This window comes from Amphiura filiformis, chromosome 11 (genome assembly GCF_039555335.1).
Source record: "Amphiura filiformis chromosome 11, Afil_fr2py, whole genome shotgun sequence".
Lineage (NCBI taxonomy): Eukaryota > Metazoa > Echinodermata > Ophiuroidea > Amphilepidida > Amphiuridae > Amphiura > Amphiura filiformis.
Window position 1 is genome coordinate 8,532,445 of NC_092638.1, and position 63,894 is coordinate 8,596,338.

The 63,894-nt window shown below is 36.1% G+C and overlaps 2 protein-coding genes and 1 non-coding gene across 3 annotated transcripts; 1 reads left to right on the forward strand and 2 right to left on the reverse strand.

Moving 5' to 3' along the window:
- The first annotated feature begins 1,683 nt into the window (after positions 1 to 1,683).
- LOC140164308 (glutathione S-transferase theta-1-like) lies at positions 1,684 to 18,548 on the forward strand. Its single transcript, XM_072187581.1, has 5 exons — positions 1,684 to 1,858; positions 6,448 to 6,535; positions 8,640 to 8,790; positions 10,555 to 10,722; positions 17,683 to 18,548. Exons 1-5 carry the CDS (start codon positions 1,741 to 1,743, stop codon positions 17,845 to 17,847), a joined length of 690 nt encoding a protein of 229 aa, XP_072043682.1. The 5' UTR covers positions 1,684 to 1,740; the 3' UTR covers positions 17,848 to 18,548.
- A 2,106-nt stretch (positions 18,549 to 20,654) lies between these two features.
- Trnas-aga (transfer RNA serine (anticodon AGA)) lies at positions 20,655 to 20,726 on the reverse strand. The gene has a single exon. It is a non-coding gene; the product is annotated as a tRNA-Ser (tRNA).
- A 5,368-nt stretch (positions 20,727 to 26,094) lies between these two features.
- Positions 26,095 to 46,707, reverse strand: LOC140163450 (serine/threonine-protein kinase Chk2-like). Its single transcript, XM_072186764.1, has 15 exons — positions 46,614 to 46,707; positions 43,415 to 43,622; positions 41,824 to 41,954; positions 40,678 to 40,759; positions 39,539 to 39,616; positions 39,095 to 39,185; positions 37,942 to 38,047; positions 36,551 to 36,604; positions 35,622 to 35,686; positions 34,378 to 34,477; positions 33,947 to 33,985; positions 32,837 to 33,051; positions 32,127 to 32,242; positions 31,105 to 31,265; positions 26,095 to 30,578 (listed from the first exon to the last, which is right to left on the reverse strand). Exons 2-15 carry the CDS (start codon positions 43,614 to 43,616, stop codon positions 30,378 to 30,380), a joined length of 1,641 nt encoding a protein of 546 aa, XP_072042865.1. The 5' UTR covers positions 43,617 to 43,622; positions 46,614 to 46,707; the 3' UTR covers positions 26,095 to 30,377.
- Between the last annotated feature and the right edge of the window lie 17,187 nt (positions 46,708 to 63,894).

A 63,894-nucleotide genomic window follows, 5' to 3' on the forward strand; every position in this document is an offset into this window, starting at 1 on the left:
GACACCCGCACCCCTCCCATGCACCAACAAACACTGTGTGTAAAGCAAGTCTGATAGCAATGTGGTCTTTCCTGTCTTAGGATTTCCGCACAAAAATATTTATAATAATGGATGGACACCGCTGCACCCTCCCATGCACCGACAAACACTGTGTATAATGCAAGTCTGATAGCAATGTGGTCTTTCCTGTCTTAGGATATTTCCGCACAAAAATGTTTATAATATAATGGATCCGCACCCCTCCCATGCACCAACAAACATTACACTGTGTATAATGCAAGTCTGATAGCAATGTGGTCTCGCCTGTCTTAGAAAATGCTTATAATAATGGATGGACACACTCACCCCACCCACAGTAGCCTACACACCAACAACAAACACTGCGTAGTGTATATAAAGCAAGTCTGATAGCAATGTGATCTTTCCTGTCTTTGGATTTCTGCACAAAAATAATGGATGGACACCCGCACCCCTCCCATGCACCAACAAACACTGTGTATGAAGCAAGTCTGATAGCAATGTGGTCTTTCCTTAGGATTTCTGCACAAAAATGTTTGGGGATGGACACACGCACACCCAACAAACACCGGGAACAAACACTATGTATCAGGTTGTTTGATTTAAATCGCGGTTTAAATCACTTGATTTTTTAGTAAATCGCTGATTTAAATCAACTTTTTTTCATTTGTTATTTTGATTCATTTTTGATTCATAACCATTATTTGATTCATTATTTGATTCATTATTTGATTCATTATTGCCCCTGCGCCCCTCGGGATATTCCTCGGTTCCAAAGGCAAAATGTTTAGATTTTTCACAATGCCCTCCAAATAACTAATGCGCAGTTATTAACCTAAAATTAATGTAGGTTAATTTCTTTCTTAAATTGACCGTTTTACTTCATTCCTGACGTTTCTACAACTTTTGGATACAATTAAAATACCTCTATGATGTCACTTTATTTATTGCTAAAAATCTTCAAGGTGCAGAAAAAAGGTGCCTAAGTGCTAAAAAACATGCGTTTTAGGGTGTTTGTCGTACGTTATGACAATTTAACCCATCATGAGACTTGTAGGCCTACAAAGACTAATTTCAAGTTGCAAATTCCATGACCAATTGTCTAAAATAAAATAACATGGAAATATAAAAATTATATGAGTAAACTAAACTCATATCTACTAGCTACTCAAGACTTTGGATGATTAGACAAGTGCAGGCCTATAACGAAAACATGCAAAATTGCATGTTTTAGCCCATTTCCTTGCAATTGCAAAATTATTAAAATTTGACAATATTTTGTTTAAAAGGATTATCTATGTAAGCCTATGTTTTATTTGGCAATGCAAAATACTAATTTTTAATTCCAAAAATAAGATAATAATAATAATAATAATATTAAATAATAATAATAATAATAATAATAATAATAATAATAATAATAATAATAATAATAATAATAATAATAATAATAATAATAATAATAATAATAATAATAGTAATAATAATAATAAAAATAATTTTTTGGGCGTCAAAGTAGATTATAGTTTGTATGGTAAAATTTTTCAAAAAAAAACACCATACAGGCGGACGTTGGGCCGGGACGTTGGGCTTGATTTGGGCGCAAGATGTGGCAGCTTTGCTTGTGGCAACATTCATAGCCAATTTGTAAACAAATGGGCGGATCTCTTGAAATGCACAGTTAGGAAACCAGGCTGAAACCAGAAACATTGTGTAGCAAAAATGAGCGTCAAAGTATTTTATGACATTATGTCACAGCCAGCTAGAGCTGTTATACTATTTTGTCGAGCAAATAAAAAGTTTATACCATTCACGCCAAATCCAATAGCTTTAAGAAAATGTAAGTGAACTAACAGTTCGTGCATGTGAGTGTCGAATTCTGCATACTTGTCCAGCGTTATGCATTGTTTAATCATATCATGTAAGCTTTATTGTCATGATCGTATAGCATGCAGCTACGTGGTTCTTTTTAATCTTTTTTAATCTGACTACACAACAACCATGGTAGCCTATAGGCATTTCCGTATACGCAGAAGTGCTTGGTACTGGTGGTTGTACTAGTCAAAGGCTTCCTCATCACCAAAAATCCCAAATGCAAACAAGAAGCAAAGCAGGCATGCAAATCAATCATGCAAAAAAAAAGAGTAAACTGAGAACTTTGCTCATCAACTGTGACACAATTACAAATAAAGGTCCTGATTTGCAAGCCATGATAGATACCCACAATCCTGACATCATAGTGGGCACTGAGTCGAAGCTTGATGGTTCTATTTTGAGTTCTGAGATCACTCCACCTGGTTTTAACATGGTTAGGAAAGATAGGACCAAGCATGGTGGTGGAATTTTTATAATGGTAAAAGACCATCTGATTTTCACTGAAATGACCGTGCAAAGTGTTACCAATGCGGAACTTTTGTGGATCAACATTACCATTCAAGGATTGAAACCGCTTGTGATAGGGTCTTACTATCGACCCCCAGAATCCAGTCCTGATCTGTTAAAACAGCTTGATGCCTCCCTGGCAGAGATCCAATCCAAGTTCAAGTCTGCCATTATTATCATCCAAGGTGACTTCAATTTGGGCGGTATTGACTGGGTTAACAACATAGTCAAGCCATACGCAAAAGAATCCACTAAATGCCAATTTCTCCTGAATATTTGCAATGAATATAACTTGGAGCAGCTAGTTTCTGAACCTACGAGAATTAGAGATCGGGCGAAAAGTATATTGGATTTAATATTGACATCTCATACAAACTCTATTAAAAACACCAAGGTTGTTGTAGGTATCAGCGATCATGAGGCTGTTGTAAGCGATGTTGATTTACATCCCACAATCAACAAGAAACGACCGAGAAGAATCTTCATTTACAGCAAGGGAGATGCAGAAGGCATGCGATTTGACTTCAAAGCGTTTCATGATCATTTCTTCAGTGAACATTCTCAAAACACCACAGATGAGAATTGGCTTCTGCTGAAGAACTTTATCTTGCAATCAATGGAGAAACATATCCCAAGTAAGATCTCTAGATCTAGTGCCAACCAGCCTTGGATTACTCCTCCTATCAAACGGATGATCAGAAAGAAGGCGAGAATGTACAAAAAAGCAAAAACATCCAATTCCAGAACTGATTGGGATCAGTTCAAGACTTTCAGAAAGACTGTGCAGAAAAAGATCCGTGCATCATACTGGTCCTATACAAACCGTATGTTGAATGATCCTGAAGATAAACATAACAAACAGTTCTGGCGCTTTATCAAAGCCAAACGTCAAGACAGTACTGGCACATCGCCTCTGACAAACAACGGTAGGACAGTCACTGACAGCAAGGGAAAAGCCAACATCTTAAATACACAATTCAAGTCAGTTTTTACTTCTGAACATCTGACCAATCTGCCATCAATGGGTGAATCTCCTTTCCCAGAAGTCCAAAACATCAAGGTTACAGTGGAAGGTGTTTATAAACAGCTGAAAGGGATTAATGTTACCAAGGCAACAGGCCCAGACTCAATTCCAGCGCGGATCCTGAAAGAGATGGCTGAGGAAATATCGCCAATACTTGCCGCCATCTTTCAGCAGTCACTTGATAGTGGTGAGATCCCTCATGACTGGCAGATCGCAAACATAGCCCCCATATACAAGAAAGGTGATCGCAGTGTTGCATCTAATTACAGACCAGTATCGCTTACCTCTATATCATGTAAGATACTTGAACATATCATCTTTAGCCAAGTGATGGGCCATTATGACACTCATAACATCTTAATTGATAGCCAACATGGTTTTCGTCCTGGCCGCTCCTGCGAATCGCAACTCATCATCACTGCTCATGACTTTGCTAAAGCCCTTGATGAAAGAAAACAAGTTGATTCCATCATCCTTGACTTTTCCAAGGCCTTTGACCTTGTTCCGCACCAAAGACTCCTCCTTAAACTACATCACTATGGAGTTCGTGGCTCTCTTTTGAAGTGGTTCACCAACTTCCTCACCAAAAGATCCCAACGAGTTGTCGTGGACGGCGAAGCATCGGAGTGGACAGATGTTCTATCTGGAGTGCCCCAAGGCACAGTTTTGGGACCACTTTTATTTCTCACCTTCATTAATGACATATCAGATTCCATCTCATCATCCATTCGTCTATTCGCTGATGATTGCTTGTTGTATCGGCCTATCAACACTGAGGATGACTGCAGAATTCTACAGAAAGACCTAGATTTGCTGTATGCATGGACAAGAAAATGGCAGATGAGGTTTAACTCAGACAAGTGCCATGTGATGCAAGTCTCCCACCGTATCAACAACATCAGTTTTGATTACCACCTTGGCGAAGACGCTTTGACATCCGTAGATGAACATCCTTACCTGGGATTGACCTTCACATCTAAGCTATCCTGGAAGACTCACATCTCAAACATCACCCTCAAAGCCAACCGGATGCTAGGACTCATCAAGAGGAATCTGAAACACTGCCACCCAAAATTAAAAGAAAAGGCATACATCTCCTTGTCAGGCCCCATCTGGAATATTGCTCCACTGTATGGAATCCCCATCATCAAACTACCATCAACCAGGTTGAAGCCATCCAGAGGAGAGCTGCCAGATTTGTACAGAATGTGTACCAGCGTACTGAGAGTGTAACAGCATTACTCCAGAACCTACAATGGGCCTCACTTCAATCCAGAAGGGAATCAGCCATCAAGATCATGATGTACAAGATCAGTAACAATCTCATCGCCATTGACAAAGACCTGTACCTAAACCAGATGGTCAACACCAGACTCAGATCTTACCATCCAGCCAGATACCAACTGCTCACCACACACTCCACCAAAGACATCTACAAATTCTCCTTCATGCCAACAGCAGTACGGCTTTGGAATGCTCTCCCTCCAGACGTCATAATAGCTCCATCATTGGACGTCTTCAGGGCTCGTGTCTCTGCCAGCTAGCTCCGCGGAGGTAGTTTTTACTTGCACCTGTAAGATAGCGCACAACCTTTCACCAGCTTCACATGCACTTAAGTTTTCACCTCAGCCTCACATCCAGAAGTGGACTTTGCTGAGTATCAGTGTAGATGTAGATGTAGATGTCACGATTATCGCACTTTCAGTTTCCCACGCGTTTGAACGGGAATTGGATTGCATACTTTTTCGATGTCTAGTGAGCACATTTTTCAATATTTTGAGAAAATGATGTCAAATTTTCTATTCTGTATTGTTTGGTAATAATGTCTTTTGCCAATAGTATGTTTAAAGTTGTAATTTTGTGTTTTTGATCGCAAAGATCGGATATTTTCGTTCGATTCGAATTCTGAACCCTTTCGCAAGGGTGCCGATTTCGCAGAACTTTGACGATAATTTTGCCTTTTGGACACTAAAATGCTTTCGATCCTTAATTTTGTTTCAACCGAGTCTTAAATTAGCAAGCACAATACTGGTTGGTACCACTTTTATATACATTGATGAAATTTTAAAGATTTTTTTCAAGTTTCTAACCGGCGCTAATCGTTAAGTGTGTATTTCCCATTGACATCCAAAATGGCATAAGCCAGTCCTCAATATACATAGGTACGGCGTATATAGGACTGGCAAGCGAGTCTAGGTTGTACTGGCCAACACTCCTGGCTGGAGTCAGACGGTCAGGGTAGTGTCTGCGCTTGCATGCTTGTAGTGTCGCCATGCAATGGAAATTTGAATCTAGGAAGTCATGACATGCTAGCTCGTTCACGTAGCGGTTCTGTTGTCCCACTGGCCTACAACACGTAGATTGCCTGGCGATCGGAGTGTCAGAAAACATATTTATGTAGGTTTCCTTGACCAGGCTGTCCAATCTGTTATTTTAAATTTCTATGTAAATATGTATTGTGTTTGGGCCCCGGTCTAGGCGAATTTGGCTGACTAGCAAATGTGTTAACTAAAGTTTGCCTCTCATACCTATTTACGGGTCAGTGCTAGCCTTGTTGTGATTTTGTGGTTTTGATCGCAAAGATCAGGTATTTTTATTCCCGATTCAAATTCTGCACCCTTTGGCTTTGCAAAATCTCACACACTGTCACGCATCATTAAAATACATCCCCCCCCCCTTTTTAGATACTTTGAGTTGCATGCTCTGGTGTGGGATCAAAAATGAAGAATTGTAGTTGGCAAACGATAATTCCGTCCCGCTATATGTATGATGTATCATGTACAGTATCTCATGTTACATCTTCTCCCCTCACGCCAAGCAAGTTGACAGTCCTGGTGTGGTGGGAAGGCAGGCATAGAGATGGGGTAAGGGTAGCTAGGTAAGATTATGTAGTGGTTTGAGAACTATCTTTTCCCAGAAAGTTTACAATTTTATGGAGGAGGGGGGTATTAAGTTGAATACAAGTATTACTTATAACATAAAATAAACATTAATAGATCAATATATCTTTTAATTCTTTGCAGTTGAACAACAAACTGAAGAATACGCCCAAATCAACCCTATGAAGAAAGTGCCAGCTATTGTTGATGGCAACTTTAAGCTTACTGAAAGGTAAGTACGTAATTTTCTTGATGGTCGTGAAAGGAATTATAACCTAGAGATATTTTACCAGAAAAAAATACTAATTCACTGCACATATCAGCAACATTTTACTGATGATATAGCTTTAAATCAGCTCTTTTCAAATTTTAAAAGTTTTATAAGTGCTATAGATAGAAAACTGATATATTGAACTGATAACCTTGTTTGAATGTCTGATGCTCCCAGTGGGCTGGTCAGCGGGCTATCGCCACTGAATTCTGTATTGATTCACATTAAAGTACATCTCATGCATTTGTGGTGCCATATGTCAGTAGTTTCGGACAGGACTTATAAGTATCCGGTGAATCCGGTCCAGTGTTTGCCAGAATTCAGTTCCAAGATATTTCATTAGCCTAGTACATTTTCAAATGCAATTAATGATGAATTGAAACTCCTATGTGATTGATCTCATAAATTTCAACACATTTAGTCCATGATATGGGTTGGTACCTTGGGTTTCATGTCCGCATGCTACGGACGATCATTAGCCAACTAATTGTTGTTACTTTTTTGCACAGCTTGGTACCTTTCTCCTGTGATTGATCTCATGTACAGAAGAACAATGACTTAAATACCGGGACAAAATTGTCAAAACATTATAACTACATCTTTCTTTGGCTGGGTTTTAGGCCACAATTGTCCTCATTTTAGCATTAAATTTGCATTTTTTCCACTTTATGCACATTTGCCACAGTAAAGTCAATTTAATTGTGGGTCAATAGGACAATTTGGACATTTTACCCCCCCCCCCCCATTTGGTGGCCCCAGAACGAATGCCTGTGCTTGTTGTCAGACATTGCCTTCTGATTTCACGTATGTATTTATTCAGAAATGGCTGGACCTGGGATGTCCCATTTCATACATTGATACACCTGAAAGTAATGAAATGAATGATGCCAGTGTAGCAAGGGTGGTGTCGGAGCTCAAGTGCATCATTATGTTTGATAATGAACATGCTATGATATGTTGTGAAAGTTACAACATAATATGGACATGGATGTGAGTTGATGCCCTGTACTATCAATTATCACTCTTGTGTATGCATGGTCAGGTAATATCCTAGCATTATCAGCAGAGATTTCTTCAAAATAAACAGGGATGTAACTTTTCTGGGTTTTTTTAAATGGATTCCCGGGTTTTTTTCCCGGATCCGAAATCTGGATTTTCCCGGGATTTTTTTTTTTTTACATTTCGAAGTGGATTATGATATTTCATCATAAAAAGAGCAAAAAAAAAATAGTGGGGTGATACCCTGATAGCCTATTCCCCATTCCCTAGCGTTCGTTAAAAAGATAGTGCTCCAATCAAGCGTTCGGCTTACCGCTTCACTCACACTGTTCCAGGTTTTTTTTCTACAGCTACTTACATCCCTGAATAAAGTATTTTGATCTAAACACATCAAAAGAAATAAGCCCCCCTCTGAAACTTTCGTCATAACATCGTAAAGTAAACCTTTGTACCAATAAATCTTACTTAGAAATAATTATATGATTGTTTACTAAGTGTTTTGTAAAAATGAAAGATGTCCATGACTTCATGGCTGAATGAACCCAAATTGAAGACAAAAACTGCCCTTTCCAAAAGTCACAAAGTAGGCACATGCTTGTTAACTGCAATGCGTACTGGGACAAGGAATGGAACTGGCCATCTTACAACTCACTGTGCTAAACTCTGCACCAAGGGGATTTGCATGGCTGAATGATCAAGAATCGATACACATTACAGTAAATGTTCACTTGGTGAGGATTTTAAACTCCACTCAAACACTTTTTTTCCATTAGTAATAAGCCATGAATCAACTTTTGTGACAAGCTTAGGCCTACTTTGTGACTTTTGAAAAGGGCAGTTTTTGCCTTGAAGTCATGGAAATCTCTCATTTTCACACAGCACTTAGTAAACAGTCATATAATTATTTCAAAGTTAGTTTTATTGGTACAAAACGAAACCTTACAATGTTATGACGACATGCTCAGAGGGGGACTTATTTCTTTTGATGTGTTTATTACTTCATTGTCTGCATGTCTAGTCAACCACTTGAATTTACCAAATTCTTTCTTTCTCATTTACTACCCAGTGTGGCAATATTGAAGTATTTATGTGATAAATACAATGTTCCTGATCACTGGTACCCTAAGGATCTTGAAAGGAGAGCTAAAGTAGATGAGTACATGGGTTGGCAACATATCAACACAAGAATGAACTGTGCAAAAGTTTTTGTGTATGAGGTAAGCATATGAGATGTGTGGCAATATTGAAGTATTTATGTGATAAATACAATGTTCCTAATCACTGGTACCCTAAGGACCTTGAAAGGAGAGCTAAAGTAGATGAGTATATGGGTTGGCAACATATCAACACAAGAATGAACTGTGCTAAAGTTTTTGTGTATGAGGTAAGCATATGTGATGTGATCAAGCAAAATTAGTTGGAACTCAGAAATATTAAATTTTCAGTTTCTTATAGGATATAGTAAAAAGCATTTACAAATTTGGATTTTGCAGAAAACAATTGAAATTGAACAACCAGTTCCAAAGATATCAGCACTTAAAGAGTGTCCAAAGCAACAGCAAACTAAAGGAAATAATGACTTTGTATGGCTATATCTCAAAATCAATATTTCTGAGTTCTGACTGATGTTGCTTGATCGCATCACACATGGGTTTGCAGTTTCAGTTGAAATCCATACACCATATGGAAGATAGGCCCTTAATCTTCCACACAGGGTTTGTGAATTTCAAATGGGGTTACCTGTGAATATTGGTGACTCGGATCCATTCTACCTCTTCCATAGGTGTGCATGGATTTCAACTGGAAGAGTCCAATATCTCAATACCATGATTATGAACTTTGCCAAACATAAAACTTGACAAATACAAATTGAAGTTTGTATACAAAACTTAACCATTCAATGTGCCATAATACAGTCGTATTATTGGATTAAACTTGCTGTGTGATTGGACGTACCCCAATATATTTTACATGCAAGTAGCAGGCGGAGCAGCTATGGCTTGTAATGATGAATTTTATCATCCAAAAGTGACAAATTTCATAAAAAACTTTGTAATTCAATAGCATCAAAACCTACCACGTGTCATCAGTCGGTAAGAACCTGTACTGACTGCATTCATTTTAATTTGGCATATCTTTCCACACAGAGTTTGCAACACTTCAAAATTTCATTCTTGAACAATTTCATTTTGGAATATTGGAATCAACTGTTAACTAACACTGTTAGTTCTTTTTGTGCATTTCCGAGAAAAAAGAAGGTATTAGACTCACATTTTTAGTGATGTTTCATCACTACAGTAGTGGTTTCATCAGACTGTCAACCCATCACATCTGACTTTTTCCTTTTACAGGTGTCAGGAACCGCTGTAGAGGGCATGATGAGTTGGCCAATAAAAGATATTATTAAGTAAATAGGGCCCCTCGTCCTTTATTTCTTCAATTGGGAGGACTCAAAAGCTGACACTAGATAGCTGAAAGAAGCCATCTGGATACACCGAAAAGGACAAGGGGCCTCAATATCGTTTGCCAACTCATTACGCTCTCTACGGCGTTCCTGTTGCCTTTAAAAGGTAACAGTTGGATGTGATGGGTTGCCAGTCTGATAACCACTAGTGTGGTGGTGAAACCAGGCCTTATATTAAGTATGCCTAGATCAGGAGCTAAAATGAACTTCTGGTCCCAAAGATGGCTCCTGGTCCTATAGTTTGTAGTGTAAAATACTAGATACACCAAGAGCCAAAACTAGGTAACCATATGGAGTAAAAAAAGCCTGAGTGCTTGCTTAATATAAGAGCTTATAAGCCTCACCAAAAATGTGAGTCTAAAACTTAGAATTGTACAAAAAGAACTATGTTAACATCAATTTTTATCATTTACACCTAACAAAATTCTTCTCTATCAAATTTCAAAACAAAATGACCAAAATGGGAGATAAGCCTTTGCTGCAGTGAGCCCTCAACATGTCACTCAATCTGTTTCAGGTCCTTTTACCCAAAGCTACCGGATCAGAGATGGACCCAGGAAAGTTATCTACAGCTATTGGTGAGATGGAAGAAACATTAACAAATCTAGAAAACATTTTCCTGAAAGACAAACCATATCTATGTGGCAATGATATCAGTATTGCTGATTTACTTGGAGTATGTGAGGTAAGGGAAACACTAGTGTTCCTATAATTTGTTTCACTTCGAGTTGGGTACCGTAGTGATGTATGTGTGTGTTTCACTGGTTACAGAATCAAATTGTGGGTGCTGACCTAATCCCTATTCTCTTGGTCGGGCTGACGTCACAAAGGGGAAATAGCCTTGTAAAACCACTGTACTCATCTGCAGTTCCCCTTTCTCGAGCTGGTTGCTATGCGTGCGCTTGTGCAAAGGTGACAATGTTCCCGGATGTCCGACTGAGTGAATTCCAGAAAAATACAGCACTGACTTTTTGGGATTGAACAAAATATTATGAAGTTCTTCCAAATGAAACATACAAAACAACAATCCTAATCATTCATTTAGTGCTAATTTGAGATAAAAAAAAGTTCACTATTTTACTAATTTATTGAAAAAAGAGCCACAAATATGCATTTTTGGCATGTTTTCTGACAATTGAGTCACAAAAATCAAAATCTTGGAATAAGTCTATGCAATCAAAATCTTGAGTATATGTTGCAATTTTACTCTAATTTTCATTTTTTGTGTTTAATTAAATGATTGGTTGTAAGAATGGTTTCATTCATTTATTCATTTATTTTTTTTTTTTTTTCACTCATCAAATAGCAAATATACATAGGATACATACAAAATCATAATACAAGTGAGAGTGAAGGAATCACAGGAAAGGCCAAGAAGAGGCCTGAAAGTCTGTGATCCCTTGATTGGTTAATTCATCATTAGACATGGCAGCAGATTGTCATTTCAATGAAGAAGCAACAGTAAGCTGTCATATCTTGATATGAATTAACCTAAATACATGAAAAATAACAGTAAACAATAGTAAATAAGAAAATGCACAACAATAAGTAATATAAAATATAAATATCCAATGTGGTCACATAAATCAGATACAATAGGAATTAACAGTAACTTTGCATGAGATGTTTTTTAAATACATGGCGGAATTGATTTATCGATGATGAACTTTTAATACTGTTATCAACATTATTCCATAACTTAGTAGCTGCATATTTAATAGATTTTTCACAGAAAGCTCTTTTGATAAATGGAAGCCTCAGACGATCTTTATATCTGGTATTCAAGTCATGGATCTTAGACTGTTTTACAAATAAATCATCAAAAACACTCGGTAAAAGTCCATTATCATGTTTGTACATAAATAAACCAAGTTCAAATGTATACATATCCCTGACACTTAAAGTATTATACCTAATCAGTAAGGGATTTGTGCTACTTCTATAATCACTTGCACTTATAATACTGAAGTGCCCTCTTTTGAATTTTTAAAAGATCATTTATGTATGATGAACATGCACATCCCCAAGCTAAGATACCATAATTGATATACGGTAATATCAAAGAGCAATACAATGTATATAACGCCTCATGTGGGAGGAAGTTTTTAATTTATTAATGATACCGACATTTCTTGAACATGTTTTTTACAATATTATCAATATGTTCTTTCCAAGTGATATTCTGGTCAATTTGTAGACCTAGAAACTTAGTGCTTGGCACTTTTTCAAGCGGTGTTCTTGAGTGCCTGTCAGAGTCAAGAAACAATTGCAAATTGTACTCAGGTTTTGTGTTCTTCTTGGTACCGAGTAACATATAATTCGTTTTTTAGCATTGACAGATAATTTATTTACCTGGAACCATCTATTCACATTAATAAGCTCTTTGTTGAAGACCTCCTCAATAACATTAAACTGATTGTGAGAGTAAAATAAATTGGTGTCATCAGCAAATGAAATCACATCAAGTGACTCAGTAATTAAGTGAATATCGTTAACATATATAATGAAAAGTAGTGGACCCAGTATTGAACCTTGAGGCACACCGCATAAGTAAGATTTTGCTGTTGAGATGGAACACCATTATAATAAACATATTGTTTTCTATTACTCAAATAATCTTCAAACCATCTGTGTGTAATACCTCTAAAACCATAGTGATAGAGTTTATCAAGCAATATTGTATGGTCTATAGTATCAAATGCTTTTGATAAATCTAAAAACACACCAGCTGTAAAATTGTCATTGTCAACAGCTTCAGTAATTTTGTTAACCAAGTCAATCACTGCCATATATGTGCTGTGGTTTTTTCTAAAACCATACTGACGTTTATATAAAATGCGATGGTGATCTAAATATGACATGCATCTGTTAAATACAAGCCGTTCCAGAATCTTTGAGAAAATTGGTAAAACAGATACTGGGCGATAATTTGAAAACAAATCATTATCATCCTTCTTATACAGTGGAATTACCTTCGCTACTTTAAAACTGTCAGGTATTTTACCAGTACAAATAGACTCGTTAAAAATTATCTGAAGTGGTTTTACTATCATTGGAGCAACTTTTTTATTATAAATGAACCAAGTCCATCATACCCTGGACTTTTGTTGGAGTCCAATCCATTGATTATTTTTAGGATTTCGTGCTCAGTGATAGGTGTAAAAAACATGCTGTTGTTATGACTGATCTTACTCTTTGACAGATAATGCGAATAATCAATACCTGGAATACATTCAATTGATGAAGCCAAATTTGGACCTATGTTAACAAAGTAATCATTAAAGCCATTTGCAATGTCATTTGGATCTGTGTATACTTTATCATTATCACGAAATTTGGTGGTGAAGTTTGAACTTTTGTTTTTATTCAGTATATTTTTAAGTATTTTCCAGGTGTTCCTCATATTGTTTCTGTATTTATTTAGTTTATTTGTAAAGTAACTTTTTTTGGCTTTCCTGAGGAGTGAGTTTAATTTATTTCTGTATATTTTATACCGATCTTGCCTGGCAGTCGTCATCGATGTTTCAAAAAAGATTTATACAATTTATTTTTATGGTTAATTGATTTTAAGAGTCCTTTTGTTATCCATGGAGAATGTGGTTCTTGATTATTTTTACGATTAATTTTTTTATTAGTTATGCATTCATCATACAAGTCATTGAATTTAGTTATGAAATTAGTATACATTGTATCCACCTCTTCAGTTAGAACATCATTCCAATTAATTAATGAAAGTCTTTTTAATAACAAATTTATATTATCATCCGTAACTTGTCTTTTATATTCAGTTTGAGTTTTACTAGGTGTAGCATTATTTCCATCTATTTTTATATTAGTGTTAGTAAAAATGGGAAAATGATCACTGATATCTACTACAAAGATTCCAGATTGGTGATTGGCACAACAATTATTCGTAATAATATTGTCAATAATAGTTGCAGATGTTCTGGTAATACGAGTTGGTTTATCAATTGTTGGGTAAAAACCATAAGAATAGATTGTGCTCAAGTAATCACTAATATGTTTATTGCTCTTTTCTTTAAGCAAATCAATATTATAATCACCCAAGAGATAGCTGATTTTGTTCTCAGCTGAGCTGAGTTTGTTTAGAACATAATCAAACTCAGAGTTAAAAAGCTCAATACTATTTCCTGATGTTGGTGGTCTATAGATTACTCCCACAATGATGTTCTTACTCTTTTCATTGTCAATTTCAACAAAGAATGATTCAAATGATGATGAATGAATTTCATTTAAATCAGATCTGATCTTATATTTGATATCATTACTCACATACATACCTACACCTCCTTTGCGCATACCTTCTCTGTTTTTATAAACAAATTTATAACCAGGAAGCTTATAGTATTCAGGTGGGGTACATTTAAAGTATGTTTCGGTCACAGCAATTATTGAGAAACGATGTTTACATACTTGCAATAGTGATTTCAATTCATCAAAATTTTTGTTCATGCTATTGATGTTCAACTGGAACATTGATAAACCATTATTAACCAAGTTGTTATTTACATTTGTGTTCAAGCTGTCAGATGTAAAGTACTTACAAACATAATCTATGTACTAGCCGCATTAAAATCATCATCTTGACGAAGTGGATTAAAGCAGAGGTGATCAAAACTATTAGTGATATCAATATCCACTTGATCATGTTCACCAATTGAATCAAAGCCTTGAATAGCATTATTGAAGTCATCATCATTATTGAAATGATTGAATGGGAAGCTTGCTCGAATGATACATTCCCTACAATTCCAATTATTTGAAGCAAAGCCTTGGCTACCACTTCTTATACATACATCATGCGCAAAGCAGTTACATATTATACAAGAAAAACTCACATCATTTATATTAACACAGTTGGAACAAATAATACAAGAATTGTGTGCACTTGTCATAAGAAAAAAATATACAGATACTATTGTTTCACCAAAAATGTTACAAAAAAAATAAAACACCAATCAATATTAAAGTACAACAAAAAGTAAATTTTGTGGAGACATCTTTTTGTCTCCGACAAGCAAATTATAATTTAAACAATAATAATTAACCAAGAATGAATTAAAACAGTATGGTAACTCAATATGGGTATAGTAAGTATCAGGAAATTAAATAAGTAACAACAAAATTTAAAAAATGATAAACAGAGAGCAATTGATTTCAGTTGTAAAGAGGCCATTCAAAATCCAATCCAGGTCACTGAGTTATAAAGTTAAAATGATGTTTTTTTTTTTTTAGATAATAATAACATAAAGGCCTATATAACACGTGCCATATTAGATTATCTTCAGCTCAGATGACAAAAGCAAAACAAGATATCCAATTATAGAATGAACTAATTATGAGCTTATTACACAAGACACCAGTAGCATTGGATTAAGTTATATTGACAAAAAACGACTTTGGTATGTGTATTGATGGTAATTACATATCATATTGCAAAACAAAATATAATTCAGATTAAAACAAAATTTTGTAAGGTAAGTATGCATGTTAAATGAAAATACACAATATACTTAGCATTATGCAAACAGCATAAAAAAAAAGAAGTGAGGGGAAGGGAATCTGAGATTGCAGCACTGTACTCCAAAGGTTAAAATTAGGATGCAAAACCAAAAGGAGATGATAATGGGATCATAACCAAAGTGAACTACTTTGTAGCACAGTGAAGCAAAATGTTTCCACGGAATGACAACGCTTCGGTCATCCGCGCTTTTATTGAAAAACTGTATTGCAAACAGGGTACCATAATAACAAAGAAACATATATAAATGTTAAATGAAAAGTAGAACAACAGTAGTTACTGATATCCAAACAATTACTATTATGGATTATCACTGAAGTGAAAGTGAAATACCAATATAATATAACAGAGGTAGCATGCATGTATAAAATGAAATTTTTTATCACAATTACATTTAAGTATTAAAATAGCTATTGATACCCATATAAACATGAGAAAAACATGAGAACAACATTAGTACCCAAAGAAAAAATATGGGAAGTTAATGATCGTGCTGTTCAACAAAATAGGAAATAAGGACAAGTCATTGATTCAAGCAGACAGGTCAAGTTAATAAGACAGGTCAGGTTATAAGAATGAAACATGCCTTTTCCAAAAATTAGAATGCATAAATTGAAATTAAACTTCGTACAAGTCTTTAGACTTGCTTGTCACAGCATGTGCAAATTTTTGGCCCATAATAATTCATAAATATTAGTGCTATATTTTTCTGGAATAGGGAGTAATCCCGGAGAAGAGCATTTTGTCGACATGACACGTACAACTGCGTAAAAGCACTGACATCACCACCAAACTCAAGATCAAAGGAAGCATATAGTGAACTATGACTAAGGTAACATGATTAACCCTCGCCCACAGGAATGTCGACTCAACTACAGACGACAAGTACCAAATTTTCTTTAAAAGTTGCAAAATTTCAGAATGGGAAAATGCTTTTTAATGCACAGAGGATAGTGATATTGTTGCTCTGACTAATGAGTACAAACAAGCCTGGGTATTGATGCAGTGATTCTTAAGATAACTCTTGATATTTTGAGAAAATATGCCAAAACTTGGAACTTTTTTATGTTGAAACCTATGGCCAGCATGCAATTGAAGCATTAAGGAAAGTGATGACAAGCTCATATACAGTTCAATTAAGAAATTCTGGCATTGGAAGGATGTCATCCAAATATGACCAAGTTACTGTACTAAGAAATGATGAAAAATATGATAGTAGAGAAAAACATATGAAGTTAGAAATTGAATCTTTAATCAGCCCAGGGGTAGGAGACTCTTTCTAGCCCTCCTTCCTCTTTGGTGCTGTCACTGTAATTCAGATGCATAAAGTCCATTGTCCTGTTTGAGCAATTCAATAACATACAGTTTGTCTCTCGATATATCCTGAAGAAATGCCCACTGTAGCATGTTTATGGGTAGTCTGCACTCTGCACACACAAAAAAGTTAATCTTTAATTGATGTACTGTTTCCAATGATTGGTGAACACATGCAGCCAGTAGTAGAAATAAGGCAACATTTTCAAGGGATATTCGGGCCCTTAGATTTGAAAGTCTATAGCCCTGGTTAATTTTAGGGGCCTGAAATCAAATTTGATTACAGGCCCTTTGGTTTGACAGTTGGGCTTTTGTCCGGAATCTATGTCTTGTTTCCGACACGGAACACAGCACAACCCCGACCAATGGGCTATTCCAGGTGAAACCCATCACCCCTCTAGAAGACACAACCTTAATCTCTCACACAATCAAGCATTTAGGTAGCCTCATTTGAAATTATGTGTGGAAGATTAAGGTCATGTCTTCCATAGGATGTGCACATGCATTGATTTCAAGTGCAATAGCCCATACATGCCCTTAGGTTTGACAATCTAATTTGGCTTTTTGCCCGAGGGTCCGTCTTCATTTCATGCATGGAAGACAGCACAACCTGAGCATTTTTTGTGTGAAGCTATCAGGCACTTACAACAGTTGGGAGAAATGGGAAAGGCTTCACAACCATATGTTTAACGCAAACTCAACTGCTACACTGAAACCCCGCACTAAATGACTCCAATTAACTCTGTTATAAACTTTGCTCTTTTATTTTGTATTTCCATTTACATTCAGGTGGAACAGGTTTCGGGAACTGGCCGTGATATTTCAGTAGCACATCCTCGTTTAGGAGCGTGGGTGCAACGAGTGAGACAACAGCTAAACCCAGATTTTGATGAAATCCATTCATTGGTCTATAAATTAAGAGATAGGAATAGGCCCAAATATGCCAAGTTGTAATGAGCTATTCAGTTTAAAATACTGCTGTCTTCCACAGAGGAAGTATGTGTTTTATTTTGAAACCCATACGGCCATATCCTCATCATTTTACCTATATCTTTTACAACTGCAGTATTTCAAATGAAAGTTACCCAATTCGCTGTAGAAGTAGTGTTGTAACAGGATTAATTACCATAGCAATGGGTTTACACTATTTTTTGTTGTATTGTCCTGCACTAGATGTTAAGCTGTTTCTCTACATTGCACATAGATTATCAAAGAACAGGGACAAAGACCTAGATTGTAATTCTATACAATTTTCACATCATGCTGATCACTCGTACCTGTAAGATTAGTGTCTTTGAAAGGAACGGTATTGTATTCAATCTATCATTGCACACATACACAGGTGATGAGTGCATCCTGAATATAGTGCAGGGCAATACATTCAAAAATAGTGTAAACCCATTGCTATGGATGGTAATTAATCCTGTTACATTACTACTTCTACCACAAATTGTCCATTGTATTTGAAACCCATACTCCCTTTGTGGAATAGACTTTAGCTGAATCGTCTGTGGGGGAGTATGGATTTCAAATGGAATAACCCAATGTGGACAATTGAGAAATTGCAATTTGTAATAAAAAAGCAACGTTTACCTTCACATGTACGCCAGGAACATTAATTTAAAACTAGTCACGGTGCATTTTGATGTGTATTCATAGTTAAAACAATAAACAGCTTAACTTAAAGATTTAAATTTTAATCTTATATTTTTGAATAGATGTTTGCTTTGGCGGGTGTTATACAAAACATCATTACAGTATTAACATGTTATTGACCTGTAGACTGCAAGTGCTGACAACTTGATACATACTCTAAGGCCCCTCAATGGACAAAAATAACAGTATAAAAAGACAAAGTGACAGATTACTCCAGAACCAAATGAAACAATTTATAGATCACTTGACATCATTGTTTATCAACAAAGGTGAGGACTGGTCTATCGATATGCTTGAACGAACCGCTACACTGTTCAATGGCCTTCTTGTACTCAGAAATGTGGTGGGCGATTCAAAATGCACATGCCCTGAGCAAACTACGATGTGTGTATGCACACTGCAGGGCAAAGAACAATGGAAATTGCCAAAATTCGCATGCATACTTACGGGCAATGATGTCACATGTCAAGTGGTCTATAGCAGTATCAATAATTGAATACCTGAGTGGAAGAAGGCCAACTCCAATTTTTTACAAAAATGAGTTAGACCCAGCATTTTATTGCCAGCAGACTGTTCTTCCTTGTGTGTGAAAAATTAGCCAAAATCCACTCTCGTGGAATAGTCTTCCACGTACACTTAATCATTGTTTTCATGGAAGAAAGGCCCAACTCCATGGAGTTGGGCCCTTCTTCCACAAATATGGTTAAAGAGGAATTTTGTTCATCCATGGAATCTGCTTTTCACTGCAATAAACTTTCTTGCTAACATATTACATGCTTTTACTTGTGCAATTAATGGAAAATGATCAAATATCTGTGGCTATTTATAACACATCGGCTTACGGAACTGGCACTTGCAGTATATTAGTGGAAGAAGGGCCCAACTCCAGCTCGTATTAAGACATCATATATAATATCAAATTTATGTACTATTGTATGTTCATGTATTAAAGGTCCCATGAAGATGAAATCATTCTGTCTATAAAACTTTTCCAAATATTAAGTTTTTTCTTAAAGGGGCATTTCGTGATCCACAGCCTCATCCCCCACTTTTCTCAAAAAAAGTTGAGATTTTTATATCACTGGAAACCTCTGGCTACATAATGTTTATGTACAAAATATTTCTTGCAGATTAATTCGTTTAGCAAAGATATCGTGAAATTTGAATTTCGTTCTGGTGCACCAGAACGAAATTACAACGCATTGTCTATGGAGCAGTGTAATACACATAATCATGTATAACTCATGAACATAAAATCGGAATCAACTGAAATTTTGGGAATAGGTTTTTTTTTCGTGGATATCTAATGAAAAATGACATAAATAGAGGATGCTAGGATCACGAAATACTCCTTTAATATCTCAAAAACAGTTTTGATGGAGTTGGGCCCTTCTTCCACTCAGGTATTCAATTGTATGTATTCCTTTTCTTGTTAATGCTGTGGATTTCTAATAAGCAAGTCAATGCAAGACCATAACTGGTGCCCAGTGGTTTGTTGTGGTCGAAACTAACAAATTACAATAAAAATATAGCATGTAGTGAAATAGAACCATCCTTCCTTAGGCGACAAAAAAGACCCACCCTATTTTACGAGTGAACAGACTTTTCAAGTAGGGTTGGGCGGTATTTTTTATTACTTTTTTTTTTATTTGAGGCTAAAATGACCCAAAAATATTACCAAAGCTTGAAAAATCTGGCAAAAATTTAATTTTTAAAAACATTTTCAAAAAAATTGTAAACACATTTTGAAAATGTTTTGAATTTTTTCAAAAACTTTCCAGTCAAAATCAATAAATTTTGAGCAAAAAATGACTGATTTTACATGATTTTAGCAAAACATTCTCCCAAAATGCAAAATCTGGGTCAGTCGGGCCAGTAAACAGTTGTTTTGTCGTTGTAGGGCCAACATTTCAATTTCAGTTAACAAATGGTAAAATCAAGTAGGAAACCATGTTGATAAGCTGCCATGTTTAAGATAGTGAAAGAGAATTGTGCTTAGAAAATCTTATTTTGGCGGACAATTTTGTAACGGAAAGACCATTGGGTGAACAAATTTTAATCTTTCTCTAGAGTAGCCAGTGCACATAAACGTTGAAAAAAACCAGTGCATCTGGCCGGATTCGAACCAGCGACCTTCGTAATTCTAGAACGATGCTCTAACCAACTGAGCTAGAGGCACGTTGGAGAAGAGCAGAAGATATATTTATAAATATAATGTAGTTCTGATGCGACGCACACCATTCGAACCTAATACTTATTTATATCTTCTGCTCTTCTCCAACATGCCTCTTTAGCATAGTTGGTTAGAGCATCATTCTAGAATCACGAAGGTCGCCGGTTAGAATCCGGCCAGATGCACTGGGTTTTTTTAACGTTTATGTGCACTGGCTACCCTGGGGAAAGATTAAAATGTGTTCATAAAAAATTGTATAATAATTGTATATGAATATTTTGCTAAATAAAGCAGCTGATGATTGAACTCAATTGATGTTAGGTGTGTTATTATTTTATATTATATGGATTTAATTTTTGGGTATGCAGGCCTTGCCGTCTAATTTTAAAGGTGAGTTGTTAATCACTGGCTAGCATGATGCTAGGCGAGTAGTCGAAATTGCACAAATACCACTAATTTGGGTATATGTTAATGCAGTGTGCACGTTAAAGAATGTCACAGGCTATTCGAAAAGAGCCCGAGCAGGGGATCATTAGGGCTGTCAACGTTTTGGAATTGCTTGACGTGAGACAGAGCCGTACCGGGATTTGTCGACTACAATGTTCATTTTGACACATGATTATTTGAGCTATGGCGTTCGAGAATCTGAAAAGCGGGGGGGAGGGTGTAGGGACAACAAATTATTTTGACGATGCGTGAAATTATACACATTTTCCAGCATTTTGTGTGAGATTTACTACCTAGAAGTGAGATTATTACTACCTTGACGTGAGAAAGTGAGCCAATGCGTGAGAGTTGACAGCCCTGGGATCATCCCGGTACTGTTGACTGCACTTCAAAAATACACTCATCTACCCTTTGCACTTATAAGGAAGAAGAAGAAGACATATAATCAAGTAGAACTTCGCTCTTAAAACGGTACTAGTATTCAGCTTGTGACTTTCTCAGCTTGGAGAGGGCACAGAATTGATTAAACGCTGATTCGGCTGATTTTGGGAGATTCACAGCGAGCGATATGTATTGTCTATGGTGAGTAGAAAATCGCTCACTAGAAATGGAGTTTGGGCGAGCGGTGGCAAGCGAGAGCGATCACTCGCCTCAAACGGCAAGGCCTGGGTATGCCAAAAGAAAATAGTTTGATTGTCCACAGATCACCTGCAAGGTCCCTCAGTTGTTTTATTTATCGTTTTATTTTTCAATGTTCATAGCCAAAACTTCGGTCAGATTTCTTGAAGCTTGGAGTGGTCAGGCTTCCAAGCCAGTAGGCTAGCCCTACCAATGCAGATTTATTTTATTGATTTATCATTCTTGGTGATGTCCCGGGGGGGCACTCCCACTTTGGAGGTGACGCGTATGTAGGGCTGTTAAGACCCCCTTTTCAGCGTCGCTGTCACACAAAGACCCCATATTTTTCACGAAGACATGCTCTGTCACCGGAAGACCCCCTATTTTTTTCATTTGATCTGTCACCCAAAGACCCTTGCAAGTTCAATTTGAACAGCAACTTTCATTTATCACTGATTTTTTTACTTATTTTGAAAAAACAAAGGAATTTGAAGCCATTTAGAACTAGAAATTCGATGTTTGAGGTTTTTGTGGTGCTGCTTCGGCTCTCACCCAAAGGTTCCATTTAAAAAAAGGTCATGTTCTCACCCAATGACCCCATATTTTTTACATTTTGCTCTCACTGAATGCCAAAAATCATGCTCTCACCCAATGACCCCATATTTTTTACATTTTGCTCTCACCGAATGCCCCTTACTGCAAAAGTGCCAACCGTACACCTATATCCATTAATGAAGTGCCCCCCGGTGATGTATGGCGTTTTAAAATTGTAAGCACTGGTATATAGGACTAATTAGGAAGCCTAACCACTAGCCATGCTTCGAGAAACCAGCCCTTATTATAGGCCTACTGTAAAGCATGAAATGTTTGTATGAAAATTTCGCCAGTGCAGTCGAATCGCGGAATTTTCATGCACACAATATTTTTTCTCCCTATAGACCTTTGGGTTCTCTCCAAAATGCCACATTTTAATGTCGTGAAAATATCATGCTTTACAGTACTAGTAAATTGGCTATGAATTAATCAGGTAATTGGATATATCTCAACTGTATACCACTTCATTCATACATGTAAAGTGTGAAGAAACTGTTAAAAAACTTTTAAGGATGGCAACAATGCATGTTTTTGGCTCTTTTTTTCCCAAGAAATTAGTAAAATAGTGAACTTTTTCTTTTATCTCCAGTTTGGACTACATGAATGATTAGGATTGAGCTATGTTTCATTTGGCAGAACTTGATATTATTTTTTTAATCCCAAAAAATTAGTGCTGTATTTTTCTGTAATGGGGAGTAGTTATTGCCAACCACTACAACATTTAAATGAATTAATCTATTTCAGCTAGGAATTTTGGGTAAAAGATTGTTTGACATTTTCATGCAACAGAAAATAATGGTTCACGCATAAAATGTAACCCTGTACTACAAGCATATTTCATAAAAATAAAAACATTTATTTGTAACATCTCATGCTTAATCCACATATATTTAACTGTTGATATTATTATTCATGTTACACCAATAATAGTATTACATACTATGCTTGGTATTCACAAACAAGGGAATAACTGAAGCCCTGGGTTACTATTAACTCCCTGAGCACTACCTGCCGATCTAACATTGCCTCTGATTGGTCAATTACATGATATCTTCACTTGAATCACCAATCAGAATGGAGCTTTGCAAATAATTCACCCTAATTTGTTTGTGTGGTGAATTTATTCTAACAATGTTGCTGATTGGTCCAATTGATAATGAAAACTTTGTTTTTGTTAATCGGCAGGTAGAATTCTCATGGGGTTAAATCATTTTGTTCTGTTGTGTCCAGAACCAGTAGACTTCATTAGATCAGAACAGACAGTGGCAGTGACAAAGGAACATCCTTGCCCTTTGCCCCAGTCTTGGGCTTCCTATCACTTAAAACACAACATCACAAACAAAATCACTTTTGTAGCCACAAATGCCAGCAGATATTTCCCACTGTTTGCACCATCTGGTTACACAACCAAGGACATCCTGCAATTTTTTGGTATTGAAAGAAATTGTCAACTTTGTCAACTTATCCATTGAAGTATTATGAAATTAGGCAGTTGGATCATTCCACTGACAATTCAAGGTGTTGAATTTGACACCATATCTTGAAGCAAGTACTTACATCTATGGATTCAGGGTGCCTCATTCTCTGCACACAGTTTGCAGAGCCAGTGATAAAAATACTAGTTTACATGTGATGTCATCTTTCAATCAAACAGAAAGAATTAGTTTACAGAGTTCGAGTTTCTGAATGTGGCGGTAAAACAATGTGCCTTGAAACATACAATCCGTCTCATAAGTTAGGTCTTGGTAATAGGAAAGTTTCTTTCCTCCATGTCCACAATGCCTAGAAAAGTTGTGTTTTGCTTGTAATTTTTCGCCATTTTTGTGCGATTCCTTTTCTCACATGAAGGCACCAGATGAACCAACCTTATGTGCTACTAACCAATCAAGAGCTGTGGGACGTTTGATTGACAGTGACGTCAGACGCAAACTAGTCTTCTTACTTTGGTCTCAGATTATAGTTCCCATAGTAAATATCAGCCTCTGAATACATGTGGTATTTTATGTGAAATCTCAAGTAACAAAACGTTTTGGTGGTTTTTTTCCTTAAATTCTTTTACAGAAACATGGTACTAATGCAAAATCTTCATTATGAGATGACTGCCTCCGAATACATCATACATCTCAACTGTTTTGATACTTTATTATAGGGTATTAGAACAAACATGGTTCATATAAATATTGATCATATACAATGTATATGGATAATTTAACAGGTACTGTACGTATTTGTTCCATTAGTTGCCCATGCCCCTATAAACACCCACCCTGCTACTTGACTACACACCAGGACTACAATATGTGAAGGATGTATCAATCATCTATACATAAAATCCATACTTTGGACCATTTTTACATATTCAATTATGTAAACAATATGAAAAATAAGCGCCCACCCAAGATGACTTTGTTAAGTGCCCTAGGTGGTTAATGGAACAAATACAGTATATTAGGCCAGAAATAAAAAAAGGTTTGTCTCTCTAACATTTTGCAAAATACATGTATTTAGTTCTGTGCCATGCTTTTTTGTGTATGGTAAAATACGCTATTTTTCCCATACTTGGGTAACTAAAAAAATAATGTCTGTAAAAAAATCTAGAATGTCTTTCAAATACCAAAGCATGCAGGTTTGAGAGACAAAACTTAATATTCTTGGCCTTAGATAGGGTACTGGCTGTGTTCAGTGTCATACAACACACCATCTATACAAGTTCACAAATATTGAATACATAATCTGGTAAATCTTATGGCTAGCATATAGGCTGACAATTTTTCAGGGCATTTTTCCCGCTGCAACAGACGTCACCATTTCTGTTGTTCCCCCAGCTCAGTAGCATATTTTCAGTTCTCGGCTGCAAGCTCCGGTTCTTGGCTGCGAGTTTCTGCTTCGATGATTAGTTTTGTTTGGGCTTTGTTCTCATTGGGCTATTACAGTTAAAATCCACACTACCCCTGTGGAAGATTTTCCAAAGAGGGAGTATGAATTTCAAATTATTAGTAGCTCCATTTTGAAATGCACTCTCCTTCAGGAGAAGATTCAGCTTGAATCTTTCTCAGAGGGTGTATGAAAGCTGCCTAATGTGCTCATTACATTTTAAATTCATACTCCCTCTGTGGAAGATATTTCCAAAACTTTCCACAGGGGTAGTGTGGATTTTAAATGGAATAGCCCATTCAACATTTTCTGCAGCAGACGACGCTCGCTGCAGGAAAATTTGCACTTTGTCTGTCGCAATGGTACAATGCCCCGTATATGTCAATCAAACTATATGCAGGCTTTACATTATACAAATAACATCATTACAACTGATTAAGGTTGAATTTTAGAACAGTTAAATCTTGGTGAGTTTTTAATCACAAACTATAAAAACTAAATAAAATGTATCTAAAATCAAGTCACATTTAAAAACAATATTTTCAATTTATGTTCATAAAATAATATGAGCTATAATTGTGTCAACACCACCAAACATAAGACTCATTATATAGTTCTTGTTTAAACTTTTGAAGGTTTATAATAAGATTTATAGTAGGGTAAATCATTCAACCGTGTACGATAGAAACTTTTATATTATTAAAATTATTTGAATTACACAACACCAAGACTGCTCTTGCAGTTGAGATCAAATGGCTAATAATGACATCCTAAGATGGTTGTGGAGTGTAATATAGTGTGACAACACTTGGAGGATAAACAATATGAAATATGAACAAGAAAAGCAATCTGGTGTCGTGTACAGCATCCCTTGCAAAGACTGTGACTCCCTATACATTGGCGAGTCTGGACGCAAGCTCGAAAAGAGGCTAACAGAACATAAATCCAAAGCGGCCAGTTCCAAGTCAGCGATCAAGGAACACGCCGACAGGAGCAAAGGACACCAGATTGACTGGGAGAACGTAAAAGTGTTAGAAAGGGAGTCCAAGGACTTCCCTCGCAGGGTCTTGGAAGCAATCCATATCAGAACTAAAAGACCCAGACTGAACTGTGACAAAGGGTTGGACATCGACCCTGTCTGGGACAACCTCCTGACCCCCCCGGAACCAAGGGGGCGGCACAACATCTTCAAGTTTGACGTCATCAACATCTGTGACGTCATCGGAGGTGTCCTAGTACTACATCACTAGCAACAACAATCTTCAGAGCAATAACATCCACTGAAGACGCCGGTTGACCCGGTGAAAGCGCTCCGGTGAGTGTACCAAATTTGAGTTGCGTAGAAGTATAAATTTGCTTTCTAATATGAAATTTGTTTTCACTATCCTCTACCATGTGATGGAAGTCAAAGCAGGTCCAATATTTTATTGTAGTGGATACCAGAATCTCATTCTTTGTCAGTTAAATATTATTCTACTAACTTAAACTATAAATCAAATTAAGTATTTCTTAACCAAACTGGAACACTGTGAACGCTAGTGGCTCTGCGATAAACACACGCGCACATAACGCGGTACACAAGAAAGTATACACACGCCTTACACTGCGTACACGCTTAGTACACTACATGGACGCACCGCGCATGTTCCAGTTTGGCCAAGAAATACTGAATTTGATTATAGTTTGATTTTGGAAAAACTTCCCTTATTCAAAAATGAACCACACTTGCTTATAAATTCAGTTGAATGTACTGTGTGGCGTATTATGCGCTATGTTTACAACACGCTACATACGGACAGGTTTTGCTTCTCCTCGACAATCGTGTTCCGCGATGACACAGCCACTGGCATCTCCTGTGTGATAGACTTAAGACATCCAAGAACCAATTCAGCGCTTACAAGCTAAACTACAGGCACTGACTAAGAATTTTCAATAGGGAATAAAGCATGGCACTGATGCAATATCATGTCCTATTTGAAATAAAGTGTTGTCACACAATTTTGCAGTCTTTGCGGTAAGGAGCAAAAATAATTTAGACAGCACAAAATTCTAAATTGCTGTTTCAATAATTTAACATGCTTCAAAATTTGTTTTCAATCATCACTCCAAAAAACTTTCAGTCTGCCTTTCATATTATACACGTAGTTAGGCCATTTGCCAAAGTTTGAGTCCCTAATTTGCTGTAAATTAACATTTTAGGCCATCTTATTTTAATAGCTCGTCTTAAAAAAAAACCCACACGCATAAAGTCGCCCGCTTTTTGTGCATTAAACCCCTTGGATTGAGTAACTTTCGTTTTTTTATTGCTGCTGTTTTATTTTTTTCCAAATCCACCACACAAAAATCTCACGGCTAACATCGTCAGATGTCAAAATAGCCTAATGAAGATTTTATTGAGATTTATCTCAATAAAATTCTTCATCTTGACCACAGTGAAAACTCTTTGAGAGATGAAAAGGTGGTCTATTCTTGTCAAAAAGCCCGTTCTACAGATAACAAAAATTTAAGGAAAAAAACCCATAAAAAAAGGCATTAGGTTTTTTTCTTGGTAAGTGCTTTGAGACAAACTATTAAATTAAGATGGTTTATCATAGCTTGCGACACCATCACGGCATCTTCATTCAGCATTGTTTACAATCCCTTTGGTCACCAGACAGCAAACTTGGTCATCAGATACCTGGCATTTGTTGAGTGTAGATTTTTGTGCGCTGATTTCCTCTTTGGCTTTCGTGGACTGTGCAAACAATGCTGAATGAAGATGTGTGATGGTGTAGCAAATATTGCTGCACAACACAAGACTCTGAAAAGGAATCTTACATGTATGGCAAATTATCAACATGACTGTGTGAGTGCTATATTCTCAATCTTGTTCATTTCATGCAATTGGGCTGTTCTATTTAAAATCCACACTACCCCTGTGGAAGATTTGGAAATATCTGCCACAGGGGGAGTATGAATTTCAACTGGAATAAACACACTAGGCAGTTCCATTTGAATTTCATACACCATTTGAGAAGGATTCAACCTGAATCTTCCATACCATATGGGGGGGGGGGGTAAGTTTTAAATAGAGTTGGTAAATGTGCTAATTCCATTTAAAACTTGTATCCCCCCACTGTGTAAGATATTTCCAAAATCTTCCACAGGGGTAGTGTGTATTTTAAGTGGAATATCCAGATTTAATTTGAAACCCATCCTCCATTCAAAAACACTAGACTATAGGTGTGCAAGATTTTGAGATCCAAACATCAAGTATAGCTGCTAGCAGGAATTTTTTATGTCAAAATTTAAACTGTTTTAGACTTCTTAACATAAAATGGAAATATTTCCTGCTAGTTTGAAAGTATATGTTGCAACTGCCAGCGAGCTAAGTGTATTCTTCCATGGGGAGGGTGAATTTCAAATGGAATTATCAATTTTTATCAGTACTTCAATTATACAGGGTGTCCAAAAAAAAAAAAAAGATGGACACCCTGTATATTTATTAGAGTACTTACATTTCAGTATAATTATTTGAGGTATTATTATGAAAATTGCAATATTTTCTGGTCATGAACTATATGTACCGGTAAACATTCCACTTTGTTTATCACAACATGCACACTATTTCTATATCTGTCGGTTGGAGTGTCAGGGTCGGATCCAGGAATTTTTGATAAAGGGGGCGCCTTTTGGTCGACGACGAAAAAAATGTGTTAAAGGGGTTTACCCCCTCGAAAACTCAACGGTTTTGGCCCATTGTTTGCTGTTCATGGCTGAATTTTTTCCTTTTTTTTTAATTTCTTACAATTTTTGTATTTTTAAGTTACCGGCGCCCTTTGCTAGTCAAAAAATAGAGGGGGCGCGCGCCGGCTGCGCCCCCCCCCCCCTAAATCTGCCCCTGAGTGTTGTCATAACTTGGCTATTCTGTTGCTATTCCTCAACCCCTCTGACACTGGAGTGAAAGACTGCTATTGTGGTGAATGGGAAAGTTAAGATAATTTGAAGCAGCAGCCTAATCTTTTTGTGGAAAACTTCCAACTTGCAAAATATTGTCCAGTTTAAAATTCTTTAAATTTCTGCTCAAGAAAATGTTTATCCATTGAATGTGTCGAACCAAAGGGAAATGAACAAAAACTGTAATATCCATATAGCAGGCTTAGGCGATATTTAGATTAATTGAAAATAATCGATTATTTTTTTTTAATCGGTACTCAATTATTTAAAACCCCATAATCGAAATATCGAGATTTAGATTTTATCGAAAATAATCGACTGTTTTTCTAAGCAAATAGATTATTAAAGCAATTTTTTCAACTGATAGGTGGTTTTTAAAGTACCGGTAGTTGCATCTTTATAGGTGATTATTAGTTGAAACTAAAACCAGAATAACAAGTGTAACAAATGCACAGCAATGTTTAAAAGTGGGATTCTATGCAATAAATGATGCTCAACTAATACAGTCACGCGATGTTCAATACATCGAAAATAATCGATTAAAAAAAAAATTAATCGAAATAAAGTGTTTTTAACAATCGCCTGAGCCTACCATATAGACTCCAATGCAAAGTTTCACTCCAGATCCAGGGAGTAAGAATAATAGATGGAATAAACGCCTGGATGTCCGACCGACAGAATACTGCATGTATTAGAATTTGTGTTGCGATGAAGCAAAATGAGAATTATTACTATTTTCAATTTTTTGTCCACAAATGAAGTTTTTGTATTCAAAAATAGTGAGTTGTATATATATGTATACCTTTTTTATATAGCATTATACAGAACCTGTCGTTACTATTGTTAGTTTCTGTCCCTTAATTGCAAGACACTTTTCATCAATAAGAGGCATGCCAAACTATTCCATATCTGGTTTTGAAATAAGGAAATTGCAATTTGCTGGAAACGGCATCACTAAGTAGAATTCCATAGCACTCAAATGGCTGTATGAAATGGACCTTGGCGCTTGCAAAAATGCATGACAACTACCACATAAAAGACCATGTGACTTTCTGTACTCGGCCAGAAGACAATTGAAATTCACGACTCGATTCCGCCGGCCTATCAGGAACCCACTTCCGTCAAAATAATGGCAGAGAATTGTGACTGTGAGTTTACAACCCACTAGTGGTCCACAGTGTCTGTCTCAACTGTTATTATTACTTATAATCCTGGTGCTATCATCCACATCATCTAATGATGTCTTGGACAGTTTTTTCTTTGTACCCTCTGGGTTAGTATCACCATGACTACCGGTTGAGTTAGCTGCACTGATTGTGGACGAAGTACTATCAGGGTCATCACTGGCTGTTGATAGCGGACGCTTTCTTCGGGATGTGGGTGATATCTGAGGTAAAAAAAAGTTTGTAAAATATATGAAAAACTTGCACTATAGAGTCAAAATGTATCCCAGAAGAATTGTACCCTGACAACTTGAACTCCATTACCATAAGAACTCGATAGGTAGCATAATGTGCTTATTATTGAGCACTTTTAAAACATGCAAACATGAAGAGCCCCATCTACAAAAGTGTAAAGAATTTTCAACAAATCATCGACACACATAGTTATATACGAACAAGTAAACCTGCTCAGTTGGTAAAGCGCCAGACTTTAGTGAGTGTCTTAACTGGCAGGAGTGAATTTTCACTCCTGAAATATGAGCAACATTGTGAAAGAAAGTCTGTGGGTGACTGGCAAAATCTGTTCATTCACTTAGTCGCAGTTAGGCCCTATAATATATAAAATGATAAAAAATTGGTCACTCCATCTCAAAAATATTTTTCACCTCCCAAAATTTCATTTTCACCCACCCACGACTTTCAATCCTGAATGCGAATCCTGATGAAGTGAGCGAGGTAAATAAGACCTACCGGTACAGCAGGAGGTGGCATAGTCTCAATATCGGGATGCATTAATCTCTCTGCCCATCTGATGACCTCCTCATCCTGCATCCATGGATGCTTTATTGCTTGGGACATCGTCATTCTCCTCTTTGGATCAACAGTTAGTAATCTCTTTATCATGTCTTTAGCTGTTAGGAAAAAAACAAGAAATGACACAGATAATTCATCAACAGTGCTATATAACAACAAAATTGATGGGTCAGCGGGACAAAGACTTATCTCCATTATCTGCTGTATGCACGATTTATATGCATCAGTTTGTATGGTGCAACCAATCCTGCAATCATACATACACAGTAATTAGAGAATAAATGATAGGAATTTTTATTTTGCCTATCCTCTACCATGTGATAGACGACAGGCAGGTCCAATATTTTGAGTAGTCAGCCGGCATCCACTACGATAAAAATATTGGACCTGCCTGTCGTCTATCATAGATAGAGGATAGTCAAAATAAAAATTCCTATCGTTTATTCTCATTCTTAGTCAGTTAAATATTATTTTAATAACTGTAAACTACTTTTTAAAGCAAAAATTAAGTTACCGTCATAAAAACTCCCCTTTTTCTAAAATGAACGAAACTTGTTTACAACTTCACATCTTTTGCTGCGCGTACTGCTAGTGCATGCGAGTATTCTGCACTGCGTCTACGCATACAACGCAATACATACGCTCACCTCTATGAGCGTGTTACGCGTTAACATCATTGATGATGACGTGGGGTCGTCTACAGCCTGATAGATGACACCCAAAATCATGAGATTGTCCAATCAGATTATGTGACAGGATTGTGCACTGGATGTTCTAAACACATGTCATGCAAAAACAATCATGGTCAAACGGTTAAGTTAGCTACTGTACTGTGCAGACTAAGTTCTCCAGATTCTAGGGAAAGTCTTGACACAAAAGTTACCCTGAAGTGTCTCAGTCATCAAAACAGAACGTTGATGACTAAGACCGGCAGTCTAATTACTTGTATGTATACTTACCGTTCTCTGATACTCCGCCCCACCACTTGGCAGGGAACGAATAATACCCTCGCTTTATTTGGTCTTGCAATGGCATCACCTTTATTTCCTCCGAAAATGGTGGATAACCTCCAAGACTACAAGAAGAAAACATATGCAAGTGAGTTATAATGTGGAATGTTTGATGAACAAATAGAAACAAACCAGTTGCTTATTTTTTACAGCACTAATGCCAAAGCCAGCTCCACTGGGACTGTGATCAGCATCAGCGATGACCAAATTTCCTTAATAACCTTCTTATAAAAATTTAAAAAAATTTAATGTTGACATTTATACAGCGCTTTTCACATGTATCAAAACACTTGACATTTATTCCGATGTCGTTAGAATATGTCAGCTGCCATACAATGCTCATACCATGGGCAGCGCTCAATGGACAATATTCACAACAGAACCATTTCACCCCTGGGTAGAGAGAGGCAAGTGAGGTAAAGCACCTTGCCCAAGTGTACAACACGATGGCACTGCCCGGGCTCAAACTCTCAACCCTCCAATTGTGAGATGGAGTCCATTGCTAAACTTCTACTAAATTCTCAATGCAGGGGCGGATTTAGAGGGGGCGCAACCCGGAGTGCCCCCCCTCTAATTTTTGCAGAGCGGCGCCTGATTTTGTGTATTTTTCCACAACGATCAAAACAACTATAATGAATACTAAAATCATCACAACTTACCATACAAACAATATAACTCCTAGACTCCAGCAATCTACAGCTTTAGTGTAGCCTCCCATGCCTGCATTGGTGAGTATCTCAGGGGCTAGATACGTCGGTGTACCACATAGAGTTTTCATTAAGCTATTCTCCCCTACAAATTTGGATAGACCGAAGTCTGTGACTTTAATTATGGATTCCTCTTTCTTGTCCGCTGATAGAAGTAGATTTTCTGGCTGTGTGTTTCAAAAGTTAATGCGAAACAAGGACATATTAATGCTAAAATATATTTTTGGTAGATTAAATCCAAAAGTGTATTATCTTCAGTACTATCACCTGAAATTTTGTTATGACACTTTTTCTTCAAATTTACCATTCTGTATAAATTAACATCATTACCAGAGTTCATTCATTATCACATATCTAACTTTACAATTAAGTTTTTATTCATCAACTCATTAGACAATTCAAATCTGAACCATCTCTAACAAACAATCTACAAATAAAGCACATTCAAATACTTGAATCTGGCAATCAGGAAAATTTAGTTGCTGTTGTACAACTTGGCAAGAACCACTAAAATCTAATTTTGCTAATCTTGATTCATTCATGCAAATGATTATCACAGAAGCGAACAAGATAACACTGTGAGTGTATAAGTAATAAACCTGCAAGGGGTACAAAATAAATTGTTTGATTGGTGTTACATTACAATTTGTTAGGGTAAGTAGGTGGTGGTAATGCTTTTTTTACTAAATCTTGCCTGCTTTCAAATACTTCAGACACACAGCTAGATATCAGATCATGAGAAGGTTTTAAAATAAACATTTTTAACTTCTTACAAAAGCAAGCAGTCAGAAACCTACTTTTTTCTATTTATTATATCTATTATATATAAATTTAAATGATCTTTGTTTTTACATCCCTTAAAATTAAAAAAATTCTTCAGGGTCAGCAGTATGTTGTGTTATGCCAATCAAACAAAATTTTAGTTTTAGCCCCAAAATCGAAATCCATTCCTAAATTAAGCGCCTAAAACTTGTTGTGGATGTAGTAAGTCCAAGGAAGCCAAGCATGATTTTTTGACAAATAATTTTGATATAGTCAAAGCATATGAGAATGCTTTCTTACCTTCAGATCTCTGTGAGTTATTCCATTGTCATGTAAATACTACAACAAACAGAAAAACAAAAACAAACAAAACAAACCATTAGTTACATCAAAATTGGTTAAAATTCATTGATTTACAAATGTTCCACTTTCCACTATTTCCATCATAACTATATACATGATAACGTGTACCTATGTGTGTTATTAAGTATGTCCAAAGTAAGTTTGTTTCCAAAAGGGATTAAATCCACATTTTAATGAATATAAATGATATAATAAAAAAAAAAGTGTTTTTCTAGTTAGAGAAACAAGATCTAACATTTAAAATAGAAAAAGGGTAACTAAAAAATAGGATAAGCCTAGAATAAATTTTGTTGGATTTTCGCAGAACTAGTTGACATGGATTTAATCCCTTTTGGAAACAAACTCTTCATATTGGTCCACATACCCACCTTGCATGCCACTAGCATTTGGTAAAATAACATCTTGGCAACATTTTCAGGGAATTTTCCACAGGAAACAACTTTATCAAATAGTTCTCCACCTTCTACTCTGTATGTAAAGAAACACACACACCCAAAATACATAAATAAATTTTCACAATTACTTGTGCAGTTTAAGTTACTTTAAAGCCATAATGTACGATCTTGTAATATGAAATTGGTTAATTTTTTTCAAACTTGATTTTTTTGGCATAGTTTGTAATGTTTACACATGTCCGAACTTGCACCTAAATGGAATCGGCCAAATTTGTTGTCTTTGTAGGTCAACAGAGCAAAGTTTGACATAAAGTCATAATTCATGAATTATGACTTTATGTCCTCCTATAGAACTGCATGTTAAACGGCCAAAATAAGCAGTAGGGTTTCTTTCATTTTACCTTGTTATTTCAGCTCAAAATGGACAGAAACCCTTCCCGACAATTATTACTAGTATTATTTCAGCATTTTGAGTACAGAATAACAAATTTAGAATTTGAAGAAAACAGTACGCTTAATTTGTAAAACATTTTAGTTCAACTTCATAACCCCTACTGCTAACATGCAACATGCTAATTCAATGGAAGATAAAATATTTTCCAATATCACCAATTTGATTGAAAAGCCATATTGGCCCTTTGCATGTATCTGCCGAGGTTCTCCCTGCAAACGCATGCGCAAAAAAGTGCAATGATTCATTTTTGATGCCGGCTCTTCACTTCTGGAACAATGCCCAGCAAACCAGATTCTTCTTTCCCTAATCTTATGGCTTATTTTTGGAAGATCTCCATATATATGTCTGTATTTGTCATATGTTCCTTCCAATGCACAATCAGAACAGTTCTTAGCTTGCGGGTATGACAGCAATCCACCCGCTTCGCAAATTTAGGGGTGATGTTCAATGCTTCACATCTATGAAGCAGCACCGTCTCCAATGTTGCAGCAAAGATTCAAAGTTTGAAACTCGACCTTGGGTAGAGTTGACGTTCAGATTTTCTTAAGTTTGCTGCATGCCCTCCATGCTGCTGCTTTACATAACTTCCAACCCTTTCTGTGCTTTTCATCCAAGCAAGTAATCAGTTTCATCAAAATAAAGGATTGTAATTTTTTTAATCTAGCAAAACCGAATATCTTTTTAATTAAAAAAATCTGTGTAAAAAAGTGTATTTTTTGACTTAGGGAGATGTAGTTTCATCAATATGTGACAATATACTTACAATTCTAGAACTATGAATAACCGTGTGTCTGTGTGAAAAACATCTTCTACCTTAATTATGCACGGCTGAAAGAACAAAACAAAAGGGTAAATGTCAAACATACCACATAATGAATAGAAAGCAAATTATGTGACCCGCTCCCACAAAACCAGACATAAGTAACTAATTTTGAAAATTGAGTTTTTGATGTCACCATTTAGTATAGGTCTTCAGCTTTCATTTCATACCAAAATTATGTTTCTGGGACATGTGGTCCTTATTCTACGGTCTTTCTACAGGAAGGGGGAAGGCGACACATTAAGAAAAGGCAAATGCAAGAAAAATGGCTTTAAAGTTGTAAAATGACATGTTAAGGACTTGGTTTGGCTCAGAGAATGCTAGATTTGGGCGCTTTAGACATGAAAGAATATTTTGTTTTCAATGGTAGGTTTAAAGTAAACATATTAAAGAATCAAAAAATAATAAGAACTGAAAAACGAAACATGCAAGATTTTTCACGCTTTTCCCAACTTTGACTTGCTGTATCTCGAAATGGCTTAGTGCGACTTATGGCGGGTTTGTCAAAGCGGGTCACATATAGACGCTACTAAAATTTCACTTACTGGAGATGCTTTCACCGGGTCAACCGGTGTCTTCAGCGGATGTTATTGCTCTGAAGATTTTTTTTTGCTCTCAAGCTTCAAATCAACAAAATGTGCACACTTTTCTTTTTGGATGTAACACTAACTCTGAGTAATAACTCCAAATGGTCATTTTTAGCTAATGAGTTAATAACATGTGTTTTTGGTTTCTTTTTTAGGGGGGGGGATCAAGATATTTTAGACCATAAAAAGGGGAATAAAAAAATCCACTTTTTAGGGAGGATATAAAAAAATTTTGATGTCGGAGGTTCCAACTAACACTCCCTAAATCATACATCCTGTACTTACATGATGCAGTGATTTCATGATGTCTACTTCTAGCATGACTTTCTCATGCATATCCTGAAGAAAAGGAAAAATACAACAAAAAATACAACATGAGATACATTTTACATAGATTCAAATCTTCCCAATTTCCTTTATAACATGGATTTCTGTAGAAATCTATCATACTACCAACATGACTACCATGTTTACAACATGTACATAAATATAAGTCTTTCTTTCATTTTATACAAAATTAAAAAAAATATATAAAAAAACAGAGTGTCAAAATTGGAATAGTCCAAGCTATGGGTGGAAAAAGATTGATTGATTGATTGATTTTATTTGGTTCCATAATACAAAATACATAAAAATATTATATTGCACAGATTAAAATACATTACATAAATATAACACTTGACAAAATAAGAAATTAAAAGATATACAATGTGAAGATAAAAATACACTAGGAACCGGGATAACCCATAAAGCCAATGTGTCAGGCTTATTTCCAATGGGGTCCTTGAAAGAAAGATTTTGGCAAAAAAGGCAAGAGTATAAACAAAAGAAGAAAGAAAGCACACATTGGACAGCAGACCCCACTGGAAATTAGCCATTACTGAAAAGTTTCCTGATTGCACTCTTGAAATGATTAAGATTGGGGATATTTTTGATGTCATTTGGAAGCATATTCCAATCCCGAATTGTACTGTAATAAAAAGTAGTGCCAGCTGAACTTTTGATTTTAGGCACATGGAAATTAAAAAGCTGCCTTCTAGTATTATAGTTGTGAATTTCTGAGGTTTTGGTAAAAAACTGGCACAGGTAGGGGCACTTGACCCATAATAAATTTTGTGCACATGACATAATTTTAAAGATTTTACTTGACACTCTACATTAAAAAAATTCAGACTGTTGAGTTCGGTTTGACCAATATGTGACCGGGGTTCTAGATGTAAAATATAGCGCACCATTTTATTTTGAGTGATTTGAAGTTTGTTTTTAAGCCGTTGACTGAGTCCGGAATACCATGAAGAAGATGAATAATCAAAGTGGCATTGAATTAAAGCCGAACACAGAATTTTGCGACAGTTTTGGTTGACACAGCTGCCATTGCGATACATAAATTTCATCCTGGAATTTGCCTTTTGAATAATATTGTTTGCAATTGCTTCCCCAGACACAGATTGGTCAATGTTAATACCCAGATATTTCACAGACTCCTGGCCTTTGATAATCTGGCCAGAGCATTCAACAGAAAAATTGTCAACATTTTTTATTTTCCTTTTGGATCCGAAGATAATACTTTCAGTCTTGCCGAGATGTAAAGACAATTTGTTGAAAGAGGAAAGGAAGAGTCAAATTTAAAACAAAAAAAAAGATTCCTTTCTAATTCAAGACTGGTTTTTACTTACTTGCATTGATCCTCCAATTGAAAACTGTTTGGTCTCAATTATCTTCACTGCTACCTTCCTACAGGTGTCCTTGACAAAGGCTAGTTTTACCAATCCACATGCACCTCTGTAACAATTCAGAAGGATACATAGTTTACATTCACTTGAGATATATCTTAAATACAGCCATCTCAGTTGTATTATAATCTATAAATAAGCTGAATTAATATGTTAGAATTATCCTCAATAACGACAGAAGAGTAACAGAAATGCCAGGATTAACACCAGGGTTAATACACAAAATTATGCACCAGTCAATGTGTGCAATGAGCATACTTGGCTATATGCATGCCATGTTTGTTTTAAACTTGTCATAGATCTCCTTGGGAAAGAACCTCCTCCCTCCAAATTCAGCCTTTAGCCCAACGTAGAACAGTTGGTACCACTACAATGTTCCAACGAATGTACTACGGTAATGCTCCAGAGCTATTGTGCCAACTACTTCCTGTGACCAGCTCCAGATTGACCCTCGTCTTTGCCGCTCCATTAGATCGCACAACCTTGCAGTTCAAATTCCCAAGTTCTAACCTTGTTAGTCATGAAGGATCCATCATTCCATCTACAGCCTGCACATGGAATGCACTCCCGCCTCACACCCTGGAATTATGAAACGGACCAGCTTCAAGACGGAAGTTCTGGTTCTGGTTCTAGTTAGGGTTGAGTCGGCATTGCCAGATATACTGTACTTCACCAACTTATCCTGGAACCTAGTTAACAGCTATCTGAGTGTCAACCCACCTGCTTTACCGTATGATATAAGCTGTTTTATGCCTAAATGTGTCTTGAATTAACAAAAAAAAGTACATCAACCAACAATAATATTAGTCTAACCTACCCCTGGTCTTACTTGACCAAAGTTGCCTCTAGCTCAAATTGTGATTGGGTTTGAATATTTTTGAATATTCTACACAGGCCTGTAGCCAGGATTTCTTGGGGGGGGTGCTGATTTTGAAAAAGTGGACTTTTTTTTCCAAGGGGAGGCAATTTTGTGAAAAGTGGACATATTTCCCCAAATTTGGACCTTTTTTGACCAAACAACCTTTAAAAATCTGATTTTTTGGCTCATTACGCTTGCAGCTATGGCTCTGATTCTACATGTTAAGTTGATACATACCTGCCTAGTAATTTGGACAAGATGTATTTGTCCTTCATTTCATGTGGTAATGTTTCCTGGTCTGTGTCAGCTGCATTGACAAATATGTAGGCTACAGAATATACAGGACAATGAAATAGACATTAATTACATTAGGTCAAATAGTGGCTCTCCAGCACACTGGCAAACACACAACAAATAATCTTGCAAAATGAATGATTTGTCTAAACACAAGTCAATTTTCATTTTTTTCTGAACTTTATTTTCTTCTCCAATTCGACTTACGGATTTAGATGTTGTTATTCTCTTGTTGCATAAAACAATACAATGTAAACGAAAGACAAGCTTCTATTGACCACAATTCAAAAATCCAATATATTTATAGCAATTAGCAACAAATGACAAATGTTGTTTAAATGATTGTGTCACAAAATTCCCACTTCCATTTAATAAATTTTGTAAATCATAGAATGCTTACCCTTGTTTTTGGCATGGCCAGTGCAATTTCATCGTTATTCATAAGCGGTCTTTTTTTGCCCTTTCCTGTGTTGATAAACAGAAATATTTACAGTCAAACACAACCAAATTTATTCACAAAATTGCACAGTTGCAAAAGGATAAATTTACACTCCCCTTTTGGGCAAATATATGTGTAATAAAAATGGCTGTAACTAATTTCACACATATTCATCAATGTGTGTGTGTTTATATATTTTACATTATTGTCACTACGATTGGCAAGGTGGGAGAAAAAGAGCAGGCAAACTTTATAAATTATCAATTCAACCGAAGTATTAATTGTTTGATGCAACATACCAAAAGATTCTCTGATATATATCAAGTTGCCATTGTGATTAAGAGAGAATTACCATTATTGAGACTGGAAAATCAGAGGAGGACAAACTATCCATAATCCAACTGAAATTAACATACACATACACAAAAAACCCTAATTCATGCACTACTGTAGAATTCCATCTATAAGTATATTTGCCTCTAAATGAGTGTTTTTTGACTTTTTGACAAAAGAGACAAAAGACAGACACCTTCCACAAAAACATTGTTTGGAGCTTGAGCAAATACTTTCTGATACAGATGGCTGTACAAACATGTACTATTGTAAGAACAATCTACAAAATAAAAGCCAGCCCAATTAGTTTTATGATTCTAACTTAATATTTATTATACCTGGATGAATGACTACCTTCACAAAGGTAATCTACTGTAATGTTTTTGTGGAGAGTATCTGCCTTTCGTCTCTCTCTCTCATAAAAAAAAACTCCTCGAGGCATACCGTAAAGATTTGACTAATGGCACTATGGGCTGCCTTGACATAACTGGAATTTTAGGCACAATCCAAAAGTGCCCTCCAGTAAAAAATCCCACAAGCAAATAAGGCCATGTACCCGTAATTCTTGTTGGGAGCTTCAGAGGAGGGAGCTCTCTATTTGTACATGAAATTTACCCTAAGACAAAGGAGCCCATGTGCGTCATTAGGCAAATCTTTACGGTATGCTTGTAGATGGAATTCTATGGTATATCCCAATAATGTTCTTCCTGGCTGGGGATATAATAATGGAAGGATTCATGGACACCCAACCTACCTATCTTCTGTCCATTCACAAATGTTCCGTTCGAGCTCAAGTCCTCTATGAATGTGAAAGTATCTTTATCTCCTGTTGACTCCTGTTAACAAAGAGGAAAATATATGATGAAAACTATGAATGGGTTGTTCCACAGCAGCTGAAGGGAGTATCCCATTATGCTTTGCGGTACCTTTATAGAACTGATTGTGCCATAGCAAATGTACACAAAATCCCACACTTCAATTACTCTCTGAAATCAGGGAAGCTTAGACTTTTGTTTGAAAAAATATCACCCATAGAGTATTGTGAATCTATCAATAGCTCTCAATAGAGGCCGTCAGCCTTTCGCCATCTTGTGGGTACAAATGATATGTGTGTTCATGCGTCAGACACTCCGCTCAGGGCGCAGCTTGCCACGCAGCTGTTATCACGCATCGACACGGTGATTTTGCTGTTCACGCATGGAGATCGAACGACCATCACAGTGTGTACCCACAAGATGGCGGCATATGACGTCACGTTGACGGCCTCTATATCTAAGCGGCTCTTGTTTATATTTTGTATACATTTGCTATGGAGCACGCAGATATACTGTAATGCAGGATGGGATACTCCTTTCAGCTGCTGTGGGGTTGTTCTATTTGAAATCGTCCATACTCCTAGAAGATTAGCCTTGATGCAAGATATTCATGAGTTAAGACTAATGTAGTGAAGACTATAGACGAATCCAATTTCACACATTCCTACACCTCAATGGCAGCCATAGCTGGGTCCCTGTCGGCTCAATCTCACCTAAAATGTGAAATGATGCGGCCTTGGAGGGTATTTTAAACTGCATTTTATCACCTGTGTTGCACGTAGACAAAAGAATGATGACAGTTTAGAACACAAAAGAATCTAACATTGATTTTTAAGCGGCTTTAATCCACCCAATTGGGCAGTCACAACACCAGTTTGTTGTTGCCGGGACCCAGTAATGGCCAACCAAATCCTGACCATGACTTGGCTCGTTGGATTCGTCTATATTGAGGAATTAAGCAGCTTATGGAATTAAACTGCATTTAATCCTTCAATAGAAGATTTCCATGCTAGGCTAATTCTGTGTAGTTTTACACGAAGGGTACACCCGGAGGTGACGGCCCAATCACTACAAAACATACCCACCTTAAATATTCTGAAGTGCTTTTTGCTCATTTGTAAGAAACACATATTTCTGGCCATTTCTTTGGATGTGTAGGGTACATCGCAGTCCGAATCTCTCCCAAAGAGGTATTCAGATTTGGTTTCATCCATATCTGTAAAAAAAACCAGTAAACAAAAGTTGTATTCAGATGATTACATGCAAGTTATTTCACACAAACAAAGTTTCTACTCACACAATTTTTCGAGTCACATCCATGGAATTCTTCTTCAGTTGCAGTCGGGGACGTTGGATGACCGGTCATGTGACCAAGGGAGTAGACCCGAATCATGTGACCTGATGATATTTGGATATTTTTTTTTACATTACATGTATAAACTTGTTAACTTTTCCATAACATTTAAATTTAAATTTTCATAACTAGCTCATTTCTTTGGAAAACCCCAAATGAGGGACAGTTCCTCAAAATGAGGGACAATTGGCAAGGTCTGCTATTGCTATTCTATCCTTGATATTAATTAGACCTGTTAGACCCTGTTTACACAGAGCCCAAAGTCGTCTTTAGTCGACTTTGTATGATGACCCGGAGCAACATTTGTCGAATTCAAAGTTGACTTTTGCAGTGTAAACGAACATGTAATATGAAGTTGACTTCATAATGGTAATTTAAAGCACGAGCAAGTGATGGCATAAAAGTCGAAATTCGGAATTTGTTTTGAACTCGACTACCATGTAAACACCCTGTCAAGAAATAATTTATGCTAATCCTTAGTCGCAATCTGAATTCGATGTCGCAGTATGAAGTCGACTTCACTCTGTGTAAACGGGGTCTTACTCTGGTCTTGTTTTGACTTCACAGAATTGATTCATGAAGCATGTCACAAGCATTAATTTTGCCTGTCCCAGGAGCACACTGACACTGCACATCCAAAATGAGGGGTGGGGGTGGGGGGGCAGGAAAGTTGGCAGATTAAGGGGTGGGCAAGCAAATTTTGGTACCATAAGAGGGAAGGTCAAGAAAATTCAGGTACGCTAAGAGGGGTTGGCAAGCTTTTTGGCATGCCCTTCAGACATTTTACCCTCCCTTGGCTGGGGTTCACAATTTATAGTGCAGACTGACAGCCCCTTTACATGTAACACATGTTGTAACCTTTTGAAAAATGTTAAGGGCTGTGCAATAATTATGAGCCCGGGGTAAAATTTCGAACGGCTCGCCAAAAATCGCTTGCCCCACCCCTCTTGGCCTGCCAAAAATCGCCCCCCCCTCACGGCCCGCCCAAAAATCTTTGTCTTTGGCCCCCCCTTTACACATGCCAAATTTTTAGGTTCCCAATTTTCAAACCTTAAATGGTCTAGATATATGTTGCAAGCCCCCCTCTCGGATGGCCAAAAATTGCTTGCCCCCCCCTTTCGGCTCGCCAAAAATTTCTTGCCCCCCCCCAATTTTACCCTCCCCAGGGCTCATTATAACGAAATATATGTAATTCAATCAATGGAAATGATAGTATTAGTAAAAGGAAAAGAACAAAAATTAGCAAATCCTCTTTTTCAAAACCTTATGCCTGAAGGTTTTTAATTTGAGACACTTAGACAGCTGACCATTTATCAACCTACCTAGAGGCCTAAATGTTTTCCCAACAGGGTACAGCCTCCCCCACACCTGGGGCTTGGTCTCTTCCTCAGATGAGATGTCCCCATCCACAACATCTTGGGTCGGTAGTGTCTCCATGCTACTGAGGGTTGCACCAGATGACACGCTAGAAGACGTATTATGAGCTGATGAAGAACTGGACGAACTTTGACCATTCTGACTCATCGTTTCCTAAAATAAGAAAAAATGTTTATCAAATTATCACTCAAATGTAGAAAGAAATATTTAAATATTTGTAAAACTGGTCATGAAAAAATATATTTTGATTAAAAACAAACATAATTTTTTAATTAAATACACTAAAATGATAATTTTTTAACAAAACACAGGAAAATATTTTACTTCTAGGGAATAAGTGTTTCTAGATTGACTACACACTATCATAATTAATTTGTTGGTGTCGGTAAGAATCTATTTATAGATCAAGGACACATGCTCCAGTGTGATAGGCTTGGGCAATATCATCTTGTAGGGAAGTTCCCTGAATAACAATAATTTTCATCTTTTTAAAAAATAATTTCAAATAAAGAGGTTTAATGGTCTAGAAAACTATCTTTCATATTTCCTCATCAACAAAAGATTTTATACAAGAAATAGCAATTTAAAGGCTCAGTGGTTTGAGTGGTTTCCATGGATTACCTGATGATAGATTCACCTAGTAATGCACTGATACGCCCATGCCTACTGGTAATCAAAACACACATGGTGTACATGCCTTCACATGTGGGAGATGAGAAACTGACTCACTTCATCATCTCCGATTACAGAGATCCACAATAAATTGAAATACTACGTTATTAAATTATTTCGTGTCATTCAGCTGAGCTGTGCAAAATATTTAAAAAAAATATTCATCAATATATATATAAAAAAACCATATTGGCAAAACTTTATAGCATCCATAACAACAACAACAACAAAAATAAAAAACAACAAAAATAAAAACACACACACACAAAACCAAAAACACTGTTTTACAGGCAGATAGACTTGCCAAGTACTAGTAGTCTCTACATGTTGTGATTTTGTTCTTTTTTTTCTGTAAGAAAGGATGGTCCTAAAAAATCAGAACAAAATCTGAATATATAAATCAGGCAAATTAACATATTTTGAAAATTGTCTGATTAAAAAAAAAATCAGGGGCGGATTTAAAGGGGGGCGTACCCGGCGCGCGCCCCCTCTAATTTTTGCAGAGCGGCGCCTGACTCTGTGTAATTTTGTAGAGCGGCGCCTGACTTTGGATCCGGCCCTGAAAATCATTCAAAATCAGTACTTGTAGCTTAAAATAAATCCCTAAAATGCCAAATCTGGGTGGGCTGGGCCCGAGAGCAGCTTTTTTTTTTTTTTTTGGGGGGGGTTAATATGCCTTGTGTACAAAATTCAAATTGCTGACACAGTCTAGAAGTAATATACATTGACAGTTCAAGAGGAATTGGAAGGAAGAGGATTTAGCACTGCACACTATGTAGTGTCAAATTAAATAACTACAGAGGCGTTTCATTTTTCACTTTTACCTCCGTATTATTTTTACTGGAAAAAAATATAAATGGAGATATGATGTTGTTTCTCATATCATAAGTTTGTGAGAATCAATTTTGATTCATGCATAAAGTGTGACAAAATTGAGCCCCTTTTACAAGAGCGGTTTGTTGATGCAGCTCAACCACAAAAAAGCATTGATGACTCTACCGTACTTCACGGTACTTGAGGTGAACCAAAGCATAGCATATATATATCTATCTGGCTTGTCTCAAGATAATTGGGACTGTTGAGAATGTGTCTTACGCGTTATGCGCTTGCCACTGCGAAATTATCCAACATGGCATTTATACTATCAACTTGAGACAACTATATTTATAGTATACGGTAGCCCGGGACGGTAGACATCTCGGCTCGGCTTTTTTCACACCAATCCATGGACCACCATCAGACTTTTCTAAATATTGGGGAGTTGGATAGTATTCCACTACAAGACTCAACTTTAAAAGGTGTGCGCAAAGCTTAATGGAGCCAGGGGAACGTTCCCCTCCTCACTTGTCAGTCAGTCTGGGGAATTACACCCATCGTATGTGTGAGTTACGGCTTTTACCAATTGGACAAGGCCTTATATACCGGCTCCATACATTCGATGTATGTACTGGGGAATGCACCCTAGCTAGCAGGGGAAAAATGTTTGAACAGTCGAGGGAATCAGGGAACCTGCGGGACCCCCACTTTTGAAAACCCGCTGCGGACACCACTAAAAATTATATCTGATATAACACGTACTCACTCAGCATTGTTTACATTTTGGACGTGAATTTAACATGGTAAAAAACATAAACATTTTAATAATGGATCACCAAACGCGTAGAAAACATTTTTGATTGTTATGATACTCATCCTATAAATGATACTCGACAATATTAATAATTGTACGTACATTACATTACAGGAACATAATACTAATAGGTGCATATGAATTAGTAAGTTTATTAACCATGAGAGAGTCTCAGTCTGTACCTAATCTTGCCAGCAAGACTTCAGTCTTTATCATAAACATAATGACATCTACTGTCTATGCCGGTTATAGGTATCCTAGGTGAATTCAAATTTGCCATCAAACTGCATCATTTTATATATCAAATTAAAGCCCTTGAGTAAACAAAGCCAAAACTGAAAACCTTTTTTCATAGCACTTTCCGTAGCAAAGTTACATCTTGTCAAAGCCTGACTTTCATCAAAAAGATTCATCTAGCAAAATTCCCCAAAACGGCATTTCGGGGGTGTGTCTAGATCTTAGTCTCATGGCGATGGCAGCTTTTTTAATGTAACTGCTATCAAAATCCTCTGAAATTCCATGTGCGGGTGACTTATCACCATAAAAATCATATATTTGGGTCAAGTGAAGTATAGAAAACATATTTATGTAGGTTTCTTTCTTCGGGCACAAGTTTTAAATTTCTATGTAAAAATGCATTGACATTGTCGGCGAATTTGGCTGACCAGCAAATGTGTTACTAAGGTTTTCCTGGGTTACCTACCGGTTTAATACAGTTACTGGAATGAGAAGTTTAAGCTTATCCGGCCGTAGTGCACAATGATTAAAGTCGACCACCAATCCAGTGCTCCCCCCAAAATCAGTGCAGAGAAAAGTTACCGCATAAAACTACTTTTACTTACAGGTAATCTCAGTTTCAGAACATTGAACAGATTAATCAGCAAACTTCATAAACTTCCGTGGAACTTCTCCAGCACTCAGTCAGTCAAATTCCATACACCTGTCGCGCTACCTGCACATTTGCAAATACCTGTGTCACACGTTGTAGTATCATACAAACAGTTTGTGGTGTATATTAAAATCAGGCGGACGCTTGTACAATATGCTGTAGATCAGTCAAATTTGTAGCGATCACTAAGTGTTATATGAAATTGGTATTGTTTTGATAGGCTATTTTTAGAATTAATTGCTGAATTTTTGACAAAATGAGCATTAACTTTAGAAAATGCTTTCAGATTTGATTAAACATAGGTTTTACTTAATTTAACGACTGTTTAAACAAACAAACAAACAAACAATAAGTAAATAAATAAATAAATAAAACAAGAAAGAAACAAAGTGAAAGAAAGCAAGAAAGAAAGTACGAAAGAAAGAACTTAGAAAGAAAGAAAGAAAAATAAATAAGTAAATAGATAAATAGATGAATAGATAAATGAATAAATAAATAAATAAATAAATAAATAAATAAATAAATAAATAAATAAATAAATAAATAAATAAATAAATAAATAAATAAATGAATGAATGAATAAATAAATAAATAAATAAATAAATAAATAAATAAATAAATAAATAAATAAATAAATAAATAAATAAATATATAAATAAATAAATAAATAAATAAATAAATAAATAAATATTTGCGTACTGTACAGATTGAATCGAAAGAAAGACAAGTGTATCTGAAATATGAATCATTCAAAAAGTACATAAAGTGTTTTGTGAAAACTGATTAAATGTTGCCAATCCCTTAAAATCAAGGCTATCCATTGGATTTTTATCTTAAATAGTGATAATGAAAAATCAAACCATTATTTGAAAAGTAAAATGAATTGAATTTCGTTTCATGATTAAATTAGCACGACAGACTAGTCTGCTTGGGTCCACGTACCGGGATGTTTGGCTATACTAAAAGAAAGAAAGACCTTCAAGCTGAAAGGAACGTATCGAGGGTTGACAAACAGAAGGCCTTAACTCAAAAGTGCCTTTTTGAGAAAAATGAGTAAAATAATATTTTTGCATTGAGACGTGACCAAGTATTATTGTGCTATAGATGCAATAGGAAGTTGAATTGAGTTGAGGCTTATGATTTTAAGAATCTGTGGGTATTACAGATTATTTTGGTACCAAAATCTCAACATGGCCAAAAGTGAGTTAAGGCCTTCTATTTGTCAACCCTCGGTATGTTTGTGAATTTGCCGCACCACGACAAGAAATAAATTGTCTAGAAACAGGAACTCATAATGTGGGCGTTAACGCAATTTGCTATTTTGCTCATAATGAGCATGGTCGGTGTTGGGTGGAGTGAAAGAGAGAGATTTGTAGAACATCTGTCACATGAAGCTACATGACACGATGTTACTTTGCTAATGAGGAGCTGTCTAGATGGAATTCTGTGGGTAGGATTCAATTGTATTTTTACAGTTATCCAAACAGGCATATGATATATCTATCAGCTATATATATATATATATTCCGAGCTACGCTGCTGAGCGTGTGTATCTTATTCTTTCTCTCTCATTTTGTTGCCATGTAGGCTATACAACAGCCATGGCGGATATGGATTCTGCTGATGCTTTGCGATACTGGTCATAATGAGAATTTATATTGAAGCTGATACGTTGGTTGATTGGTCTGTAAGGTATGTTATTTCTCCGTGTGTTGCTAAACATATTATAGTAGTGGTCGTTTTTTGTTTTTTGGTTGTTGTTTTTTGCATTGATGATAGATGTTTGGATGTAGATGGTATAAATGAGCTTGAGTTGATTAGGTATTTGCCATTTATGGCGTATATTCAAGGTAACCTACTATATTCAAACAAATGTATGTTGTATTAGCAAGCAAGTGTTAATTTTATAGTTAGTTACACACGTTCAATTCAATTCCCTAAAAGCAGTGAATAGCAAATTTCAATTCTATACTAGTTCATTGTGAGTCTGTTAACATATAAAGTGTGTTGAACAGATCTAAATATCATAGTCGCCCAAATACACAATATTGACCTACCATTATGTAATGCTTTTCTTTTTTAATATTTAGTTTGTGTTTGGTTGTTTGATTATGATTATAGTTTTATATTCCATATTACCTTTTATAATATTGTTTCATTAGAAAGCACTGAGCAGGTCAGTTTTACAGAATGTAATCTATATTTTTAAAAGCGTAAAACATTTTGCGCTATTTAGAAAGAATGAATCTTCTATTCCATTCATCGGCAGATGGTTGCTGTAGCAATGTCTCACACTGAGACATGCCACAGCAAGATAGCCCATTATCTTATATTCAGAGAGAGTAATAGTATGTTATCATCAATGTTATGTGTGCAAAGATAAGAATATACAACTGCATACCTAAGTGGAAGAAGGACCCAACTCCAGCATTTTATAAGTAATGAGTAGACCCAGCATTTTATTGCCTGCAGATTGTTCTTCATTGTGTGCGAAAGATGGACCAAAACCAAAAATCCACTTTCTAAATAGTTTTCCAAGTACACCAAATCATGGTTTTCATGGAACAAAGGCCCAACTCCTTGGAGTTGGGCCTTTGTTCCACATTAATATTGGGTTACAGGGGAATTTTGTTTATCCATGAAATCTGTTTTTCACTACAATAAACATATATACTTGTGCAATCAACAGATATACCAAATACATGTATCTCACTGTATTTATAACACATCTGCTTACGGAACTAGCTGGCATTTGCAGTATATTAGTGGAAGAAGGACCCAACTCCGGCTCGTAACGTAACGTTGCCATGGAAACATCATATAATCATTTCGAATGTATGTAAAATGTTCATATATTAAAGGTCCCCAGAAGATGAAAACATTCTGTCTATAATACTTTTCCAAATATTAAGTTTTATTTTAATATCCATGCAAGAACAGATTTGATGGAGTTGGGCCCTTCTTCCTCTTAGGTATTCAATTATTGAGCATGCATGATTGTTTTAAATCATTTAATGAGATACGTACATGTACCATCCTGTTTATAAATATATATATAGGCTTATGTTTGTAATGTAGCACATTGTTGCATAAAAAACTATAATATAACACAGCAACTTAACTTTATTTACTGCCAATAAACGTTTTTCAAAATTCTGATTCTTACACGACTGCAATGTATGTACATTGATGAGCTGAGCTAAAATACCTTGCGACCCCGAGACGAATATAACAACTAAAGGGACCAAATGTGAGATTATTTAATCAGTCAATCACATTGAATTCGCGCTGGAATTGAATAGCTATTTTTTTAAATTTTGCCTGATTAAATTGGCTCAAAATTAAAAAGGGACAGTTGCGACGGAAGCATAAGACAATTGGGGGGGGTAGGGGACGAGTATATTTTGTTCCTGTTTTACTGGGACTTTTTTGAAAATTGTCAAATTCAGACTATTTTAGCCCCAAATGAAGGTATTTTCTGCTATGAATCGCGCAAAATTATTCAATCCTATCTGGGCCCCCAAATATAGTGTTTTTCGTGCTAAAAAGTAAGATAAACAGGGCATTTAGGCCTATTGCTTCATTTTTTCTTCTATTATGATTTTAGGGGACGTCTCCAGTCCCTTCACCACCCCACCCCCTCCCCCTCCGCCACAGCCGCCTAGGAAATTTGAACAAATTGAAAACTTATATCATTTGATCATTTTGCAAGATACAAAAATCTAAATTTATCGGAAATCCTACAATGTTGCTTCAATCATGATATATAAAAGTACAGATACCTCTAATGGTCTCGCTCTACCAAATTGTACGCTAATCATAGACAAAAAACTCAGTTACCGTGGTAATACTAACCAGATCATGTACGCATTATGAACATTATATCAACAATGTATGTAGGCCTATTTATTAATAAAGCATCCTAATGGATACAGCTAATTGCAGGGCGTATATAGGCTATACAGTAATGAGTTCCCAGGAGATTATTAGTAAATAGTGATTTTTTTTTAAGGTCATACCGATGTACATGACTGTTACAGTCTGTGTTTGTATTTGGAAACACGTTTTCAGGAACTTTCAATAACCATGTCTTAAAACGTCGAACAATATATATTTAAATTAAATAGGCTAATGATGAAATATCAAGGAGCTTAAATATTGAATCTGGACTGATGTGACGTTATTATGCAGCCAATTTACTAAGTACCTTACAATATATTAGCAAAATTCATTAATTATCCTTTTTTACACGTGAATATAATTATTGAAAACGTGTTTCCAATACGTACTCACTGAGATTGCCACAGAGGATTGTTGGTGATATTGAAATGACCAAGCAATAGCCACGTCGTTTCGTTTAACACTATAATTATATATAAGCAGTGGATGGTATAAAGACAAACTGCATGATTTAGAAGTAGATTAGGTATTGATAAATTCCCGGGATAAACTATTCATGATATCAATAATAGATTTGGTATTTATCAATTATTTGTTATCAGCAGAACATTGGATATTGACTTGCAATCAGTTGTAGATTGAGTATTGATAAACCACCTGCTATCAGCAGTAGAAGGGATATTGATAAACTACTTGCTATATCAGCAGTAGATTGGATATTGATAAATTACTTGCTATCAGCAGTAGAAGGGGTATTGATTAATTACTTGCTATCAGCAGTAGATTGGGTATTGATAAATTACTCGATATCAGCAGTAGAATGGTATTGACTTGCTATCAGCAGTAGAAGGGGGTATTGATAAAGTACTTGCTATCAGTAGTAGATTGAGTATTGATAAATTACTTGGTATCAGCAATAGAAGGGGTATTGGTAAACTGCTTAATGTCAGCGATCATTGGGACAGATGGGTTATTGATAAACTACTTGCTATCAGCATTAGAGGGGTATTGATAAACTACTTGCTATAAGCAGGAAAAGGGGTATTGATAAAGTACTTGCTATCAGCACTAGAAGTGGTATTGATAAACTACTTGCTATCAGCAGTAGAAGGGGTATAATATTGATAAGCTACTTGCTATCAGCAGGAGAAGTGGTATTGATAAGCTACTTGCTATCAGCAGAAGATTGGGTATTGATAAACTACTTGCTATCAGAAGTAGAAGGGGTATTGATAAACTACTTGCTATCAGCGGAGAAGGGGTATTCATAAACTACTTGCTATCAGCAGTAGAAGGGTATTGATAAACTACTTGCTATCAGCAGTAGAAGGGGTATTGATGAACTACTTGTTATCACCAGTAGAAGGGGCATTGATAAACTACTTGTTATCAGCAGTAGAAAGGGTATTGATATTTGCTATCAGCAGTAGATTGGGTATTGATAAATTACTTGGTATAAGCAATTGAAGAAGTTGACAAATTACTTGCTATCAGCGGAGAAGGGGTATTCATAAACTACTTGCTATCAGCAGTAGAAGGGGTATTGATAAACTACTTGTTATCAGCAGTAGAAGGGGCATTGATAAACTACTTGTTATCAGCAGTAGAAAGGGTATTGATATTTGCTATCAGCAGTAGATTGGGTATTGATAAATTACTTGGTATAAGCAATTGAAGAAGTTGACAAATTACTTGCTATCAGCGGAGAAGGGGTATTCATAAACTACTTGCTATCAGCAGTAGAAGGGGTATTGATAAACTACTTGCTGTCAGCAGTAGAAGGGTATTGATAAACTACTTGCTATCAGCAGTAGAAGGGGTATTGATAAACTACTTGCTGTCAGCAGTAGAAGGGGTATTGATAAACTACTTGCTATCAGCAGTAGATTGGATATTGATAAATTACTTGCTATATCAGCAGTAGAAGGGGTATTGATAAACTACTTGCTGTCAGCAGTAGAAGGGGTATTGATAAACTACTTGCTATCAGCAGTAGAAGGGGTATTGATAAATTACTTGGTATAAGCAATTGAAGAAGTTGACAAATTACTTGCTATCAGCATTCATTGGGACAGATAGGTTATTGATAAACTACTTGCTATCAGCGGTAGACAGGGTATTGATAAACTGCTAGTGAACTACTTGATATCAGCAGAAGAAGTAGGGCTATTGATAAACTACTTGCTATCAGTAGTATACTGGGTATTGATACACTACTTGGTATCAGCAGCAAACTGGGTATTGATAAACTACTTGCTATCAGCGATCATTGGGACAGATGGATTATTGATAAACTGCTTACTATCAGCAGTAGAGTTGGTATTGATAAACTACATGGTCGCTGTTACAGTAGATGGTGGTATCTGTAAACTCACTATATACTTGTTATCAGCAGTAGATTGGGTATATTGATATGCTACTTGCTATCAGAAGGGCCCGGGGTGTTGACAAACTACTTGCTATCAGCGATCATTATGACACATGGGTTATTGATACTACTTGTTTTCAGCAGTAGATGTGGTATTGATAAACTACTTGCTATCAGCAGTAGATGTGGTATTGATAAACTACTTGCTATCAGCAGTAAATGTGGTATTGATAAACTACTTGCTATCAGCAGTAGATGTGGTATTGATAAACTACTTGCTATCAGCAGTAGATGTGGTATTGATAAACTACTTGCTATCAGCAGTAGATGTGGTATTGATAAACTACTTGCTATCAGCAGTAGATGTGGTATTGATAAACTACTTGCTATCAGTAGTATGTGGGATATTTCTGTAAAGTTGGACTGAACAGGGTCATCTGATGTAAACATCTGAGTCATATATCGCCCTTGGCTGTTTGACAAAAATTCCTTTGGGAACTAATGCTTTGCATTCTGGCTATAGGCTTCAACATAAAAAGTCAAAGTTTTGAGATAAAAATATCAAGAGTATCTCATAAATCACTGAACGAATGCTTGTTTGTACTCATTTTTATGTACTTTTCATGCTGATTCCAAATATGGTCATGAAAATGTACAATTATGAAATTTTGGAGCTTGTCGTCTGCAATCAACACCCTCTTAGAGAGGGTTAAAACTTCCAGGGTCCTGCAGCGTAACGAATTTACATTTTATAATGCGAAGATTTGTATGTTGTTGTTTTTGTTTCAGTATAATATTAAAGAGGAGACACCAAGGCCAAATTATAAACCACTGCTGATAACAAAACAATACGGTATTATAATATACCCAAGACTTTCCAAGAATGAAATAGCTAATTAGTTCATCAATATGCGTCACGTTACTGATTATTAGGCTAAATTAATTGGGCGTGTCAACACCTCATCTATAATAATTGCTGATAAAAAGAAATTAATGAGTGTACGTCCGACTTACTCCGACTGTTGATCAATGCAATTTCATCATACTGCTGATCAAGTAGCTTATTATACTGCTAATTGCGAATAAGCCACTCTATAATACTTACAAAATATTGATTTATCACTAGCATATCTACGGCAAGGAGGTAAATAACAGGAAACTGGGTGGGAATTTGCCCACTCAGTAAATTATTTTGTCCACCCAGTAAATTTAACATGCCCATCGCCCAAAATGCCCACCTAAGTAAATTATTTTGCCCGCAAAAATGGGATATCATATAATTATCATAAAACAAGTACCATGATAACTCTTGAAATCAATTGTTGCTATTCAAAAGTCAGGTATCTTTTCATCACATTTGCCGCATTTATCAACAGCTTATCACCTGCTGATAGGAAGTAGTTTATCAATAGCTTACAGCTATTCCTGATAGCAAGTATTTTTAACAGTGTAATAACTGTTGATAGCAAGTGGTTTACCAATATCTAATTTACTGTTGATAACATTCTGATCGAATACTGATAACAAGTATTTTTATCAATATATTATCTAATACTGATAACAAGTATTTTTATCAATATATTATCTACTGCTGATAACAAGTATTTTATCAATATCGTATCTACTGCTGATAACAAGTATTTTTTATCAATATCGTATCTACTGCTGATAACAAGTATTTTATCAATATCGTATCTACTGCTGATAACAAGTATTTTATCAATAACGTATCTACTGCTGATAACAAGTATTTTGTCAATATCGTATATCTACTGCTGATAACAAGTATTTTATCAATATCGTATCTACTGCTGATAACAAGTATTTTATCAATAACGTATCATCCTGCTGATAACAAGTATTTTATCAATAACGTATCTACTGCTGATAACAAGTATTTTGTCAATATCGTATATCTACTGCTAATAGCAAGTAGTTTATTATCTATTGCTGATAGCAAGTACATAATATTCTACTGTTGATGTAAGTAGTTTATCAAAAGCTTTCATACTGTCGATAGCAACCAGTTTATCATCAGCTTATCTATTGCTGACAGCTTATCTGTGTTGCTGATAGCAAGTTGTTTATCAACATCTTATCTAGGCCTACTCCTTATTAAGCAGGGTGGTAAATAACAGGTATACTGGGTGGGTAAATGCCCACCTAGTAAATAAGTTTCCCGTCCAGTAAATTCAACCTGCCATTGCCCCAAAATGACCACCCAGTAAATATTTTTGCCCAAACAAATAAGGGCGTCAGTATCATTATATGATATCTTTTTAAATCAACTATAATTATGCTTCATATTTGAAGTGCTATCTTTTCATGTTGAATTATAACATTTATTTTGAGCAATATCCACACAAAACCTGAAAGAATTCATTTTCATGGAGACCATAAATGTTGCTTTATATATCTTAAATATTTAAAAGGCTGTAAGCTTAAAATGAAGAACCTTGATCAAAATTTAGGTGCACAAATATGCGTATTATGTACAAAATGGAAGCTAAACTTAATATGAATGTTGTTATTTTATATTACAACAATAAATTATTTCATGATATCTTTATCATTCATCTGATATACTTTACCGGTGCTAGATCATCTTTCAAAATGCATGATATTGTACAGAAATTTATATCAAGCGCGATCAGTATTGATGCATTTCAACCATAAAATATTTTGACGTATAAAGATTTGTGCCTACTTCATTATAAAGTGCTTAAAAATACTGCATATGATTTCTGAGATATCGGCGTTTCTTATAATTACCAAACGGTGGCCTAGCCAGTCTCAACATATTAGCTCATGGTGGGCGAAATTACATGTAAAATTACTGGAAGCAGATTTTCCACTTCTCTTTCTGCATTTTTCTTGCCTCTTTTTCTTGACTTCCCTTTTCTCTTTCTTTATCTTACTCTTTTCCCTCCTCTTCTTCGCTTTCCACAAACCAGATAAGACTCACGGGTTACAATCACGGGCTGATCTAGGTTTTGAAAGGGGAGGGGCCGGAAGTCCAATCATGAAAATTTGAAATTTAACATCAAATGCTACTCTATTGACCATTCTGGGGAGAAGCCCGAGAGGTACCTTCTGCTCAGATCCGAGTAGTACATTTTGCACAAATTTGGTCAAAATCACCTAAAATTCTTCAAATTTTATTTAGAGGAGGGGTGCCATATGCTCCCCTAGATCCGCCTTGCCATATAAAATTTCAAAGCCGGGTTGATTGAGGTAGGCTTACATGAAGGTCTTTTAGGATAAAGTCGGCCACATTGTCTTTTTCTAGATATAAAAAGTGCTTTGTCATCTCGTTTGGACACCGCTACACTTTTTTGTTGAAAGTATGTGTACAATTGGTGCACGTGAAGCCATTCATGGCCGATTCGTGGCCTTAGTTACACATTTTGTATTCTTTATGTAGTATGATCTCCCAGCTCCCTCCCAACATGCCCAACGCTTTGCTAACGACAGCGTTTACAAAGTGCACCGGGAGCTTTCCATTTGCCAGCGTGCAATGACTTTTTCCTTGCTAAAATAGTCCCTGGTCATCCTGGTGTATAATAAAATAGTATTTATCAACAGCTGGATTCGGACACTCATTAAATTTTTTATCAGCATTAGATGAGCAATTGATTTAGCCTAATAACAAGTAATGATGCATAATGATACATAATGATGAACTAATTAGCTCTTTTATTCTTGGAACGTCGTAGTTTGTTAGTAGCGGTGGTTTATAATTTGGCCTCATGTCTTCTCTCTTTAGAGTTTGATAAACGCATAATACATTACTGTTAATCATAATCATTTCGAAATGTATAGCGGTTTTTATATAGCTGTGGGGAAACTCTAGGTAATTTTTACAAAAATTCCACCTCCGCCCAAAAAAGATACACATCTTGGCAATATAAATGGAAACCCGTTACGCTATAAGCTCAGCGATGGAGTATAAATTCAGCTTTACGCTACAGTACCCTTAAAGTTTTAAGCAATTCACGAGACAGCGTCAGTTCTCACAGGAATTATTTCACTGTTCTTTTGATGAGAAGTTTACAAGTTTGTCATACAGCCAAAGCCACGGTTAATATATGACCCAGATCTTCTTTTTTGGGGGAGGCGGGGGGAGCGGGGTGGGGAGGGGTGGATTTAGTCCAGCTATCCAGGAAGTAAGTAGTTTATCAATAGCGTATAGCTATTCGGTATAGCAAGTAATTCATTAATAGCTTAATAACTGCTGATAGTAAGTAGTTAATCCATATATTTTCTACTGCTGATAGCAAATACTTAATCTATAGACGAATCCAACGAGCCAAGTCATGGTCGGGATTTGGTCGGACATCTTTGGGTAGCCGATAGCACCAACCTGGTGTTTTGAGCGTCCAATTGTGCAAATAAAAGCCGCCTAACACCTAGAGAAGATGCAATGACGAGGAGGGTTAATAGAATATTAGCTAATAATATATATAATGGAGATAATTCCGCAGGTCATCACGTCGCATCTATTCTTGTTCACAAGTACATCAATGCATAGATACCGCGTGTAGTTAATCCGATTATTATGTCACTTCAACAGCGAATAGACCACGTAGAAGCTGTGTGTTTTGTCGAAGGGAACTGTATTGTGTTGTTATTAATCATTCTTTTGTCTACCTGTGTTTTCGCTGAAGGTGTAAAACGGATGATGGAATGCAGTTTAAAATGTTCGTCAAGGCCGAATCATTTCACATTTTGGGTGCATTGTAGCCGACGGCTACCCAACTAAAGGCTGCTAGTCAGGTGTAGGAATGCGTGGATTTGGATTCCTCTATAGCAGCAAGTAGTCACAACAAGTGGTTTTATCAATATACTACCATCTATACTGCTGATAACAAATAGTTTAGCAATGACAAACAGTTGATCAAAAGCTTATCTACTGCTGATAGCAAGTAGTATAATAATATCATATCTACTGGGGATAGCACGTAGATAATCAATGGATTATCTACTGCTGGTAGTACGTATCTGATCAATATCTTATCTACTGTGAATAACACGTTCTTTATCAATGCCTTATCTACTACTGATAACACGTAGTTTATCACTGGCTTATCTACTGCTGATAGCAGTTTACCAATGGCGTATCTACTGCTGATAGCAAGTAGTTTATCAATAACTTATCTATTGCTGGCAGCAAGAAGTTTATCAATGGCTTATCTACTGCGGATCGCAGTTTATCAATAGCTGATCTACTGCGAATAGTTTATCAATGACTTATTTACTGCAGATAGCAATAGTTTATCAATGACGTATCATCCTGCTGATAGCACGTAGTTTATCAATGACTTATCTACTGCTGATAGCAAGTAGTTAATCAATGGCTTATCAATACCGCGGATGACAAGTAGTTTTTCAATGACTTTTCTACTGCTGATAGCAAGTAGTTTATTAATTGCTTATCTACTGCTGATAGCAAGGAGTTTATCAATGACTTATCTCCTGCTGATAGCAAATATTTGTTATCTATAACGGCTTATATACTGCTGATATACTACTGATAATACTAATAATAATAATAATTATAACAAGTAGCAAGTAGTTTATCAATGGCTTATCTACTGCTGATAGCACGTGGTTTATCAATGGCTTATCTATTGCTGATAGCAAGTAGTTTATCAATGACAGGTCTATTGCTGATAGCACGTAGTCTATAAATAGCTTATACTGCTGATAGCAAATACCATTTTATCTATAGCGGCAAAAAATAAGTGAAACAGAAAATAAACGACAGCAAACAGCAAAAAACAAAAACATCAAACACCCTCGACATCAAGAAGAACCAGAACAAAAATAATTTGCTTTCCAGTAAGGATTCTCCTATATACACCGGCTTTAGGAAAATAATGTTTCGTCCTATGTTTTGTGTGTATGGTCGTTAAAATACAAATTTAGTTTCCTCTTATTTCCATGTACCGCCCACCAACCGTGTTTGCGTCATTCGAATCCACTTGACAACGTAAACTGAAATCTGTGTGCGCGTTAAATCAGGTAGAATAAAACCAGTATACATTGGATTAATGGTGGTATATGTATCGGTTTTAAAATAAGGTTATTTTGACATGATTAAGAAGAAAATGTTACTTATTTTTTTATTATTCTGAAAGAAAAGAGCTAGCTTTTGGGGTTGCTTTTATTTAAAGCCATAATGGGTGATTTTGTTCCACGATGTCACCCTCTATTGTTCTCGCATTTCTGCTTTTTACCCAATGGTGTATTAAAATACCATGTGAAAGACTACGCCTGTGCTTTAATTACAGTCAAATTTAGAGTTTTTATAACAAAACTGGTGATCCTCTGTTTTCATGTTTTATTCGCCAATTCACCCTAGGGCTTCATATTTAAGTTGCTTAGTGGTTTTCTTTTATTTTACCTCGTTATTTTGGCTTAAAATGACCAGAAAACCTTCATCGCAGTTGTTACTAATTTTGCCTAAGAATAACAAAATTAAAATTTGACCGAAATCATACATTATGGCTTTAATAACATCGATCAAATAGATACAGTGAGTTATAATGACAAAAATTATATGCATCAATTGCCTATCTATTCTATGCATACTCACACCAAGCCACCCCCGTACCCCTCACTTACCCGATACTTATAAACACACACCCACATATACCACCCACCGTCCTCAGCCCCACACACAACCCCCCTTCTCCCCCGACACGGCAGGCCTACTCCCCACCCCTGCGCTCAAATACCATCGCTCACACACACAACCTACCGATGTTGTAGTTTTATAATGCTTGATGCTTGATAAGTAAGACTACAATAATGTAAACATTGTCAAAGTAATTTATTTGAAATTTCAAATAACACTTTGTATTCTCTCCGTTGCATTCATTCAATTCATACGATTCTATTGTCAGTGTTAATATTCAAGTAAGGCGTGCAAAGGCGCTATTTTATACCATCACAATAGCAAGTGACCCTTATATAAAAGACGAGCTAAAAATAGGGCGAAAACGAGTAATAATAACATTAGCAGTTTGGGTGTATATCGTTAATGTAAAGTTCACTTTGCCCTTTATGTTTGTCTGATTTATGTTCAGAATTTTACTGCTCTACCTTGTTTTAGTGGTTGTGCGATAATTATGAGCCCTGATGGGAGGGTAAAATGGTGCACTCTAAATTTCAATGATTTAAATAAATCCTAAGGGATTGTAGTTAGTGACCAATCACGTATTAGATTGAAAATTAAATCTTTAAGATTTAAAATTCAAATCTATAAGATTAATTTTAAATCTAAAATTAGTTTGTCTCTAATTGCAACCACATGGATTTATTTTTAAATCCTTGTAATTTAGATGGGGTGGGAGATTATTTTGGCCAGCCGAAAAGGGGGGGCGATTTTTGGCAAGCCGAGGAGGAAGCGATTTTTGGCAGAACGAGAGAGAGGAGTAAACATTTTTTGGCACGCCGTTTGGAAATTTTACCCACGGCTCATGATTATTGCACAGCCCCTTATTGATTTTTCTTTCTCCTTAAATGTCGTCAAAATACTATAGCTATTTTGATATTTCGTCAAGGACTACACAGACAGACGATTATATTCATATGATGAGGAGAATTTAACGGTAGTTTGATCAAAAATAATTTAGTTGCTATAACAAGACGAATCGGTGATGTTGTTCAACCTTCTATTTTATTTTCACACTTTCGTTACATGACAATATTGCTTTCCACGCACGTTGCTTTTGAAAATAATTGCTCACACGCTGTAAAGCGCGCTGTGGTAAGTTGATAAGAATTGATTTTGATCTCAAATTAATGATTCTTTTTCTTTTCATCGATTCTAATAAATTGCAGTGAATGTATACAAGTTTTGGTTGTACACAGAAAAATTTATCTACTGCACTGATGATAGATAACACGTAGTTTATCAATGGCTTATCTACTGCTGATAGCAAGTAGTTTATCAAGTTGTATTTTTAATTTAGTGCATATTGAAATATGACTATGTAGGGAACGATTCGAGGATATAATTATAATAAGTGCCAATAAGTTTGTTCGAATTTACTTTTAAGGTTGGTATCAACCCTTAAATTATGGAAACTTCTGGCTGGGCCTAATAACTGCTGAATTGTTGGTCTAAAGTACTTAAAGTATAAATATACTTAAAATGGCAAAGACTTGATGATTCCATCTGTGAGGTCAAATTTTTTGCGAAAAAATTCTTAAGTAAAAATTTGCTCATCAATTTTTAAAAACTAGATATAAATATCTAAGAAAATTTCACCAAAATGTGGTTAAAAAATGCTACATTTCGCGCAAATTTAACCATTTTTGGTAAAGTTGATCAAAGCAAAATAAATAAATAGATAAATAGATAATAAATAAATAAATAAAAATAATATATAAAAAAAACTGGTCCTATATATACCGGTATATATCTAGTTTTTAAAATTAATAAAAACAAATTACTGAAGCATTTTTGTTGCCTTAAAAAATTGGGTAAAAAACCCGTTTTTTGGCATTTTCTCTTTCATTTGTTTACCTAAATTAGATGGATTTGTCAAATCTTAGTTAAATTATAAGCATATTATACATTTATAACTTTAGACCAACAATTTCACAGTTATGAGGCCATAGCACATCTCTGTCCAATTTTTGTACTTTCTGTCGTGACTGTGTTATGACAATGACAAAGGTACCAACATCTCATTTTTGATGATTTTAACAATCGTCCAGTTGAGCAAATCACTGAATTATCCCAAACCATTGTAGTTTTTTTTTCGGTACTTTGCAATTTTCAGTCTCGGCCGATCTCAACCGGGCTGCGCCATGCTTCATTAGTTAATCATAAATCATATGTCTCTAGGCTATGTAAAACCACGTTAGTATTACGATATACCATCAATTCCAATTACTTTTCGCAGAAATATACTATATACTCCATCGATTTAACAATATTAAGTTTTATTTATTAAAAAATGTCACTTTTATCTGATGACCATTTCCCGTCATAAACGGTCCCCATGTTTGAAACGGGATGTACTGCGTTACCATGGTAACGCATATTACCACAGCTATACAGGGATTGTGTGACTTTGGGAACGATGTTGCCGGGGGATATTGTTACAAATTATGTAGTCTCATTTCTCTCTATTCAAGGGAAGAACTGAAATGATACGAAGATGCATCCAGTAATGCCATGCGGGCACTAGTGTTATCTAAGATTGATTATGCCAATGCCCTTCTGTCTGGATGTAGAAGCAAAGGCGTTGCTCGTTTACAAAGACTACAAAACCGTGCTGCCCGCATTGTCTTCCAAGTTCCACGCCGTCACTCATCTTCACCTCTTTTAAATTCGTTATACTGGCTTCCAAGTTCCAATAGACAAGAGAATTTGCTTCAAAGTGCTACTCTACATTTACAAGACATTGAACGATCTGGCACCACCCTACCTCTCTGATTGTCTGACCATCCGTGTTCCAACTAGGGCATGTAGGGAAGGCCTTCGTTCAAATCAAGTTCTGACGCGCCTTATCATTCCTAAGACCAACAGACTGATAGGCGATGGATCGATCAGTGTCTTTGGACCCAGAATCTTGAACAATCTTCCTTCATCCATTAGTTCATCTCCCATCTTTTTAACCATTGCTGATGTTGTTTCTTTTGCATATTTTTGTTTTCTTGTATTCTTTAGTAGTAGCATAAGTTTTCTGTAAAGTGCAATGATCATTTCTTTGAAATTGCGCTATATAAATGCCGTTGTATGTATTGTATGTATGTATGTATGTATGTATCGACTCGCATTCCTGAAACACTTATTGGATTTATATGAATTGTGTGCCGACCACGCTCATAGCTACATAGGCCTATTCTGCATGCTGGTGTGTTTACTATTGATAAGATAAAATCTCAAATCCTTGAATATATTTCGTTATTTTTGCTATTTGAACATGACTTTTGTAAGGCTTGCACATGAATATATGTGTTGAAAGAATCTGATCGCTTGTGTCTTGAAAACAAAAACTGACCAAATAAAAAATCGAATTTCCTTGATTTAGAAACTTTATAAGGGTAATGAGCATACGCAGATCGCAGTGGAGCATGCGTATATGCGTAATGGAAAAGAAAAGTTATGTATCTATCGTACAGGTGATGTTCGTACATGTACATGTGGTGTGCCTGGAGTGCTCGGCCTTTTTTCTCGAAACTATTAAAATTAAATCACGGCGGAACAAAATTTCTGACACGAAGATATAGGGATGGTGACGCTGTGTACTTGCTTCCTGATATACTTCCAGAGATGAGGCGCAGAAAATGGGAAAACGTGATCAGCAGAATAAGCATTTTTAGTCTTAGGTCGATGATGACTTGTAAGAAAAGAGAAATTCTTTCAATAAATATCTCAATCAGTTGCATGCAGTAAACACGCCGGGTAAACAAGTAGGCACAACACGATCAATATATAGTCGTTGGCGATTCAAATTCAAAATCTTTTTCATCAGATTTGTCAAATTTGATAAAGTTTGATATTACGCAGAGCTCAATAAACATAATTGAGTCAAAACCAAGACCGTCACCTATTATTCGATTACTGTTATGAAATTAGAAAATTGAAAGTTGGGACAATGACGCCGCAGATTACGACATGATGCTTTGTCTATTTCTGACCAATGTTGATTGAAAAATATTCAATCCTATATTAAAGGGTCTGTCACCCTCCTTTTCACAGTATTTTTTGTGGGAAATACTGCGCAAACGTTGCTATCCGATCCCTTAAAGAGAACAAAATGATGATTTTGAAAACGATTGGTGGTTATACTACCAAACAGGTTTGTGTCGGTAAAAAAGGACCATCGCTAGAGGGGGTATATGGGGGTGGGGTGGGGAGAAACCCCCAATTATTTGTTTTCTCGGCAAAAATTGACTGTTGTCGGCAAATTCATAGGATTGTCGGCAAATAATAGAAATTAAA

What these genes read in the sequence shown, in the direction of transcription:
- LOC140164308 (XM_072187581.1), top strand. Translation starts at nt 1,741, where the DNA reads ATGAGCGTCAAAGTATTTTATGACATTATGTCACAGCCAGCTAGAGCT. An exon ending in TCCAATAGCTTTAAGAAAAT is followed by an intron (nt 1,859 to 6,447) that starts GTAAGTGAACTA and finishes AATTCTTTGCAG; the next exon opens with TTGAACAACAAACTGAAGAA. An exon ending in ATTTACTTGGAGTATGTGAG is followed by an intron (nt 10,723 to 17,682) that starts GTAAGGGAAACA and finishes ATTTACATTCAG; the next exon opens with GTGGAACAGGTTTCGGGAAC.
- LOC140163450 (XM_072186764.1), bottom strand. Translation starts at nt 43,616, where the DNA reads ATGAGTCAGAATGGTCAAAGTTCGTCCAGTTCTTCATCAGCTCATAAT. An exon ending in GAAAACATTTAGGCCTCTAG is followed by an intron (nt 41,955 to 43,414) that starts GTAGGTTGATAA and finishes TTTTTTTTACAG; the next exon opens with ATATGGATGAAACCAAATCT. An exon ending in TTATTCATAGTTCTAGAATT is followed by an intron (nt 34,478 to 35,621) that starts GTAAGTATATTG and finishes CTTTACATACAG; the next exon opens with AGTAGAAGGTGGAGAACTAT.